General features: G+C 50.4%; 1 protein-coding gene across 1 annotated transcript; it reads right to left on the bottom strand.

The window, feature by feature from the left end:
• Window positions 1-15,394: 15,394 nt before the first annotated feature.
• TNFRSF8 (TNF receptor superfamily member 8) lies at window positions 15,395-69,873 on the bottom strand. The gene is made up of 14 exons (XM_032300436.1): window positions 69,389-69,873; window positions 59,543-59,659; window positions 51,499-51,651; window positions 46,484-46,574; window positions 45,935-46,098; window positions 43,855-43,971; window positions 40,463-40,615; window positions 32,340-32,433; window positions 31,902-32,014; window positions 29,765-29,866; window positions 29,592-29,645; window positions 22,330-22,355; window positions 20,224-20,437; window positions 15,395-17,284 (listed from the first exon to the last, which is right to left on the bottom strand). The coding sequence occupies exons 1-14, from the start codon at window positions 69,573-69,575 to the stop codon at window positions 17,031-17,033; spliced, it is 1,839 nt and encodes a 612-aa protein (XP_032156327.1). The 5' UTR covers window positions 69,576-69,873; the 3' UTR covers window positions 15,395-17,030.
• Window positions 69,874-71,034: the final 1,161 nt, after the last annotated feature.

Raw genomic sequence — 71,034 nt, 5'->3', positions numbered from 1 at the left:
TGCTGCCCGCTGCGCTGGAATGGGCCTTTGGGGTGTTTGTACTCTGGCTCCGCTGCACACACAGATGTGCATTCCTGCATCTGTCTCCTGAGGCCCAAGGTGAACGTCTCTCAAGGTCATAAACCTGGAAAGTAAAACTGCTGGGCAGCGGCAGGCCGTGGGTTTGCTTGCTTTCATTTTCACCGGGCCCTGCCAAATTCTTCTCCCAGGAGGCTGAGCCCCTGGACACTCTTGCCAGCAGCCAGCAGTGTGTGATTCCTGGTGCCGGCATCAGCATCTGCAGCGGAGCAGGGTGTTTGCTCTTGTGAGTGGGTTTCCCTTTACAGCCCTTTGTATTTTCAAAGGGCTTTCAATACTCCCATCTCCTTTCAGCCTCACCCTGGCCCTACCAAGCGAGTATTACCCTCTCCAGGATCCTGGTCTCTCTACCTCTAACTTCCAACCCGTAACGCCTCCAAACCCACTCTCTGTCCCCCTTTTCCCACCTCCACTTTGAAAACCCCCACCCCTCCAAAGCCTCCCCATCTCACTGGTCTCTCCAAGGAGCAGCTGGACCACAAATCTCTAGACAAAGACTCAAAGACAAGGAACAGCTGCCTTCCCCCCACATATTCTACAAACTCTGGCCTCAGTTTCCCCGCTGCCCCGAGTTCCCCTCTTTTCCTCCATCTTTTCACAAGCAAGGCCACTCTGGCCTGGGGAGGAACGTGACTGCCCTCATGTAGTCCCTCCTCTTCCCCGCCTTCCTCGTTTTTGTCAATAATCCCTCGGTATTTCAAAATTTTGTGGTGTGTCTGAATGGAATCTTTTTTTTTTTTTTTTTTTTTGCGTAACTCCTCTCATATTTTGGACCTCAGGTACGGAGGGCTGAATCATACTGCGCAGATCTTGCTGTACAAGGTTCCTCTCTGGCTTGACTTTTTTCCTCAATCCCTGTTCCCATCCTCCTCCACGCCTCTCCAACAATTGATGCGTCCTTATAAAACACGGGGTGGTGGTGTTTGCAAATGTTTGAATTTCTCTGGTGTGGGACTGCTGGATCGGGGAGCGTTTGTGTACCTAGTTCACTATCACTGCCGGAAATTTCTCCAGGACTGAGTTCTTGATGTAGAAGCTGGTTTTTCAAAAAGGAAGAAAGAAAAGACATTTCTCCAAGATGACCACCCCAGTGATGCCTCCACTAGGAGGACTACAGAGTTTCTATCACTCTCTGCCCACAAGCTCGCCCTTAGCCAGTGCTGCCGATGTGATGGGTATAAGGTAGAAGCCACGTTATTTCATTCGCATTTCTCTGAATATCCGTGGGTTTGAGCACCTCTTCATTACTTGTTAGTCATTTGGGTTTCCCCTTCTGTGAACTGCCTATTCACATCCTTTGACCATATTTCTACTATTTCCTGTCTTTTTCTTGTAGCTTTGCAATAATTCTCTGCATACTCTAGTTATCAATCCCTTGTCATTTTTAGCTATCACAAATACTTCCTCTGCTCTGTCGCCTATCTGGTATTCTTGTTTATGGTATCCTTTATTGTTGGCAAAAACTCCTTAATTTTAATGCAGTGGAATCCATCAGTGTTTTGCCATTTGAATCACATTTGATTTCCCTGCTTCTGGGTAATGAAAGATAATAAATTGGGAAGCTGACGCGGGTGGATCACGTGGTCAAGAGATCGAGACCAGCCTGGCCAACGTGGTGAAACCCCCATCTTTACCAAAAATACAAAAATTAGCTGGGCTTGGTGGCACATGCCTGTAATCCCAGCTACTCTGGAGGCTGAGGCAGAAGAATCGCTTGAACCCAGGAGGCGGAGGTCGCAGTGAGCTGAGATTGCACCACTGTACTCCAGCCTGGCAACAGAGCGAGACTCCATCTCAAAAAAAAAAAAAGTAGAAAATAAAATAAAATACAGAAAAGTCTCTTCATTACCTGTAGGTAGGGCTATGCATAGGTTCATTAACTTTGTAATTTTCCATCTCACGCCTTTGTCTTTAATGCACTGGGACTGCATATGGAGTATGAAGTCTGGAGACCAACCTTTATTTCCCTCATAAAGTAAGTGAGTTTCCCCTAAACTATCAGCCAAATAGTCTGTCCCTTCATTCTTTTGTGTTTTTTTTTTTTGAGATGGAGTCTCACTCTTGTCGCCCAGGCTGGAGTGCAGTGGCATAGTCTCAGCTCACTGCAACCTCAGCCTCCTGGGTTCAAATGATTCTCCTGCCTCAGCCTCCTGAGTAGCTGGGATTACAGGTGACTGCCACCACACCTCGCTAATTTTTCTTGTAGTAGAGTTGGGGTTTCACCATGTTGGCCAGGCTAGTCTCGAACTCCTGACCTCAGGTGATCCGCCCACCTCAGCATCCCAAAGTGCTGGGATTACAGGCGTGAGCCACCATGCCCAGCCATTTCTTTATTCTTTATCATAAATACCTGGGTCTGTCACTGAAGAGTCTATTCTTTTTTTTTATTTTTATTTTTTGAGATGGGATCTTACTCTGTCACCCAGGCTGGAGTGCAGTGGCATAATCACAACTCACTGCAACCTCTGCCTCCTAAGTCAAGCCATCCTCCCACTTCAGCCTCCGAGTAGCTGGGGCCATAGGCACACGCCACCATGTCCAGCTAATTTTTGTATCTTTCATAGAGATAGGGTCTCACTGTGTTGCCCAGGCTGGTCTTGAACTCCTAGGCTCAAGCGATATATCCACACTGGCTTCCCAAAATGCTTTACAGGCATGAGCCACCATGAGTGGTCAGTTTTCTATATTTTTTTTCCACTAGCTTTGTAATTTTCCATCTCACATCCAGGTCTACATCACGATTGCATACAGGTTGTAAGGTTTAGGGAGCGACCTTTATTTCTCTCCACAGAATAAGCCAGTCTCTCCTACCCCATCAGCCCAAGAGTCCAACCCTTCATTCTTATTTTTTTTTTTTTTTTTTTGAGACGGAATCTCGCTTAGCCACCCAGGCTTGAGTACAATGGTGCATTCTCGGCTCACTACAACCTCTGCCTCTCAGGTTCAAGAGATTCTCCAGCCTCAGCCTCCCGAGTAGCTGGGATTACAGGCGTGCGCCACCACGTCTGGCCAATTTTTTTGTATTTTTAGTAGAGACAGGTTTTCACCACGTTGAACAGGCTGGTCTTGAACTCCTGACCTCAGGTAATCTGCCCACATTGGCCTCCCAAAGTGCTGGGATTACAGGCGTGAGCCACCACGCCCGGCCTATCCCTTCATTATCGTAAGTACCTGGGTCTATCGCTGAACGATCTATTCTGTTCCATCGGCCTTTTGTTCCTGGGCTAGTTTCACGTGGTTTTGACTATTACAGCTTTAGAGAATGTTTAGTATTTGGTAGAGTGAATTTTCCTTGTTTCCTCTGATTTTTCAAAATGGACTGAATTATATATGGCTTTTTACTGTTCCGCACACATTTTTAAATCCATGTGTCAAGTTCCTCAGACTCCAGCTATGATTTGAGATCTCACTGGGTTGCTAGGTGAATTGGGAAGGGAATTGACGTCTCTGCAACATTAAGTTATCCCGTCCGTGAACATGGCACACTCCTCATCTCTTCAGAGCTTCTCCGTGTCTTTTAGTAGTTTGCACTTTTCTCTGGGTGTTTGGGTGTGGCAGGGTTGAAAGGTGTCAGTGCCCGTCCCTAACTCATCACCTCCCTACCTGAGCCCCCATTTGACATTCTCTCTAACTCTAGGCGAGCCCAGTGGTAGGGCCTAATCATTCTATTTCATAGACCACTTTAAGCAACTCACCCCACTCCACACAGCCAGCAGGGTGCAGACACAGAATACAGGACACATCTCTCTACAGCAGATCTCATTATAGCCAGGCGCTGTGGCTCATGCCTGTAATACCAGCACTTTGGGAGATCAACGTGGGCAGATCACAAGGTCAAGGAGTTCAAGACCAGTCTGGCCAACATAGTGAAACCCCATCTCTACTAAAAATACAAAAAATTAGCCGGGTGTGTTGGTGTGCCTATAATCCCAGCTACTCAGGAGGCTGAAGCAGGAGAATCGCGTGAACCCGGGAGGCAGAGGTTGCAGTGAGTGGAGATCGCACCATTGCAGTCCAGCGTGGGTGACAGGGCGAGACTCTGTCTCAAAAAAAAAAAAAAAATCTCTTTATAATCACTAACGTCCATTTCATGAAGGATCTGCCAGGCCCCGATGCAGTCGTTCCACTTATCACAAAGACATTCCACTTCACAGAGGGAGAACCAGGGGTTCTTCACGTGCTCTGAACACAAGGCTTTCTCCAGGGCTGGGCCTTCGGGAGGGGTGAATTATCAGGAGCCTCTAGCTCCATCCTCCATTGCTCCATCCCCAGCTGTGTACGCCCACCCTGAGGCAGCCAGCCCTAGGTCTGCAGGCAGCCCAGCCAGGCTGCAAAGGCCTCACCTGTCCCATCTCCCTCTGAACTCTCCTAAGGCAAACAGCTTTCCTGAGCCTGTCTTCACCTCACCTTCCCCAGATGCTTCCTCCAAAGGCCTCCCCAGAGGTCTCCCACCTGCACCCCCAGGCAGCTCAGATCCAAACGGTCCCCCACAATGAAACACGCCCTCTTCCCATTCCTGATGCTGAGCCATCTTTCATGGCTCAGCTCCAACCCCACTGCTTCCTTAAAGCCCTCCAGGATCTCTCCAGCCCACAGGGTTCTCTTGCCCTGGCTGCAGGTGGCCTGGCATTGGAGAAGAAGCACTGGAATGCGCTAAACCAAAGATTCGCAGACACTTCTAGCCATGAAACCCTTTCAGATGAATCTTAGGATGGAGAGGTAAGAGCTTTCTCAGGTTGCCTGGTTCTCTGGATCTAGACCCCATCTAGATCTAGAAAATTCAACAAATAAATAAATAAATAAACCATTGAGGATACTTTTTAAAAACTGCTCAGGAGGCAAGAACCCAAAATGTGTAAAGGTGTTATCACGGGTGATGGGATTGTGTGTAATTTATTTGTTTAAGGAATACTGATTCTTTTACTGTGTCATCCAGGCTGGAGTGCAGTGGCACAATCTCACCTCACTGCAACCTCTGCCTCCTGGGTTCAAGTGATTCTTGTGCCTCAGCCTCCCAAATAGCTGGGATCACAGGCACACACCACCACGCCTGACTAATTTTTGTATTTTCAGTAGAGACGAGGTTTAACCATGTTGGCCAGGCTGTTCTTGAACTCCTGACCTTAAATGATCTGCCCATTTGGGCCTCCCAAAGTGTTAGGATTACAGGCGTGAGCCACCGTGACTCACCAAGATTGTGTGTAATTTTTATTATATTTATCATATTCTTTGTACTTTGTTTCTTCTTTCATTCATTTTTTCCATTTATAAACTTTATTTTTATCTTTAAGGCACCAGCAGCCTGGGTGCTTGTTCTGAAGGCCACTGATTCTATGTGTGACCTCAGGCATGCCTCTTGCCTTCCCAGGCCTCAGTTTCCCCATCTGTACTCTCAGAGGGAGGGGCTGCGTGAGGCTATGAGGCCTGGGAGTCACAAATCGCTCGTGCACATCCTCCCTGCCCCATGCACTGTGTTTCCTCCAGGCCATGTCAGCGGGCCACCTCCCCGCTGGGACCCACCAGCACAGCCAGCCCATGGAGGCATAAACCAGCACATTTTTTTCTCATTAGTGAGATTTCAGCTCAGAGTGAGGGCAGCCAGGGGAGCAGCTTAGAGCGAGGGGAGCAGCTTAGAGCGAGGAGAGAGAAGGGAGTGACACAGTGAGGGGGCAGTTTCCCGCCAGACTGGACCAATCACAGCTCTGGGCCCCTTCCCTGACGCACTACCCAACCCTTCCTAGGAAGACAGCACGTGAGAGCGGCCCTCTGCTCATCAGTAAGGAGCACGCAACGCTCCCCACGTCACTGACCTCATTTCCCCAGCAATGTTTTCCTCCCCAATTCAAAAGAGGAATAAATAGTAATTTTTCCCCAGTGCAATTTCCCAATCTTCACTTATTCAGACATTTACAAGTATGTGTGCCTACAGCAGCCCCCAAAAGAGCTGGGCAGGGCTGGACATGGGTGAGTCAGAGTGGACACACTCCCTACAGGAACTGGGGCAGGGCGGGCAGGAGACTTAGAAAAGGGACCAAGTCACCCTGGCTGAAGTGCCCTGGGGACTTCTTGAAGTAGGTGACAGTGATTCGGCCACCTCTCGTTTGTCCTCCAGGTGAAGTTGGTCTGCAGCGCTCAATCCCAGGAAACTGGATCTTCCTCCAACCCAGGCCTGTCCTGCCTGACCTGCAGACTTACTGAGCACCTACTGTATACCAGACAGAGCAGCTGCTGCCCCTCTGCCAACAGATCGAGATCCTGCTCCAGACATGTGCCCCAAAGGAGAAACCCAGGAACCTTTAACCCCTAGGAATGAGTGGTAAAATTTCAAACACCAAGAAGCCTAGCAAAGAAGGGTTGCTTTACACAGTTGGGGTATATCAAAAGGAGAAATAGCATCAACTCTGCCATCACCTAGACCTGCGTTCAAGTCTCAGCTCAGGCCATTGACTGATATGCAACCTTGACCCTGGACAAGTCACTGTACCTCCCCGAGCCTCTAATTCCTCATCTGTAGAATGGGGATAAATAACCTCTGCTTTTCAGGGGTGCCGTAAGGATGCGAGATGGAGACTCTATAGTGCCTGGCATTCAGTAAGTGCTTAATAAATGCAAACCCAAAACTTGATGGAGGCCATGCATTCTGCCTTCCTAGAATGGAGCCCGAGCCCCTGGGGTGCAGGAAAGGGTTTCCCTGAGAAGTTCCAAAGCGCACAGCCTTGCTTTTCCCCTTCATACTGGAAGGAAACCCCCTTGAGCTCCAATTCCCCTGCAGCTCCCCACCCCTCCTGAGGCTGCTGCAACTTCCCGCTAAGTAGCAGGCTCAGTCCTGCCAGCCACCCTCCTCAGCTCCTGTGGAACAATTTCCGCCCATGAAATTCTCCCCATCACCTTGCCCATTTATTCTGTAGAAACCTAGAGATGCAGGTGCAGGGATGGGGCAATGTCTGCCCCAGACGCATGGTCACAACTACTCACTGCCCCTGCACACCCCAAACTGCTACGTTCTCCCAGACCTTTGCTTAGCAGGTGCTCCATCTCCAAGCCCTGGCTGGAGCTTGGAGCAATTACCACCTGCCGGTGTTATCCCAAATACTCTTTATTGTCACTCTGCAGAGGGCAGGGCTGTGTGTCCCCAGCACCCCAGCATACAGTTTGAGCTTGACAAACATTTATTGAACAGATTAATGGATTAAATTAATCCTTACAACAACTCTTTGGGGTGGGTGATCTTATTAAACAGAGGAGAAAGCAGAGATTGCTCCCCCATGCCCACATCTAAGCTAGGTGCCATCCACTGGGACCATGAACGCCAAGCTGGTCTCCATCAAAGCAAATATCATGCTCTAAGCCATTACCAGACTCCAGGCTGGTCTCCCAGTTGGGCTGTGACTCCCTGAGAATAGTACTGTATGTCCCTGCCACTGCCCACTGTGTTCCCCAACACCAAGCACAGTGCCCGACACATAGCGCGTGTTCCATAGAGATCTGCTGCTTGAGTGACTGAATGAGTGGCTGTATGAATGAATGAATGAATTCATTTTTTCAGAGAGATTTTTTGCAAGACTTCTGGAACTTGGCCTCCAGTCCCCCTTCACAGTCAGTGCTGCGGGAGTTTGGAGGTCCTGGGCCTAGGTGTCCTGGAAGGCTTTCTGGAGGAGGAGGAGAAAGATGAGGTTGGAAATTCAGGGCTTGGAGCACTGAGCAGAGATTTCATGATGAGGATATGCCCTCTGTATTTGGTGACTGAGGGAACACAGTTGGGTCTCAGGAAGGGTTTGGATACAGAAACTGTGGCGGTAGCAGCAAGGGCTAAATTGGCAGACATTGGCCTGTAGGCACTAGGGAGCCATCGAAGGTTCTGTGAAGGAGTGGCCTGGCCACAGCTGGGCTTTGGAAAGGAAAGGCGGGATAAAAGCCAAGAGGCAAATTCCATTACCTGTGCGTTTACTGAACCCCATGGACGCCTGCATAGTGTTCTACAGGGTCTGGGACTCAGGGCTGGGGCCTCAGCACAGTGGTGACCTCGGCCTGAGCCATAATGGAGCAGCATGGCCAAGTGGGTGAGGATGCAGACTCCAGCCAAGTGGCCTGTGTTCAAATCCTAGCTGCACCACTTAGCAGCTGTGTGACCCTGGGCAAGACACAGAGTGGCTTAGCTACTCTGTGTCTCAGTTTCCTCACCGTTAACATAGGGGTAATGTAATAACTACTTTCCAGTGCACTGTGAGATTTAAATGAGAGCACACAAAAGCCTCAAGTACAGTTCTTATCCTCTTTCTTACTAACCTGTGGCTCCGTGCATGGTGGGAATAGAACCTCTTCGAGTCTATTGTCAAAGCCCAGCCCAGATGGCCACAGAGAGGCTCTCAGGGAACTCCTCATGAATGCAATTGGCCCAGCGGACCCTGGGTCACCCAGTGAGTGCCCCAGTATTCACAGGAGGTCTTCTGCACAGGGTGAGGAACCCTCCGGAACCCTCCCGTGATACGTGCAGAAGCTATATTTCCTGAATGAAGTGTAATTGCAGTGAAAAACAACACCCCTCCCTACAGCCTGTTCTTGCATAATCTGCCCACAACTCTCTGTGACTTCCTGACATGGTTCTATGCAGCCCAAGTTGGAGGCCCCATCCTGCCCTGGAAGGTGTCAGACCCTGCCCTCTTCCTCAGGGGAGGCCTGGCAAGACCTCTCAGAGCCTTGATTTCCCTATCTAAAAACTAGATAGGGACTAATTTTTATGGGTACCAGACTCAAGTGTTCTCTAATCAGACAGATGTGAGCTTGCATTCCAGTCCTGCCACCTTCTGACTGCATGGGTCCCTGGATGCACAGGTCAGTCACTCAGTCCAGAGCTCACACTCTGGAGACAGACGAGCTTGGATTCAAATTCCAGCCAGATGCATTTCCAATTCCACCAGGTTACTTAGCTTCCTTGAGCCAACTTCAAGGACAATAATGGCAAAATTGCCAAAAGGCTAAAATAAGACAATATGTGAAGTGTTTGTGTTGACACATAAGATCTCAAGACTCTTTGACACGCCTTCTAATGAGGGATGGGATCTGTGTCCCCTCCCCTTGAGTCTGGGCTCTGTGACTAGCCAGAATGCGGTAACGGTGATGCAGTGCCAGGCCCAGAGGACTCTGGGTTATTATATTTCCAGGCCCAGATTTTATGACCCTGGCAGTTTCTCCTTCCTGCTCCTGGAGTTTTTGGCTCCAGGAACCCAGCGGCCATGCTGTGAGGAAGCCCAAGCAGCTCCATGGAGAGAAACTGGCAGCCAGCACCAACTTGCCAGCCCTCTTGGAGATGGATTCTCCAGCTCATCTCATCACCCCTCTGGTACTAAGTGAGCCAAGATGTGCCTCCCGGCTAAGTCCAGGCCACACTGCAGATTTGTGAGCAAAATTAATGACCATTGTTTTAAGCCACTAAGTTTTGAGGTGATTTGTTATGTAGCAAGAGATGACTGGGACAGTTATGTCAGTTACTGGTCATTTAACACTCACTTAAAAATGCGAACATGCGTGCTCATTTATAAGGTCCCTGTGAGATCACATGACAATGGAAATAAAGTGCTTTGGCTTCCAGTGAATTCTGAATAAACAATTTCCCTGCCCCATACAAGACCAGCTACATAATTTGTAAGACTCCATGAAAAATGAAAACACAGGGCCCTGTGCCGTAAGTTATTAATCCCTTTCAAGATGGGGACAGCGGCTCATGAAACCAAGCCCTGGGCCCTTCTGAACCTGGGGCCCTCTGACTGCACAGTTCAGTACCTTGTGAAGCTGCAGAAGCCCAGCCGATAGGATATTTTTGTCTACTCTGTTTATTCTTGCAAAGCTGTGTTATAAATAAGAACTCAACCCTCTCACCACAGTTACTTTTAACATCAATTTTTTTTTTTAAAGGAAGAATGAAAATCAGCAAGTAATATTTACTGCTCCCTTGGACTAGGGAGTGAGTTCCCCTGCCCCAGCCCCAATTTCAGGCTAGAGCTAGAGCCGTCTCCATCACACAGCACCAAGCTGGGACCTTGGGAAAACCGCTTTACCTCTACGGGGCTCGGTTGTTCCATCTGTGAAATGGGATGCTTGTTCTGGATCATCTTCCTTCAGGAAGCCTCAGGTGGGGCAGAGAGCAGGATATGAGGTGTTACTGGGGATGGAAAGGGTAATTCCATCATCAGGCAGTTCTCCCCCAGAGATTCTCTGGACTCAACCCAGCCCCGAGTCTCCCTGGACCTCAGAATCACACACCTGTAATCCAGCACTTTGGGGAACCAAGGTAGGAAGATTGCTTGAGCCCAGGAATTCAAGACCAGTCTGGGCAACATAAAGAAACTCATCTCTACCAAAAAAAAAAAAAAAAAAAAAAAAATTAGCAGGGCATGGTGGCATGTTTCCACTTCCTGCTCCTGGAGTTGTTGGCTCCAGGAACCCATGCATGGAAAGCTGTGTCAAGGAAGGAGACTCTGGCGGGGCTGGCACCATGTCCTTCCTGTCTAGTCAGAGGAATCAGAAAGCCACTCCCAGCCTGGAGTTTGACCTTGAGCAGGTTACCCAGCCTCTTGCAACTGTCCCTGCCTTCCCGTAAAGGGAGGAATAAAATCAGCCTCCGTTCTCTCTCTCAGCCGTGGCGACTTGGAGATGAAAGGAAACATGTCTAGAAGGCAAGTGCCAGGTATGGCATGCACACAACCCCTGACCGCAGAGGCAGCCAGGCCACCTGGGCACCGACAGGGATTTAGAATCACAGAGTTGGGGGTTGAACTCCAGCATAAGCACTTCTCAGCTGTGTGGCAGTGGGCCGGTTGCTTTGCCCCTCTGAGCCTCGGTTTGTAAAACAGAGTGCGGCCACCCAGCCTGTCTACCATCCAGGGTTCTATTAGGAAGCCCAGATGCACAAAGAATGCGGGAAGGCTTGGGCAAACTCTCAGATCTTAAGATGCTACCCTGGTCGTTTGCTGAACATGGCATATGTGCTCAGACCTTGGCTTCCACAGTTCCTCTCAGCCTTATAGCCATCTTACAAGGCAAATATTAGGTCCTTTTTTTCTTTTTTAAACAGAGTCTCACTCTGTTCCCCAGGCTGGAATGTGGCGGCACGATCTCAGCTCACTGCAACCTCCACCTCCCAGGTTCAAGCAGTTCTCCCATCTTAGCCTCCCAAGTAGCTGGGATCACAGGCACATGCCACCATGCCCAGCTACTTTTTGTATTTTTAGTAGAGACGGGGTTTTGCCATGTTGCCTGGGCTGGTCTCGATCTCCTGACCTCAAGTGATCTACTTGCCTCCGCCTCCCAAAGTGGCGAGATTACAGGCATGAGCCACTGTGCCTGGCCCTATTAGGTCCATTTTGCAGACCAGAGAACCCACACTGAACACATATAAGGGCTTTGCTTGGGACCAAGGAGCTGGGGGCTGGTCGAGCCAGAAGTCACAGCTCCATGCCACTATAATGAAATGGTCACTGTCTCCATGAGGGCTAAAGGGTGAAGAAGAAAGTGCAGGCCACTGCTGTCCCTGTGATGCTGACATAATCCCTGGCTCATGACTGGAAAACCAACAGCACACCAAAACATAAACAGAGGCCTCCAGGCTTCCCAGGGTTTTTCGGTTTGGTTTTTACTCTCTGGAAGACACCCAGAGAAAGGGGAAGTTAGACGGGCCGACTCCTAACTTTACCCATAGCTGTGATCATCGCCAGGAATGCTGTCTTAGTTCTTTCTGAGAAAACACATCTAACTGCTTCCTGGCTACGAGCAACTGCTGCCTGTTTGCCCAACTTCCCTCTGAAATAGGTTAAAACAAACTTTGCTGCCCCTGGTTTGGCCTTTCTCACTCACTGCTAAGATAATACCAGGATGTTCATTGTTCTACTAGGACGAAAACAGAAATAAACATAGACCAGTGCTCTTACGGTAAAATCAAAGTGCCCAGTCACAGTGGCACACCAGGCCCTCCACGGCCAGGGCTTCCCTTCACACCTCCTTTCTCTGCCTCGTCCACTGTGCCTTTTCCACCACCGTGTAGTTCCTGAAACTTGAGGCAGAGCATGCCCACCTCAGGCCCTTTGCACCTGTGGCGCTCTGCCTTCCAGATCTCACTGGCTCGTAACGTCACTCAGGCCAAGTTCAAAGGGCACCTTCTCAAGGAAGCTCGTCCTGACCACCTAGCTAGGGTGGCCCTCCCCTCCCATTCTACCACAGTACCTGGCTAGGGCTCCTCGTGGTTCACAGTGTGATCCAACTCTGCAATGGCCTTGTGCACTGATTCGATGATGCTGTCGTCTGTCCCGTCCACCAGACACAGGACCACAAGAGCAAGTCTGTGCCCCATGAGTCCTCACCAGCTAGACCTGGGCCGGGCTCATCAGAGGTGTTTGTAGAAGGAAGGGAGGAAGGGAGGCCACTCTTTAATTGAGGAAAGACCTTGAACAGTAATGCGGTGCCATCTGGAATGTGCCAGAACCACAAGTGAGATGTCCCTCCAGAGGGACCCGCAGCACTTCGCCAACATTGCCAGAGTTACAGACATGGAATAATGAGCCATATGACTGTGATTTAAGGGTTCTTGGGGCAGCCCACAGAGCAAGAAGAGGCCCGCCCACTACAGGGCTTCCCACAACGTGGCCACAAGGGCAGCCAGGTCCCCAGGCTGGTCTGAAAGTTCTGATCAACCTTGATGGGCTAAAGCAGGCTTTGGTGGGCTAGCCTTGGAACCAACCATCAGCGACAATGCTTTCCTGGGAAGAAAGTGTTCCAATTCCAGTGCTTCCTTTTTTTGTTCTCTGAGACAGAGTTTCGCTCTTGCCACCCAGGCTGGAGTGCAATGGCATGATCTTGGTTCACTGCAACTTCCGCCTCCTGGGTTGAAGTGATTCTCCCACTGCAATCTCCCAAGTAGCTGGGATTACAGGCACACGCCACCATGCCTGGCTAATTTTTGTATTTTTAGTAGAGATAGGGTTTCACCATGTTGACCAGGCTGGTCTCAAACTCCCGACCTCAGGTGATCCGCCAGCCTCGACCTCCAAAGTGCTAGGATTACAGGCGTGAGCCACCGTGGCTGATCACAGTGCCCTTTTAAAGGTGACCCACTTGTAAGTCTGAGGGGGCTGAATTCTGCAGACATAGGAAGGGCTCACTCTTGGCAAGTGGCCACCAGGCTGGAATAAGGACAGAACCTGCCACTTAGCACAAGCCACACACCAGGTGGCATGTCAGGAAAGTCCCACAGACCCATCAGGTAGAGACTGACACCCCCATTTCACGGACAAGAAAACCGAGTCTTAGAGAGATCACGGAACATAGCCAAGCTCATGCAACGGATAAATGGCGGAGCTGGGATTTGAGCCTGGGTGTGACCCCACAGTGCCATCGCCATCCACACGCTGTGGAGAATGGCGGGCAAGCCTCTCTGCCCTGTGCCTGGCACACACCCATAGCCACAGCATTGGAGGCCTGCTCCCCTGGGTCACCCACGGGCAAGGGCCCCAGGGTGTTCGGCCAGCATGGGGTGCCGGCTCAGGAGGAGGACCCTGGCAGAGCAGCCTGGTGCAGAGTCCAGGGGCCCGAGGTGTCCTCAGCAGTTTTTCCTTCGGCCCAAGGAGCCACCCTTGAAGCGGAATAGTCTCACCTTCACTAAGCTTTTCTCTTGCGCCCTGGCTGTGAATCTGGTGTCCCTGCGCATTCTGGCCCAACCCCGTCCCACCCACACTTGGCCCTCACTGCAGAGGATCAAGGAAGTGGGTGGAGGAGAGAAGGCACCTGGGCACCTGAGGAACTGTGGCTGGAGAGCCGCCTCTCATCCGGCACAAGCTTTCATTTCTACTTAGCTCAAACAATCAGGGCCTGGTGACCATGGAACAAAGATGGCCGAGACTCAGTCTTGGGTCTTTAACACCTCACTGCTGGAGGGTGAGGTTGTGATGGAGTGAGAGACGCTCTAGGGAGGTCCTCTCGTTCCATTTTAGGGACTGATCCAAGCCATGGAGATTCTAAGAACTGTAGAATGGTTGACAAAGGTGCCTTAGGAAACAATGGCTTTTCTTTGAAGGCAGCAGCTTCCATCTGATACATATCACTTGCTGTCCCGCTCTGATCACAAATGTTCAAGAAAAGGTGTGTGGGAGTGTTGTCACAGCCTGGGAATTGCTACCTTGAGTAGCAAGGGGCTCTGTACATCTCCCAACCTGGACACGAGCACAGCCAGGCGATAGAAGGGGTCCTCTCACCACTGGGCAGGATGGGGAAATTCACCCTAGCCCCTGGACTGAGTGAATGGCAGGCAGTGGCTGGTTCAATGGCCGGGCTGATGTCTGGGTGTGGGCTGGCATCTTGGGGAGTGGGGAGCAGGGTCTGTCCGTGGCTGTGGGTTTCCTCCACCCCACACAGGAGCCACAGTCAGAGGGGGCCTCCAGGCTGGTTCCCTGGGGTGGAGGCTGGTTCCCAAGGCCACTGAGTTATGCCCAGGGAAGCAGGCTGGGCTCCACCCAGCTCAGACACAGAAGCCCGATGCTCCCAAATACTGTGGTCCTCCCCCTGCCTCCCAAGGCCTGGGCACTCAAACTGTTCCTTAGAGACTCCCTTCTCTAAAGCTATGGGGCTGCCTGGCCCAGCCCAGAGGGAAGAAGGCCATGGAAAGGCCCAGAAGCCTTTCTATAAATACCTAAAGGGAGGCTTTCGTGACAATAGTGGCTTTATTTTTTTTTATTTTTTGAGACGGAGTCTCAGCTCTTGTCGCCCAGGCTGGAGTGCAGTGGCGCAATCTCAGCTCACTGCAACCTCTGCCTCCCACGTTCAAGCGATTCTCCTGCCTCAGCCTCCAAAGTAGGTGGGATTACAGGTGCCCACCACCATGCCCAGCTAATTTTTGTATTTTTAGTAGAGACGGGGTTTCACCATGTTGGCCTGATGGTCTCAAACTCCTGATCTCATGTGATCCACTCGCCTCAGCCTCCCAGAGTGCTGGGATTACAGTGTGAGACACCATGCCCACCATCAGTGGCTTTATTCTAAGTGTCCTCAAAGGGCCCATCTTGAACCAGGGAGCAGCAATTACACAGAGAAAGAGATTGCCTCGAGTGATAAGGAAACCTTCCAGCAGTGAGAAGGGCTGCCCCAGCAGGAAGTTGGCTCCTGGACCCAGAAATGTCCAGTCCACCAGAGACCGGCCACCTCAGTGCCTGGGGGTGCAAAGGGAATCCCTGCCCTGCGGGGAGAGAATCTCCCAGAGCCAGTGCTGCTCAGAGCCTCTGTGAATAACATACTCTCAATTTCAATGATCATGTCCTCAGCCTTACAGTTCTTGGTTTTTAAGAATTTTATGGATTTTTAGGGATCTGAAATTTGCATGAAAGGCCACGGGGTGAAGAAGTGCATTATTTTGTTAAAACGTATCTGTCTCTCCCGTCAAGGGCACCAGACTACCCTGCCAGACAGGCGCGTGCTGCCCAGTGTACCTTACAGCCGCGGCTGCGGGTGATGCAGAGACACCCACTCCATCCTTGCACAAAAACACTGGGCAAACAGCGTCTGCCCACTTATCCTTCTGGCCAATGTCCAGGTTCTGGTGTAACCACCTCTCACAATGCCACGGCTTCTCCAACTTTCCCCAAAACATCTGAGCAGTTTCAGAAACTATCACTTCCTCCAGACAGCACGTGGCCAGCTGATGAGTAAACAGCAGCTTTGCCAGCCCTGCCTCCAGGCGGTAAGTCCACGAGTCTCCAGGCTACCCGCAACTCCAAGACTCACCCTCATCCATCACTCGTTTGCTTACACGCTGAAGGCCCTGGAGAGCAGGCCGGCCAGTGGTCTGGAAGTCAGGGCCGCTTTACTCCTTAGTGTGAAATGTGAAACACCCAAAATCCAGATGGAACCTCCAAACAATCTTGTTTCCTATGGTCCAGAGTAAGGCAGATGCCTGGGGGATGCGGTGGTGCCCCTCGATGTCCACACCCCAACAGGTACAGGACCAGAACCAGATGGCAGGGCTGGTGGTAGTGGATTTGCAAGCAGGGCAGATCTAAGGAAGATGCCTCTTCATTTCCCAGAACAGAGCGGGTGGGGTCCACAGAGAGTGATCAAGAACTCTGGGCAGCACCCCAAGTTCCCCATGTCCACGTGGGGTGGAAGTCCCTGGGCAAATCAAAGCAGGCTCTCTGGGTTGGTGAGGGGCGGTCTGCAGCTGCTGAGGGCTGCAGACATCTGGGTCCCGAGACGCCTGCTGTGGTGGGGATTGGTGGAGACATTCTGAGATGAGTGACTTGATCCTGGGCCCATCAAGGGGGCGACAGAGGGAAGGTGGGCAGCACCAGGAGGGTCCCGCAGCCCAGGCAGGGCTGGGCCCGGGCAGGGGCCCTCACGCCAGTGCAGAGTGCTGTGTGGCCGTGGCAGCAGAGACAGCGTCAGCTGACCACACCCCATCTCTGGACTTCCCTTTTGACTCAGGAGAGACAACCACAGGCACTGGCCCCGTGCCCTCTGGGGGCCACATTTACAGTAACTGGGGGCATGCTGGAAAGCCCAATGGGTGTCATCTTTGACGTCCAGGGAGAGAGGGAATAGGGTTCAGGGGCGCTGGGAGCCGGCCTCACGGCCTCTCCCTCGGTGGGCTCTGGGCTTGATGGTAAGGGTCTGATGCCCAGGTCTCTGGGGCCAATGCTATTCTCGGCAGGGCCCAGTCCTGCCCTCTGTCTGCTGCTTCAACCAACACCACTGCTGGGACCCAGTCCCCTTGGATTGTCTCTTCTGTATAAGCCCCAGATCCCCTAGGCTCTAGGTCAGGGGACAGCTAAGTAGGGGGTGCAAGCAGAGACCACCAGACCCCTGCAATGACAGGCCAGTCCACTGCTAGATGCTGGACCAAGCTTGGTGCCAACAGTGCCACTCTGGCCTCCCAGTGGCTACCCTGCTGCCCTCTGAGCCCCCGCCCAGCCCAGGCCTCACTTTCCACAGGCGGCTATGGGCAAGGGGGCCTCCTTCCCTTCCTCTTCCACCGAGAGCATGGCGACGTCGCCGCAGCTGCCCAGAGGCGGCTCTGTCTCCTGCTCGGGGTAGTGTGGGGCATGGTCTGCCTCCAGCTCCTCCTCCTCCTCCAACTCGGGCTCTGCTGGTCCCGCCAGGCCCCGGCCCTCGGGCAGCTCAGCCTTCACGGTCCCCACAATCACGGTGTCGGCCTTCATGATGTAGATTTTCTCTGCAAGGCAAAAGTATGTGTGAGTGAGGCCAGCGCCGGCCAGGATGGGAGCAAAGAGGCAGAGAAGGGGCCGAGGCCCAGTGCTGTCCTGCCCGCTGGGTGACTTCAGGCTGATGGCACAACCTCTCTGACACACCTTACAGGCATCCTGGGGCTCAGAGGAAATACAACAGCTAGGAGCTGGGCCCTGAGGCGTTAAGAACCAGCCTACTTGTACTTGGGATTTTCTCGGCACTTCTTCAGGGATGGGTAGGGAAGAAGAGGACACAGTGGGAGAGAAAGTGAACTGTGGAAGAGAATAGGCGAAGCCGTGGACAGCCAGAGCACGGGCGGCCACAGCAGAGGCGAGCACCTGCCACACACCGGCTCCTGGGTGCTCAGCCCTCCTGCAAGGCGACCCCATCAAGATTCCCACTTACAGACAGGAACCTGAAGCCTGGAGAGGTTAAATGACCTGCGCAAGGTCAAGATGTAGTTAGGAGAAATTAAAAAAAAAAAAGAAAAAAACCTTACTCTGCCTGGCAGCCCTTTCTGCCCCTATCCATGTGTCTACAGCCAAAACCCAGGGTGACCAACCTGTCCCATCTTGCCCAGCAACATTCCTGGTTCTAATACTGCAAGTCCCGTGTCCTGGGGGCCTCCTCAGTCCAGGCAAACCCAGCCAGCCAGTCACATCCTGCAGAAACCCCTGGCAGCCCATGATCGAGACAGCCTGGCTCAGGTTGTGAATTTCAGGGTCTGCCGCTCAGAGCCGATCTCCCACCTGCAGCCCGCGTGGTTGTGCTGTAAGCGCACGGTAGGAGCTTGGACGGATGGCTTGTCCTCGCCACAGTCTGATGTGGAGGCTCCTGCTGTGGCCTTCTGATAGAGGGGAACGGCGCAGGGGAGATCAATGGCCCGAGGAGCTGGGGAGTGGGGAAGCCTGGCCTCTGCCCAGTTGACGGCATCCGGCTCAGGGTAGGCCGGCTCCCAGCTGTTCTGGACTCTGTTCTGCCCTGGACTCTGGAGGTCGAATGGGGAAGCTCAAGAGGGAACTTGAGAGCTGGGTGGGGCAGGGGTGCAGGGACCCCTGCCTGTCTGGGTAATGCAGTTATAACCCTCGGATTCAGGAACCCCAGAAATGTTCTCAAATCCCCTGTACCCTCAATCCTATTGCATGACGCTGGCTCTCCTATTCTGGTTTTGAACACCCCCAGAAAAGAGAGAAGTGCTCCAAACGGCAGCGAGAGGAGGGGAAGGCCCAGAGTATGGGACGGGCTGTGGGCTGGGTGCCCCCACAGACCCCAAAACAGACAGCAGGGCCTGAGCACCCCTACATCTCCATCAAGACCTGCAGGCTCCTGGCCCTAGGAGCCCTGAAGAGGGCTGGGCAAAAGACGGGGCTGGGGGTGGTGAGAGAGGAGACCCCAGGAGGGGAGAGAAGGCCCAGAGGGGGATGGACAGAGAAGATGAGAGGGAGATGGGGTCAGGCGGGGGGGGTGCTGGTTTAGGGAGAAGGAGCCAAAGCTGGGAGACAGGCTGGCCCCCTCACACTCCTCAGGGAAATGAGCAAGGGTCCCTGGGAAATCCAGAATTAACTGGATTCAAGGCTGAATCCAGTGGGACTGGCTGCTCCAGGTGAGGAAACCACTCCCACCGAGCTCAGAAGTGACAGAGGGTCTGTAAATGTCAGAGACGGCCATGAGGGGTCTGTCCCGTCTGGCTCTGCCCCCATCACAGGCCTCTCACACCCCAGGTTGTGGTGCTGGCTTCCAAGGGCTGCATGGGTTTCCTGCTCCTCCCCAGAGCTCCAGAGTCCAGGGAATTCATCTTGGCCAGGTGGGGAGGCCAGGTGAGGAAGCTGGGGAGAAATGTGTTCTTGCCTTGCCTGGTTCCCAGGGGGAGAGGGATGATGTGGAGAACCCAGTGTGATCTCTCTTGGGAACTGGATGGGAAGGGAGGACGCTCACCCAGGCTGGCATCAGGAAGGTAAGGGGGTTGTCTGTATCTTGGGTGCCCAAGAGAATCTCCAAGGCACTTCCACTTCCCAGCGGAGTGGAGGTGGCCTCCTCGCCACCCAATCCACTCACCAGCAAGGCCTGCAGGCTATGCTGGGGGGTGGGGGGTCAGTCCACACCTAAGCCATCCACCTGGGAGCCTGGTACTTCCTTCTCCTGCCCATCAAACACCCTCTGAACCCCGCCCCTGGGATTCCAGGCACTGCGCTCAGCATGGACTCAGATGTTCCAATTAGGACTTCTTAGGAATTCCGAAGAAGCCTTTGGTGGTATTTCCCGAAATACGCACTTTTCAAATAAAACTTACTAAAAGCTACAATTTCGAAAGTTTCAGTTTGTTACAAAAGACTGCCCAGGCCTGGCACAGTGGCTCATGCTCATAATCCCGGTACTCTGTGAGGCCGAGGCGGACAGATCACCCTGAGGCCAGGAGTGTCCTGGGAAAGACGGGACAAGCTGGTCACCCCGGGTTTTGGCTGTAGGCACATGGATAGGAGCAGAAAGGCCTGCCAGGCAGAGCGGGTGTTTCCCCATCTGTCAAATGGGGAGAAAGACACCAACCTCAGAAGGTGGTGAGACAGAGAGGAAGAGGTGGCGTCTGCACAGTGTCCAGAATGCGCCAGACAAGTGGCAGGTCCTGTGGCCACTGGCACGTCCTCCTCCTGTCCCCTCGGGTGTTGGGGCTGGGATGGCTTTCACTTTTTATGTGAGTAACAGCAGGCACCTCATGCGCACTGGCTCGTGACTTCGCTCAAGGGCCTATGAGGTAAGTGCCCTTGCTGAACCTACTTACAGACACTTGAATTGGGGTGGAGAATCTATGCCTCTCCTTTGCCGGGCCTTTCAGCTCCAGAGTCTCCAGGCCCCTTCCACCCAGGGCCCCACACTCATCCCCGCCTCTGCCCCTGGCCTGCAGGCTACGCTCAAAACAGGCCAACTCACCAATCCTGTTATTGGTGTGTTCCGTGGGCACCCGAGGCTCAGGAAGGTCCCTGGGAGGCGAGGGGCCGCTGGCTGGGCTGGCATCTCGCAACGGCAGGCTCTCCAGGCTGGCTGCCCCCACGTTGTGGCAGATCTCCAATGGCTGCGCTGGAGGGCTCATTAACCGCAGCTCTTCTGCGCCGGATTCTGTCATCGACACGCCACTCCTCACCTGCTGTGGGAGAGGAATGGGTGCTGCTGCCGGGCGCCCCCTCCCTCCCCCACTCTCTGAACTGGGAGGTCCCTTTTTCTTTATCTCTACAGACCCCAGTGAGTCTCCCTTTCTGCTTTAAAGCTGCCCTGAGCTGCCCCGGGCTTCTCAGCTTTCTGGGTGAAGTCTGTTGCTTTTAATTTGTACTAAATAGTAAGGGTAACAGTCAGCGACTCACAGGGTGCCTGCGATGTCCGTGACCCTGTCCTAAATTTCTTGACATATGTTAATTCTCACAACCACCATATGAGGTGGGTAACAGCCCTCTCCCTGTTTTACAGATGAGGAAACTGAGGCACAGAGGAGTCGAGTAACTTGCCCAGGGTTATACCATCAGTAAACACCTGAGCCGGGATTTGAACCCTGGCATCTGGCTCTGTAATCCACACTCATAAGCACCAAAGTCTGTAAGTACCAGCTCCAGACCCACCGCCTCCTGGAGCAGCCCCGCCAGCTCCCTAGCCCCAACATCCTGGAAAGCAGTCTTTCATGATTACACTCATGCATTCTAAAAACAGCTGTGTATTGAGGAATGTGCCGGTTTACTTTTTGACTTTTACGAGTAAATGCAAGTAAGTGGCCTCATTAAGTGTCCTGATGCCTTCAAAATGGAGTGAGTTTGAGTAATTCAGAGACGAGGCAGGGATGCTCATGTTGACGCGATGATTCTCAAGGCACAGAGAGCACATCTTTTAGATTGGTGAAAAAGTAATCACGGTTTTTGCCATTATTTTTAATGGCAAATGGCACCAACCTTAATACATCATCTTGAATACTTTTTATAATAATTTGAAGGCTAAAAGATGGTTTTTGTTTTGTTTTGTTTTTTGTTTTTGAGATGGAGTCTCACTCTGTTACCCAGGCTGGAATGCAGTGGCACAATCTCAGCTCACTGCAACCTCTGCCCCCCAGGTTCAAGACATTCTCCTGCCTCAGCCTCCCGAGTGGCTGGGACTACAGGCATGCACCACCACACCTGGCTAATTTTTGTATTTTTAGTAGAGACGGTGTTTCACTATGTTGGCCAGGCTGGTCTCAAACTCCTGACCTCAGGTGAGCCGTCTGCCTTAGCTTCCCAAAATGCTGGGATTATAGGCGTGAGCCATTGTGCCTGGCCAAAAGACTGCATTTTAAAACAAGTTACTATTAATGGCCTATGCAGCAAAACCAAATGTATTACCTTACAAATTGTTGAAGACCCTCTTTTGTGGAATTTCTCAGCATTGTCACAGACACTTGTCAAATCCAAGCATATTTGAATGTGATGCCCCGTAATGTGAAACTGAACTAGTGTGATGGTTCTGTATATTATATTGAAAAATGAAAGGATAGAAACCCTTCTTAATGTATGATGCTTGAATGAAAGAAGGTAGTGGAAGGAGTGATAAATGGAAAAAGAAAAAAGGAGTGGATCATAGACACCTGCTCCGTCATCCAGCTTGCAGGATGGGATTCATGCAAGAGTGAAGAGAAGAGGAGAATGAACGCAGCCTTCCTCCTGACCAGACCTGGTACCCAAAAGTGGCGCAAACCAAACCCACTGTCTGCAGGCCCTTCTGGAAATTCCCGGCAGGCTGAGCCAGGAGCTGGAGGCTGCTGTGGGGGTGGGGCGCTCCACCCTTGGCCAAGGCCTGACTGAGGCCCCAGGCGAGGCCCCTGTGACAGAGGTCCCTGCAGTGGGGCAGACTCAGCCTGAACCTGCAGCAGGGGCCTGCACCCTGGGCACTGGGCGGGGAATGGCCCTTCCATCCCCTCCCTCTCCCTTCCCCCAGCAGCTCTCTAAACTGCAGATCTGTTAGGGAAGGAGTCGGATTTCGGGGCACGAAGCTGAGGTAGGGGCAAGGGCGGGTACTTACTGTTGAGCTCCTCCTGGGTCTGGAATCTGCAAAAAGCAAGAGCAGCGACTTCACCGAGGAAGGTCTGGCAGCCCCTGGCCCCACCCACCCCGCATACTGGCAAATGGTCCTCCTGGATCATGGGTGGCGCTGAACTCAGCCTAGGGGTCAGGTCATCAGTCTGGAGAGGACTGGGATGGGCTTCAGAGCCAGCGCCCACCCCAGCCCAAGGCAAGGAGGCTCACTTCCCGATGCCCGCTCCTCCAGTGGCAGATGGAGGGGACAGGGGACCACCTCTCTCCCCTGGCCACTCTCCGTAATCTTTTCTTTTTTTTGAGATGGTCTCGCTGGAGCGCAGTGGGGCAATCTCAGCAAAATGCAACCTTCACCTCCCAGGTTCAAGCGATTCTCATGCCTCAGCTTCCCGAGTAGCTGGGATTACAGGCACACGCAACCACACCTGGCTAATTTTTTGTATTTTCAGTAGAGACAGGGTTTCACCATGTTGTCCAGGCTGGTCTTGAACTCGTGATCTCAAGTGATCCACTCGCCTCGGCCTTGCAAAGTGCCAGGATTACAGGTGTGAGCCACTGGGCCCGGCCGTCACTCTCATTCCTAATGACTAAACCAATGAACACGCCGAACCCCTACCCCCGTGCACATGCGAGGATTGGTTCACGAGACGCACAGGCCCAGCCAGAGCCCAGGAGGCTTCTGCTGGTTCAGAAGCTGGTCAGTGGATGCCGCCCCCACACCTTGTTGTCTCCAGGGTGTGGGGAGCCCCGAACTCCCTGTAACACCGGGCAAAACCCACATGGAGGACCTCAAGGCAGGCGATGGAGAGAGGATGAGGGATCCTGTGGACACCACCTGGACCCTGCCTGGGACACGCCTGAAGCCAGTCTACTGTGGAACCCTTCTGGCTCTTTCACGTGCCCGAAAGCACCCAGGCAGCAGGCTTTGAGGAGGACAACTGCTCTCAGGTCATCTCATGTCCTTCAGCCCATCCCTCTGTGGGCTCAGGAGGTGCTGATGCAAAGATTCTCAAGCCACAAGCTCTGTCTTCTCATCTCAACCCCCGCCCTCCACTCCCCTTGTTCTCCCATAGTAAACAGGGGCCAGGTCATAGCCAGGCGCACATTGACATTTAACATTTAACCTTGGCTCACTGGCCATCTGAGAAAGGTGAGAGGTCACCTGGGCATCTAGTCCATCCTGGGGCAAGTCAACTTCCAGAGCAGACCATCTTCCAGGGACGCCCAGCCTTCAACCACTCCCTAGAATGCCACCTACAGAGATCTGGAATCTGTTGTTGTCAGGCACACATCCCTGGCTAGACAATTCTGCCTCCAAGATGCCCGCATGGCAGCCACACCGCCTCCTGCACACATCTCGGATTTCAGTAGCTCTGGGGAGCCACCTGCCCTGAACCCTCGCAGAGACGCTCACCGATGCTCAGTCAACAAGCAGGATAAGAACACACAAGACTGGCCGTAGGAACGTGCTATGTTGGACACTAGGTGAGTTTGGGAAACACTCTTAGGGGTACCTTTTTCTCTTTTTTTTTCATACAGAGTCTCACTCTGTCACCCAGGCTGCAATGCAGTGGCATGATCTCGGCTCACTGCAACCTCCATCTCCCAGGCTCAAGCGATTCTCCCAAGTAGCTGGGATTACAGGTGTGCGCCACCACGCCCGGCTAATTTTTGTATTTTTAGTAGAGATGGGGTTTCACCGTGTTGGCCAGGCTGGTCTCGAACTCCTGACCTCAGGCGATCCACCTGCCTCAGCCTCCCGAAGTGCTGGAATTACAGGCTTGAGCCACCGCGCTCGGCCGAGGCACATTCTTTTAAATGATGTCAGTGACACTAAATCATGGTCCTTCCAGAGTGATTCTGAGTTTTACAAGCAGCCAACTGTTCTTTGGTACCAAGTCACTGGGGGTGGCCAACAGAAAAAAAAAATGTTTGACAAAGTAACAAAACAAAATGAATAGAAATGACACAACTCGTCCTCGAAAGGGAAGTAGGCGAAGAGGGGCGCGGAGCTGCTCATGCCCCGCACGCTGGTTCCGCGTTCTCATGGTCATCTCGCAAGGAAAACCTCACACTCTTTATCCAGTCATCCCTCTTGGGGGAACACACCCTCAGGAAACAACCCGAAAGAAAACAAAAAGGTCAAGCACAGCAGCGGTGTTTATAATAACCCCCAAATTGAAAACCAGCCAAATGTCATAAACAATGAGGCCACTTAGCTGTCCTGGAGCAGGGGTACTCCAGGCTGGAGTACAGTGGCATGATCTTGGCTCACTGCGACCTCCGCCTCCTGGGTTCAAGAAATTCTCCTGCCTCAGCCTCCTGAGTCGCTGGGATTACAAGCACCCACCACCACACCTGGCTAATTTTTATATTTTTAGTAGAAACGGGATTTTGCCATGTTGGCCAGGCTGGTCTTGAACTCCTGACCTCCAGTGATCCGCCCGCCTTGGCCTCCCAACGTGCTGGGATTACAGGCGTGAGTCACCACATCCAGCCTACTTAGAATTTTTAAAAATTAAAGTATTAAAAAAAGAAGGTGTCCAGCATGCTTTCCAGCCCACAGCAGGTGCAGGAAGAGCCCAGGATGTTAACATGGCTCTGTGCTCCAACACACTGAATGGTAAGTCAGAGTTCGATGCTGACCCTCCCAAACAAGTGTAAAATCTGAGATAAGGCTCTGACGTGTGACTACAGCTGTGTGACAACCCATGAGGAGTTTGATAAAGACACAGGATAAATCTCGCCAAGTACAGAGGTCAGATTTCATAACTGCTCTTCCCCTAAAAATGTTGATTCAATCCGCTAGCCTTATTTACTGGCTTCCTTGCTTTTTGGAATAACCACCACCTTCTCGTAAGCTCGTCTGGTACCCCCCAGGACACCAGTCCAGGAACACGCTGGGCAGCGGCCGGCCGCCTGGGACAAGCGCATGGTGTCACAGGCTGCTCTGAAGGCCAGGCTCACGGAGCACGTGAGATCTGATGCAGGATGTAAAGCTCTCGGTCCCTTCCTTCCCTGTTGTTCTGCACTTACAGTCCCCTCCCCTCTCTGGCCTGTGATTCCCCAATGCTGTGGGAAACAGAACGGGCCCAAGTGGGGAGATTCAGCTAGGTTCTGGCAACAGGCATCCCCAGATGCAAACCCCGGACTCCAGGGAGAGAGAGCTGATTCCAGGGCCGGGGCAGGAGAACACATCTCAGAATAGGGAAGACGTGCTGGGAACATCTCAGAATAGGGAAGTGCTCACAGCACAGAAGGATGAGGATACCCCAAAGAACACAGGGGCTCCCCCTGACCTAATCTGGGACAACTGGAGCATCAGAATAAAAACTGATGGTAACAGATTATAACCCAATAAAGAAAATAGGAGTTCTGGGCCAGGTGCAGTGGCTCATGCCTGTAATCCCAAAGCTTAGGGAGGCTGAGGTGGGAGGACCGCTTGAGGCCAGGAGTTGGAGACCAGCCTGACCAACATGGTGAAACCCTGTCTCTACTAAAAATACAAAAAAAAAAAAAAAAAAATCAGCCAGGCATTGTGGCACACACCTGTAATTCCAGCTCCTCAGGAGATTGAGACAGGAGAATCACTTGAACCCGGGAGGTGGAGGTTGCAGTGAACCAAGATCACGCTACTGCACTCCAGCCTGGGTGACAGAGCCTGACCCTGTTTCAAAAAAAAAGGTCTGCTGAAGAATGAGTTATTGTCAGTCTCAAAGTAATGCCCCCCAAAAGACTTAGTAACTGAGGCGCAGAGACCTCACCGTGGAGAGGCCCGGCAGACATCACCTCCATCAAGTGCTCAAAGTGCACAGCTCCAGGAAAGGGACAAACTGAAACCTGGCAGGACGCCCTGAGAAAGAAGAGCCCAACATCACTTCTGGGACCTTCCAGCCCAAGATGCGTAACCTGAATCCACTCAGGAGAAAACACCAGACAAACCCAAAGCAAGGAGCATCACGGAACTGCCAGCCTGCACTCTTCCCAAAAAAAGGAAAAGCCTGGGGAAGAGATCTGGATGGAAGGACACTCGAGAAACCAGACAAGCAAGTGCAATCGTGGCCCTGAGCTGGATCCTCTGCTACAAAGGACATTATTGGGACAAATAAGGAAACTTGAGTAGGGCCTGAGAATTCATTGTTGGTCACACATCAGTGTCAATTTCCTGATTCTGACGATCCTTACCACATCACGCAAAATACACCCTCCTTGTCTGTTTGAAATACACACTAAAGCTTTTGGGGTGATAGACATTGAGTCAGTCAGTTACTCCCAAATGGTTCAGGACAAAATAAATTATTTGTACTTCCACCATTTCTATAAGTTTGAAATGGTTTCAAAACAAAAATTTCTTTCAACCTAAAGCTCCCTGGAATAACTGATCATGATTCAAGTGCTGATAAAAATGAAGGATTAAAATAATTTTAAAGCTGGGCACAGGGCTCATGCCTGTAATCCCAGCACTTTGGGAGGCCAAGGCGGGTGAATCAGGAGGTCAGTTGTTAGGGACCAGCCTGGCCAAAATGGTGAAACCCCTTCTCCACTAAAAATACAAAAAATTAGCTGGGTTTAGTGGCAGGCACCTATAATCCCAGCTACTCAGGAGGCTGAAGCAGGAGAATTGCTTAAACCCGGGAGGCAGAGGTTGCAGTGAGCTGAGATCACGCCACTGCACTGCATCCCAGGTGACAGAGTTGAGACTCCATCTCAAAAAAAAAAAAAAAAGAATTTTAGATTACTGGTTCTCAACCAGGAGTAGTTTTTCCCCAGGGGCCATGTGGCAGTGTCTAGAGACATTTTTGGTTGTCCCACCTAGGGGGTGTTACTGGCATCTAGGGGGCTGCAGAACTTCCGCCAGGATAGCCCCCACAGCAAAGAATGGTTCATTCCCACACGTCAATGGTGCCAAGGGTGAAAAACCTTTTCACAAATATCTCAACAACCACGATAAAATCCCAGTCCTACTGCTTACCCAGCACGTGGTCTTAAACAAATTACTTCATCTTCTGTGCCTCAGGCTGCTAATCTATGCAATGGGGGTAATAGTAGGTACCTCCCAGGCCACTGGAGGAGTGAATGAGATCACATACGTCCTTTGCAAATGCCTGTCACCGAGGACACATGTGGGAAGGTCGGATCAATTTGAGGGCTGGTTGGTGAGCATCTCATCACTCCTGAGCGGAGATTCCTGATGCGCTCACTGCTCAAGGAACCAAGAGCACCCCCTGCCCCAGGTCTGGGATGTGGGAAGTCAAGGGGCACACACTCCCATCCTGCCTGCCTTTGGCCTCTGCAGGCAGTCCGAATTAGTCTAAAAGCTTGAAGAGAACAGCTTCTGGGCCCAGCACAGGGCCTGCTCGGAGGAAGTGCTCCGTGAAGACCATGTGAACAGATGAATGAGTGAACCACCCACGACTCGGGAGGGAAAGGGGCATCCGGCCAGCTCGGTCCGTTCTTGCCCTGTGCCCTGTGACCTTGCCTGTCTTGGCTTCACTTTCCATCCATCCTGGGCCTGGGAACCCAGACCCCGAGGGCCCACCGGAAGCCAGAGGGTCAAAAATGGCCTGAGACAGGGTGTCCACCATTGAGTCTCGGGGCTCCGTGCTTTGTAGATCTGACTTCTTAGGGGAAGGTGTTTTCTGTTTTTCTTTTTGTCTTCTTGTAAGAAAACTGCTCTCACAGAGGTTTGAAGAAAAAAAATAAACTGACGGCAATGGAAATTCTAATACTAGAAAAATGTCAAGAAAGCAAATGCCGGTTTCAATGAGACGCTGAGCCTGACAGCTCATGGAAACAGGCTTGAAACTGTCAAAACACAAAAACCCCCCTTGCTCAGGGACCACAAGTGCTTGCTTGTGAAACTCATCAAATTCAAAACATGCCTCAGTGGACTGGGTTTCTGTGCCCAAGGCAACAGTCTCTAACCTACTGCAAGCACCTCTCCAAAGGTCCTGGGGAGATCGGGGGTCGGGCCAGGACCTGGCCTCAGGCTGAGCATGCGGCTCTTGGGTGGGCGTTGCGGTGGTGGGCAGAGCTGGCAGGGGGAAGAAAAAGGGGACACGGCTGAGCCCTTTACAAACCAAAACCCCTAGAACCAGTGTCTGAGGCTTGCTGCGCCACTGTCGGGCTGTGTGGCCCTGGGCCAGCCGTCAACCTCTCTGAGCCCTGTATCCTCCTTGCAGAACAAAGGTCGTCACTGGGGGAGTCCAGGAGACCCTCTACGGGAGCCCACCTTGCAATCAGAAAAGAAGGCTCAGACAATTCCCCCATCAGAGCCCAGCACACAGTAGGCACTCAATCCATGCCGTGCAGTGCTCAGGAAGACCCCAGCCTGCCTTAAAAGGGGTGTCCAGGAGAGAAAAAGTGCTTGACACATGATGGCTTGGAGCCCCCTGCCCCAGGTGAGGGCTAGAAGACACACCCTGTCTAGACACCCCTGCCTAGACAGGTGGGGAAGTTTCCAGCCCCCGAGGGCTTCCTGGAAGAGCTGGTCTGGATGTCGGTCAAGGATCAGAGTGCAGGGACCAGGCAGTGGGTCAGAAGCACCCAGAACTCGGGAAAGCCTGAAGCTTCCAGGGAGGAAAAAGCCCCAGGCCCAGGCCAGCGGGTCAACAGCAGCAGCCACCGACTGCAGGCAGACACTCCACCATGCACTTAACAGCCCGACCTCCAGGAACCCGCTGGCCAAGCCTCTGAAGGAGGCTCCACCATCCGAATTTTCCGGGTGAGGAAACTGAGACACAGAGTGATTCAGTAACTCACCCGGGGTCACACAGCTTGTAAGCGGCAGAACCAGGATGCCTCCTGCCGCTGGGATGACGTGCCAAGTGGTAGAAGATGGGGAGAGAGAAGGGAAAGAGAAGAGAAGATGGAAGATGGGGAAAGGGAGGGTAGAATGTAGAGAGGAAGGAAAGGCTGGCAGGAATGCCCCCTGGGGGTACTGGAGGAAGAAATGAAAGACAAGATAGACTTTTAAACTTGCATCCCAGCGTCCATCCAGGTGCTGCTCTGGGCGAGCCACACAGTCCGCACACCCAGCGCCGTCTTCACCCGCACTGCATTCTCTACCCGCGTGAGTTTTCACCCGCATGACATCCCTACGGAGGTACAGAAGGCCACAGGAGCCCCAGACAGGGAGCCCCGAGGCTGGGCTAGAAGTTCATGCTCTCAGCCCACTCCCCGGGCCCAGAGCTGCCGTATGCTCGCTCCTCTGGCTCGGGCAGCCCCTTTAGACGGCCGGACACTCACCCACAAGCTCCAGCTTGGGCCGGAAGGTCTGGACCGGGTAGCACAGGTGGAGCTCTGAAACGACACCAGGAGGAGGAGGCCTCAGACGGCAGGAGCGAGCAGGGCGAGGACCCAGACCAGGCTGGCAGAGAGCAGCCTGTCCTTCCCAAGGCCCCGAGGACACAGCCACTTACTCTGCCGAATTCGCTTCCTGCAGGCCCTCCGGCGGCACAGGAGGAAGGCGATGGCACCGACCACCACGGCCAGCACCAGGCTCACCCAGAAGATCACCGGCCCTGAAACACAAAGATGCTCTGCACTCTTTGCTTTGCTATAACCACACAGGACAGCCCCAGCCCCAGACTACTTCCTCCTTCCCCTGGGACAGAGATTCTATCATAGCTAACAACACCAGGTCCTTTCCAAGCCGAGGTTGTATCTGATCCGGCCCTCCCTCACCTGACTCCAGGAAGCTGATCAACTATTCATAGCTGAGAGAAGGGTAAACTGTGTCTAGAGGGTGAGAAGCTGAGGCGTCTAGGGGCCAGAAGGAAGGAGGAATTGAGGTTCAAAAGACCAAAATTTGGGGACTGTGGAGAAGGGCCTCCGGCAGCGCTACTGGTATGGCCAGGTCAGGGTGGGGAAGGCCCGGCAGTGAGGAGAAGGAAGGGGTTGAACCCAGTCCCCTCCCAGCCAACCCTCTAGATCTGCTTGGTGAGGGTGGGCACGGAGTCCCCCCTGCACAAAAACACCCCCACAAGCGTTCCCTGAATTAATGATCCACAACCCTAGGCCATAGGCACCCTCCCTAACTCCAGTTTCAAAATGAGGGGAACTGGGGCTCACGAAAGTTCATTAACTTGTCCAAGGTCACCCTAAGAATAAAGAGCCCCAGCCCAGCCCAGCCCAGGCCAGGCCGGTGGACCCCAGGGCCCATGCTCTTTCTTAACCCCTATCTCGTTCTCCTTCTTCACACCTTGATATTAAACTCACTTCCTCTTTTCCTTTTGTCACTTGTAGAGATCATAGAGCTAGTTATTGTACTTTATTGAAGTCCACGTTTAGATGTTAAAAAAGTAGTATATGGGCTGGGCACGGTGGCTCACGCCTGTAATCCCAGCACTCTGGGAGGCTGAGGCAGGCGGATCATGAGGTCAAGAGGTCGAGACCATCCTGTTCAACATGGTGAAACCCTGTCTCCACTAAAAATATAAAAGTTAGCTGGGCGTGGTGGCGCACACCTGTAGTTCCAGCTACGCAGGAGGCTGAAGCAGGAGGATTGCTTGAACTTGGGAGGCACAGGTTTTAGTGAGCCGAGATCGCATCACTGCACTCCAGCCTGGTGACAGAGTGAGACTCCGTCTCAAAAAAAAAAAAAAAGTAGAATATGCCAGTTAAGTGCTTCTCAAATATTAATGTGCATATGAGTCCCCTGGAGACCTTGCTAAAATGCTTCTGATTCTCTAGGTCTGGGATGGGGCCTATCATTTGCTTTTCAAACAAGTTTCCAGCCGGTGCCAATGCCGCCAGACAGGACCGCCCTTTCAGGACCGCCTGAGCACTACTGCCATCTCGTGTCAGTCACTAGAACTGCAAGTCCTAAAATGAAAGCCTGGCATCATTTCCTAAGAGGCACTCTTACTGGCACTGCCTACAACGTTACGCTGCTTACAACCCTGCATGCTCTCTGCCATCACCATTCCACAGATGAGACAACTGAGCCTCAAAGGAACTAAACAACTAGTCAACGTCATGAAATCAATCAACAAATACCTGTTTTCTGAGTAGCAATTATGGGCCATGAGGATGAAGCTGTGAAAAAATTCCTGCCCACAAGAATTGAAGAATAGTCACTAGCAGCCAGGTGCAGTGGTTCACGCCTATAATCCCAGCATTTTGAGAGGCTGAGGTGGGTGGATCACCTGAGCTCAGGAGTTTGAGAACAACCTTGGCAGCATGGCAAAACCCTGTCTCTACTAAAAATACAAACAATTAGCCAGGAGTGGTGGCAAGCGCCTGTAATCCCAGCTACTCGGGAGGCTGAGGCAGGAGAATCTCTTCAACCTGGAGGTGGAGGTTGCAGTGAGCCAAGATCAGTGCCACTGCACTCCAGCCTGGGCAACAGAGTGAGACTCTGTTTAAAAAAAAAAAAAGTCACTAGCTAGTGCCAGAGTCGCAGCCCCAACTCAAGAAGCCAGAAACCTGGGGTTGACCTTGATCCCCCTCCCAGGCCAAACCACAAAGGAGAAGTTCCCTCCTGGCTCCCCCTGGCCCCATTTCCCCAGGAGGAAGCCCCTGCTGGGATGGGGGTGGGTGGGCTGGGATCATTACCTGGATCCAGAATGGGCTTCCCCGTGGAGGAGAGAGCGATGGGAGCGCTGGTTGGGATGGGCAGCGTCTTCCTGGCCTGGGAATCCACCAGGGAGCTCAGAGTGGGGCTGGTGCTGCAGGGAGAAGCCCAAGGCAGGAGGGACAGGGATGGGACGAGGGAAGTGTGTGCTCAGGAATCATTCCCTTTCCCTGGAGACTGTGCAGCCGGGGCCTGGATCCCTAGATCCTCTGTGCCGAGTCTCTGCCAGGCATTTTGAGGGCAGAGACTGGGTTTCAAGGTCTTCTGGCTTTCCAGTGGTGCCAGCTCAGAGATTCCCAAAAAGAGCAGCCCAGGCCCCACCTCCACCCCAGGCCCAGCTGCCCCCAGAAATCCCCTGGGCATGGCAGGAACAGCTCCCTCCTGCGGCAGCCAAACAGAGAGAAGGGCTGAGGAGTCACCTGGCGGGCATCTTGCCATTCTCTGCAGTGAGGATGCAGTCAGGCTGGGTCACCGGGGTTGGCGGCTCAAAGGTGGTGTCCCTCTCAGCCATATCTGCAGAGGGGAGGTAACAGCTGAGAACCAGCACCAAGGAGGCTGGTATGTCCAGGAAAGAGTTCACCAGCAGGGACCGGTGGCTTCCAGGGAGGTAGCACCCTGGGAGGTAAGACAGTCAGATTTGTGTTTCAAAAGATCAAAGTGGGGAAGCTGGCCAAGCATAGTGGCTCACACCTATAGTCACAGCAGTGTGGGAGGCTGAGGCAGGGGGATCACTTGAGTTCAGGAGTTCAAGACCAGCCTGGCCAACCCACATGGTGAAAGCCTGTCTCTACTAAAAAACACAAAAATTAGCCAGGTGTGGTGGCACGCACCTGTTATCCCAGCTACTCAGGAAGCTGAGGCAGGAGAATCATTTGAACCGGGGAGGTGGAGGCTGCAGTGAACTGAGATCATGCCACTGCACTCCAGCCTGGGCAATGGAGCAAGACGAAAAATAAATAAATAAATAAATAAATAAAATGAAGTGGAGAAGCTGCTGTTCATCTCTGACAGCTGTGGTCACCCAGGAAGGAGGTGACACAGTGACACTGGACCTTTTGCTTTTACTTAAGGGAAACCTGAAATCTCCTAATGTATAAATACAGCCTCAATTTTTAAAGCTTTTTTCTCTTAAATCAACTTTGTTAAGGCATAATTAATTTACTACTTTTTGGTTTTTTATTTTTTGAGATGGAGTCTTCCTCTGTCGCCCATGCTAGGGCACAGTGGTACAATCTCAGCTCACTGCCACTTCTGCCTTCCGGATTCAAGTGATTCTCCTGCCTCAGCCTCCCGAATGGCTGGGATTACAGGAGCCTGTCAACACACCTAGCTAATTTGTTTATTTTTAGTAGAGATGGGGTTTCACCATGTTGGCCAGGCTGGTCCCAAACTCCTGACCTCAGGTGATCCACCCACCTCGGTCTCCCAAAGTGCTGGGATTACAGGTGTGAGCACCGCACCCAGCCTAAGGCATGATTTATAAACAAGAACGTATCCCTATGGCAGGGTATGGTAGCTCCCGCCTGTAATCCCAGCACTTTGGGAGGCTGAAGTGGGCGGATCACTTGAGCTCAGGAGTTCTAAACCAGACTGAACAACATAGGAATACTCTGTCTTTATTTTTATTTTTATTTTTTTTGAGACGGAGTTTCACTCTTGTTACCCAGGCTGGAGTGCAATGGCGCAATCTCGGCTCACTGCAACCTCCGCCTCCTGGGTTCAGGCAATTCTCCTGCCTCAGCCTCCTCAGTAGCTGGGATTACAGGCACGTGCCACCATGCCCAGCTAATGATTTGTATTTTTAGTAGAGACGGGGTTTCACCATGTTGACCAGGATGGTCTCGATCTCTTGACCTCGTGATCCACCCGCCTCGGCCTCCCAAAGTGCTGGGATTACAGGCTTGAGCCACCACGCCCGGCCTTGTCTCTATTTTTAAATAAATAAAAAAGAAAATGTTCCTAAGTGTGTACAGCCTCATGAGTTCCGATAAAGGTAACTGTAACTCCAATCAAAATACAGAACATTCTTGGCAAACATGGTGAAACCCCATCTCTACTAAAAATACAAAAATTAGCTGGGTGTGGCTGCATGTGCTTGTAGTCCCAGCTACTGGGGAGGCTGAGGCAGGAGAATCACTTGAACCTGGGAGGCAGAGGTTGCAGTGAGCCAAGATTGCACCATTGCACTCCAGCCTGGCAACAGAGCTAGACTCCGTCTCAAAAAAAATAAAATACAGAACATTCTTATCCCTCCAGAAGGTTCCCTGGTGCTCCTCCTCACTCACTCCACCCCTACCTCCAGATCCGGCAACCACTGATCCGCATTGTCACTACAGAGGAGTGTATCTGAATTTCATGTCGACAGAATCATGCAGTATGTTCTCTGGGGTCTGGCTTCTTTCACGCTGCATATTGTTTTTGATATTCACTCACGTTCGTTCGTTTCTTTCTGTTGCTGAATGGCGTCTGTTGTACAGACGTACCACCATTTACATACCCTTCACTAGTTGCCGGACACTTGGGTTGCTTCCGTTTGAACTATGACGAACAAGGCAGCTATGAGTATTCTTGTGCGTGCCTCTGCGTGAACATATAATTTCATTCCTCTTGAGTGCCCAGGAAGGGTAGCTGGATCGCTGTGCTGGCCAGAGGGAATGTCTCTGAAGGCCAGTTCAAAGCTGGCCACCACTAGTCAGACCCAGCCACCTTGTTTCACAGATGGAGAGAACCACAGGGCTGGAGTGAGAGCCAGGAAACAGACGGCGCGTTCCAGCCCAGGACTCTCCTCTGGCCAGCACTGCCTCCTCCCTGGGGACTGGGCACCCTCTTCAAAACTTCCTGCTTTTGGGGGGCAGGAAATTTTGTCCCACATTAGAAGTGGGTTATGCTCAACCACTACACCTCTCCACCCCCACAGCCCTCGTGGCAGCACCCCTTTTTGATGTGGTACAAGGCAACCCCCCACACATACACACATCTCCCCTCTAGAAAGTTCTCGCAATGCCTCTCAGATTTTCCCTGAAACAGACAAAAAAGTGAAGGCAGTATTAATTTCCTTCTTGGACTGTAGGGTTCTGAGGAATCCTCCTCTTTCAGGAAGATCACTAGACTCTTAGCGGAATCAGTTGGAGCCTGGAGGCTGGAGGCTATGGGGAAGATGATGCCATGTGTTGTGATGGTTTCTATATATTTGTTTGTTTTTTTTTTTTTTTTTTTTTGAGATGGAGTTTCACTCTTGTTACCCAGGCTGGAGTGCAATGGCGCGATCTCAGCTCACCGAAACCTCCGCCTCCTGGGTTTAGGCAATTCTCCTACCTCAGCCTCCTGAGTAGCTGGGATTACAGGCACGCGCCACCATGCCCAGCTAATGTTTTGTATTTTTAGTAGAGACGGGGTTTCACCATGTTGATCAGGATGGGCTCGATCTCTTGACCTTGTGATCCACCCGCCTCGGCCTCCCAAAGTGCTGGGATTACAGGCGTGAACCACCACGCCCGGTCCTCTATATATTTGTTTATCAGTGTTTGAATCAGTGTTTGAAATGTCATTGGGTTTCAGTGAACGTTTACTTTGAGTGGATTGGAGCCCTGGTGCTCAGACCCACTAACTGTGTGGCTATTCCCAGTTAGCATGATGAAGACAGAGCCCCTGCCCTCTCTCCAAGGCAGCCTGTTGTAACTAGACAGGCCCATGGTCTCAGCTGCTACTGAAACACCTGCTGAAACCCAGCGACACATCTGCTCTCCCTCCTCTACATGCAGAAGGGGGAGACCTAGGACCCCTTGGGTGCCTCTCATCCCCTCTCTGAATGTACCATACCTCACTTGTAACTTTCCTTCTTCCTTCCTGATTTAGTGAACTTCCCTTTTTCCTCCTCCTTTGGATTTGGAGGTGAGGAGAAGGCAATGTCTAGCCCTTAGTCGGTCTGTGTTCTCTGGTAAGGGCCTATTGGAAGAGAAAAAAGGAATCTGCCTACTCTTAGCCTCCATTTAAGAACTAAAAAAAAGATATTATTTACCAGATGGATATACTTCTCTTTAAATCCAAATACTCAGTCCTTGGGCCATTTGGTCTTAGCATCAAGGCCAAATGGATTCTCTTTTTGTGCATCCAGCAATTGCTTAAAATCAGGTGAAATTTTATCTTCACATTTGGACTGTATATTTCTTGTCAGCTTTTTCTTTTCCCTGGAGTTTTCAATTGCCTTTCTTTTTCTTGTTGATAAAAGGATAGTGTGCCCTCTCCATATCCTCAGGTTTTTCAGCTGTACTATTCATGAAATTTACTACAATTCTCTCTTGCATTCCTAGGAAAACTTCTTTGGAGCCTTCCTTCCATTTCCTGCTCTGAACTGGCTCAACTGGTCTATAGCACACCATTCTGGGACTTTCCTTCCTTGCTCTGCTAGGATGATGTACTGTTTTCTAGATTCCATGGCTTCCTGTTTTTTTTCTTTTTTGCCCCCTCATTTAGCTGAATTACATCTTCAAATAACTTCCTAAGAGAGAATATAGGAAGAAAAGCTTTCTGGACCTTTTGAAAATGTTTTTATGCTGCCTTCAAACCTGATTATAATATAGCTGGGGTGACTGCAATTTAGCTGGGTAAATTCTAGGTTCAGAACTAAGAAGGAGAACAGGTGGTGTCTTCCAGTGGACGGTACCCAGGGCTGACCCTTAGGATCCCTCATTCTGGCTCTAGCTTCAGCCCTGAGCTTCTCTTTGGGTGTAAAACCAAAGGGTTGGATCAGACCAGAGGTAACCGGCTTTGACTAGTCCTGAAAAACATTCTAACTATGTGACCCGCACAATGACCCAATCATTCTTCCTACGTATTTACCCATGAGAAATGAAAATATACATCCACCCAAAGACTTGTATAAGAATTGCCTAGTCATGGTGGTTCACGCCAGTAATCTCAGCACTGGGGAAGGCCGAGGTGGGGGGATTGCTTGAGCCCAGGAGTTCAAGGCTGCAGTGAGCCAAGATCATGCTACTGCACTCCAGCCTGGAACACAGAGTGAGACCCTGTCTCTAAAAAAAAAAAGATAAATAAAAGATATAAAATAAATTCATACATGTTTTTAAAAATATGTACAGCTGCTTTCATTCATAATAGCCCTAAATGGGAAACAACCCAAATGCCATCAGCTGGCAGGTGGATGAACACACGGTGGTACATCTGTTACGTGCAGCGTGGGGAATTTCCATTGATCCTGCTTCGCTCTCAGTAGGTCCTTTTGATCTGAAGTCTATGCGTCTGGTCAGATACATAGACAAATTTGGGCTGCCACTGTGGGGGAGACGCCTGGAGCACTTTGGGGTGCCAAAGACCTGTGGCTGGTGGGGGACGCACAGAGGGGGTCAGGACACTTTTGCAGACATGAGGCCTGGCACATGCCAGTGTCTGCATTGGTCACATCGAGGTGGTCACCAGGCCCAGGCAGCAGGAGCAAGCAGCAGCAAACGCAGCCAGAAGCCTCCTTCCTCCCGCGATGGCCCTCCAGCGCCCTCTGCTGGCAAGCGTGGAGCCCAGTCCTTGATGGCAGGGCAGGGATGGAAAGGTGAATGGAGAGCCTAGAGCGGATGGGCTGACCACAAGCACTTTCCAAAGAGCCGTTTCTTGTCCTCTGACCCTGCATTGTTCTTTTTCTTTATATATATTATTGCATTTTAGGTTCTGGGGGCATTGCTCTTTTTCATAGCATTCTGTGCTCACCTTACGGATGTAACAAGTTCGTGAATTTTTCTGTAGACACAAATTGCATGTTGCTAAGTTCTCTTCTACTCCCGGGTCTACCATGGCTTCATGTGTGATAAGAATTTCTGTTTTCATATCTTTTTATTCTCCTTTGTAGGACTGGTTTTCCTTATAAGTCTCTGCTCATTCATATTTATTTTAAAAGGGTTATGCTTGGCCAGGTGTGGGCTCATGCCTGTAATCCCAACACTTTGGGAGGCCAAGGCAGCTGGATCACCTGAGGTCAGGAGTTCAAGACCAGCCTGGCCAGTATGGTGAAACCTCATCTCTACTAAAAATAAAAAAATTAGCCACACGTGGTGGTGCACAACTGTAGTCCCTGCTACTTGGGAGGCTGAGACAGGAGAAGCGTTTGAAGCCAGAGGCAGAGGTTGCCGTGAGCTGAGACCATGCCACTGCACTCCAGCCTGGGCAACAGAGCGAGACTTTGTCTCAAAAAAAAAAAAAGAAGAAGAAGAAGAAGAGTTATGTCTGCATCCACACATCCACCAATAGATAAATGTGGTCTCTTTATGCAATGGAATACTACTCAGCCATCATAAGGAATGAGTCATGTCTTTTGCAGCAACATGAATGGAACTGAAGGTCATTGTCTTAAGTGCAAACATTCAGACAGAAAGACAAATACGGCACATTCTCACTTCTAAGTGGGAGTGAAATACTGCGTCCACGTGGAGGTGGAGCGTGGTATAAAAGGCAACGAGACTTAGAAGGGTGACGGGGTGAGAGGTAGGGATTAAAAGACAATACTGGGGATTAAAAATTCTACTAAAAATATGAGAAATTATTTAAGGGGTACAATGTATGCTTTGGGTACAATGTATCCATTTGGGTGATGGGTACCCTAAAAGCTCTGACTTCACCACCACCCAATCAAAACATGTAACAAAATTACACTTGTACCCCATAAATAAATTTATACAAACAAAATGAAATCCTAAGGACTGTACTGAATATTCCAGTCAGTGAGAGGGAGGGCTTCTTCTGCTGCTGTGTAAGTATGTCTTGTTCGCAGTGGGTCTCTCCCCTGAGTAGGAAGTCAAGCTGGGCTGGGCCCATGGACAGAGTGTGAGCCGGCAGCCTCCATTTCAGGGTAACGAGGTGGGGCTAGCCTGTTGACAAGTGCCTTCCAAATACCCAAGTAAAGAGGGCTTTACAAGCAGAGTGACAGCACGCCACTGGTGGTCCAAGCTTTCCCCAGGTATTCCTTCAACGTTCTGATTCAAAAAGATGATTGTTGGCCGGGCACGGTGACTCATGCTGTAATCCCAGCACTTTGGGAGGTGGAGGCGGGTGGATCACTTGAGGTCAGGAGTTCCAGACCAGCCTGGCCAACATGGCAAAACCCCGTCTCTACTAAAAATACAAAAATTAGCTGGGTGTGGTGGCAGGCGCCTGTAATCCCAGCTACTCGGGAGGCTGAGATAAGAGAATTGTTGGAACCCAGAGGCAGAAATTGCAGTGAGCTAAGATTGTGCCACTGCACTCCAGCCTGGGCAACAGAGCGAGACTCGGTCTAAAAACAAAACAAAACAATACTGGGGATTAAAAGCTTCCACTTCCCTCCTGCTCTTCAGCTGCCTGCCTGTTCCTAGTCCAGAGACTCTCTGGGGCTCCTAGAAGCAAGTCACCCCTCACTTCTCCAGCAGCCGTCACAGAGTCACATGGGATGAAGGGGTGACCTTTCCTCCACTTGGGTTTTTGTTTTTTTTTTTTTTTTTGACAGTCTTGCTCTGTCACCCAGGTTGGAATGCAGTGGTACAATCTCAGCTCACTGCAACCTCTGCCTCCTCAGTTCAAGCAATTCTCCTGTCTCAGCCTCCTGAGTAGCTGGGACTATAGGCACCTACCACCATGCCCAATTAATTTTTGTATTTTTAGTAGAGGCGGGATTTCACCATGTTGGTCAGGCTGGTCTCAAACTCCTGACCTCAAGTGATCCACCTGTCTCGGCCTCCCAAAGTGCTGGGATTACAGGTGTGAGCCACCACGCCAAGCCACTCCACTTGGTTTTGTCACCACCCTTCCATCTGTTTTCAGTCACCTGGGGATTTGTTGAAATCTCTCAAAGCCCTTTAAAAAAAAAACCAAACTGTCAGTGTTTTATAGTTTCCTGCACACTGGTAAAGCCAACTGTCCTGAGTTGGAAACCTCTTCAGCAACCTGATATTCATCTCTGAGTCAATAAAACAGCTTTGCAAACAGGTCAAGATCTTACCAGCCCAATCATTTCAGGAAGAATTTTTTTTTAATCAACAGAATGTCTTACCAGAATGCTAACACTGGATTTTATCATTTCATTCACCGGGTCTAACTACTCAAAGGATAACCAGAACCCACACCTGACCTAATTTGATTTTTGGTTTTTTTTAGATGGAGTTTTGCTCTTGTTGCCTAGGCTGGAGTGCAGTGGCATGATCTCGGCTCACTGCAACCTCCGCCTCCCGAGTTCAAGCAATTCTCCTGCCTCAGCCTCCTGAGTAGCTGGGATTACAGGCATGCACCACCAGGCCCAGGTAATTTTATATTTTTAGTAGAGACAAGGTTTCTCCATGTTGGTCAGACTGGTCTTGAACTTCCGACCGCAGGTGATCACCCACCTCAGCCTCCCAAAGTGCTGGAATTACAGGCATGAGACACTGCGCCCAGCCCAAATCTGACCTAATTAACAGTCGAGGGTGCAGATCATTTGCCCCCACCCCTGGCTGGGGGTGGGGAGAGGCTCAGCAGTGGGGGCACAGACTTCGCCTTGTGGTCAAGGCTTGGGGTGGGAACTGCTTACCCTGGGGCTTGGTGACCATCTCTGCTGCACAGATCCGGTAGGAGACACAGCGGGCACAGGAGTTGGTGGCTGACACGGCACAGAACATGCCAGGTCGACATTCGCAGACTCGAGAGGAGTTCCATGCACATGGTGTCTTCTCCACGAGGTCATCTAAGGGACACAGACAACGGTCATGGGGAAAGATCAGGATGGCAAGGGCAGGGGGTCCAGAGAGCCCCCAGAAGGACAGAGAAGCAGCTGTCCAGGGTTCATCCAACAAGAAAACAAATGCTCGCCTGACTCTGCCATCAAGCGGCTCTCCTGGCAAGCTCAAAACAATTACGCAGGGTAAAAGAAGGCAGGCAAAAGGGAGAGCATTCTGTATGTTGCATTTACATGAATTTCTAGAAAATGCAAACTATTGCCAGGTACAGTGGCTCATGCCTGTAATGCCAGCACTTTGGGAGACCGAGGCGGGTAGATCACAAGGTTGAGAGTTCAAGACCAGCCTCCCCAACATGGTGAAACCCCGTCTCTACCAAAAATACAAAAATTAGCTGGGCGTGGTGGCACGGGCCTGTAGTCCCAGCCACTCAGGAGGCTGAGGCAGGAGGATCACTTGAACCGGGGAGGCGATCACACCACTGCACTCCAGCCTGGTGACAGAGCAAGGCTCCGTCTCAACAAAAAAAGAAAAAAGAAAATGCATACTATTGCATGGTGACCGTAAGTAGGGGGTGGGAAATGGCAACGAGGAGTCCAAGGTAAATTTTATGGGGATATGGCTGGTTGCTCAGCTGCATGCATTTGTCAAAACTTATCAAATCGCATCCTTTAATTTGTGCATTTTACCATATGACAACTACGTCTCCATAAAGCTGTTAAAAGAAAGTCCTCCAGGGATGGGGCGAGTGGGCGTGGGTGCAGAGGAGCCGAGACTGGCCGTGACTCCACAGCAGTTTAAAGCTGGGTGATGACACACAGCCATATCTGACTCGCTCTACATCTGATTATGTTTGAAATTTTTTTTTTTTTTTTTTTTTTTTAGACAGAGTTCCGCTCTCTTGCCCAGGCTGGAGTGCAATGGCAAGATCTCGGCTCACCGCAACTTTCACCTCTCGGGTCCAAGCAATTCTCCTGCCTCAGCCTCCCGAGTAGCTGGGATTACAGGCATGTGCCACCTCACCCGACTAATTTTGTATTTTTAGTAGAGACGGGGTTTTACTATGTTGGTCAGGCTGGTCTTGAACTCTCAACCTCAAGTGATCTGCCTGCCTTGGCCTCCCAAAGTGCTGGGATTACAGGCATTAGCCACTGTGCCCAGCCGATGTTTGAAATTTGTAATGATAAAAAGATTTTCTGGCTGGGTGTGGTGGCTCACGCCTGTAATCTCAACAATTTGAGAGGCCGAGGAAAAAGGAAAAAGACCTCACTTTTAGAACCCAGCCACCAGATCATGAGGAAGCCCCAGGTAAGACGTAAAGAGGCCGACATGGAGAGGACCCGAGGCCCCAGCCAAGAGCCAACATCAACATCGTGGCAGGTGAAGGAATGAGGCTTTGGAGGATCCTGATTCCCAGCTTTCAGGCTTTCCAGCTAAGACCCCAGACACTGCGGAGCGGAGACAAGCCGTCCCTGCAGTGCCGTCTAAATTCTGACTCACAGAATCTGTGAGTACAAAGAATGGTTTGTTTTCACCACTAAGTTTTAAGAACATTTGCTATGCAGGCTTAGTAACTAGGACAGAGACCTCCCAGGACAACAGCAGGTCTGTTGCTCTTTCTGGCCTCCCCAGACTCTGCGACCTGCTTTGCTGCCCAAAAGCCCTGGACAAGGAGAAGACTCACGGATTACCCATGGCCTCTGTAAATAGCCGGGGCCTCTAACAGCCCCAGCAGCCTTGGCCTGAGCAACTCCCCCTGCCCACGTGACCCTCAGGGCGCTGCTGGTGCTGGGAGGCTGTGATGGGCACAGGGAAGCCCCACTCCCTCATCCTGCATTGTGTGCAGCGGCCACTCAGTAAGTGCTGGTCAAAGCGGCTCCCAAGCCAGGTGCTGTGGCTCACACCTGTAATCCCAGCAGTTTGGGAGGCTGAGGTGGGAGGACCGTTTGAGCCCAGAAGTTTCAAGAACGGCCTGGGCGACAGAGCGAGAACCCTATCTCTACAAAAAAAAATTTTTTTTTTTGAGATGGAGGTCTCGCTCTGTCGCCCAGGCTGGGGTGCAGTAGCACAATCTTGGCTCACTGCAACCTCTGCCTCCCGGGTTCAAGTGATTCCCCTGCCACAGCCTCCTGAGTAGCTGGGACTAGAGGCGTGTGCCACCACACCAGGCTAATTTTTTGTATTTTTAGTAGAGACGGGGTTTTACCATGTTGGTCAGAATGGTCTCAATCCCCTGACCTTGTGATCCGCCCACCTCGGCCTCCCAAAGTGCTGGGATTACAGACATGAGCCACTGCGCCTGGCCAAAAAAAATTTGGTTTAATTAGCCAGGCATGGTGGTGTGTGCCTGTAGTTCCAGCTACTTGGGAGACTGGGGCAAAAGGATCATTTGATCCTGGGAGGTCTCAGCTGCAGTGAGTTATGATCACACCACTGCACTGTAGCCTGGTGAAAGAATGAGACCCTGTCTGGGGAAAAAAAGATATGGCTCATGGAGGCAGCCAGTGGGGTGGACAAGAACCTGGAACCTGGTGGCACTTGTCTGGGTTCAAACTCTAGCCTGCAGCCCTTGGAAGTTCCCTGACTTCCCAAAGCCTCCATTTCCTCTTCTGTAAAAGGGGAATGGGCCGGGCGTGGTGGCTTATGCCTGTAATCCCAGCACTTTGGAAGGCCGAGACGAGTGGATCACAAGGTCAGGAGATCGAGATCATCCTGGCCAATGTGGTGAAACCCCGTCTCTACTAAAATGTAGGGTGTGGTGGCGTGCACCTGTAGTCCCAGCTACTCGGGAGGCTGAGGCAGGGGAATCGCTTGAACTTGGGAGGCAGAGGTTGCAATAAGCCCAGATCATGCCACTGCACTCCAGCCTGGCGACAGAGTGAGACTCCATATCAAAAAAAAAAAAAAAAAAAGCGGGGGGAATGATCACAATCCTTGAATCATAGAGTGGTTACAAACATTAATGAGCTGTGTTTAGAACAGGTGGGTGATTCACAAATGCTTCCGTGAAGGAAAGGCTATGCAGATGGGAGCTCTTTGAAAAGCAGAGACCCCCATCAATACCCATAAACATGAGGGCGAGCTCCTGGAGGTTCACAGTTCAAAAATGCAGAGAGGTAAACTGAGGCTCCCAAGGACCGAGCAGCCAAAAGCAAAGGTGGGTTTCTCCACCCACAGAGTCTCAGCCTTCCCTCCAAGACCGCCCCGTGCTCCCTGGAAGGATCTCTGAGAGGGATGAGGCTCTTACCTCGAGAACAGCTCACACAGGCCGTGCAGCGGCCAGCCCTGTCCAGGTAGTAGTCTGGTTCACACTGCTTCCTGCACTCGCCGGACCCCTGTGGACACAGCTGTGTTGGGGATGGACCTGGGGAAAGAAGCGGAGAAGCTGCAGGCCAGGCTGCCTTGGCAAAGGCCTCACTCCCCACCCAGCCCTGAAGCCCCCCATCCCTCACCATGGCCAGCTCCCAGGCTCCGCAGGTCAGCTCAGTCCAGCCTTTCAGAGGGACTTCTGAGCTCAGAGAGAACAGGAATGCTGGGTGAAGAGCGCTCACCGCCCCCATCAGCCCCTGCCCACTGTTCCTCCTGAGCCCACCATGCCACAGCTTCCCCCAACCTTGTCTCATGGCGCTATCACTCCCCTGCTCAAAACTTTGTTAACAGCTTCCCTCAGAGATCAGCACACTAGCATAACTTCTGTTCAGAATGGTATTGGGCAGGGTGGGGGTGCCTCCTGCCTCCCTCTTTTAAAGTCCCATGTGGGCCGGGCGCGGTGGCTCACACCTATAATCCTAGGACTTTGGGAGGCCAAGACAGGTGGATCACTTGAGGTCAGGAGTTTGAGACCAGCCTGGCCAACCTAGTGAAACCCCGTCTGCACTAAAACTACAAAAAAAAAAAAAAACTAGCCAGGCATGGTGGTGTGTGCCTGTGACCCCAGCCACTCGGGAGGCTGAAGCAAGAGAATCACTTAAATCAAAGAGGCGGAGGTTGCAGTGAGCCAAGATCACACCACTGCACTCCAGCCTGGGCAACACAGCAAGACTCTGCCTCAAAAAAAAAAAAAAAAAAAACCCACAAACAAACAAAAGACACCATGGAAAGAATGAGCAGGAAAGCCACAGGGCAGGAGAAGGTACAACTATAGGAAAAGAGCTCAAACCCCAAATTGTTAGGAGTCCTACAAATCCAACCCAAGAAAAGGAAAGCACATGCACACGAGGATGTATTTTTCATTCTTCATTACAGCCAAAGGCAGAAACAACCCAAATACCCAAAAACTGGATAAACAGAGCATGGCATATCTACGCCATGGAGGGCTATTCAGTAATAAAAATGGACTATCTTGTGGGAATTAACTCAGGGTAGTGGGAAAAACATTAGAGAAGGTTATAGAATATAGTCTCAAACCCTTTTAGAAGGCCTAAAGGTTTTTTCTATAGTTCTTGGCTGAAGGCAGCCTAAATCCCCTTTACATTTAGTTAATTAGTAAAGCAGATAGCTAAGGTATGTGAAGGAGTTTACCTAACTAGCTTGTTTACTCATGTAGTCTTAAAACTAACCTTTGAGCCAGAAGGCCCCCTCAAGAGGAAGTAGACCAAAGATATCATCACCCTCTAATGGTGTTTGCTTTAAGCATCAGAACCTGTGCTTTGATCTTTAACCTCTAGTGGTGTTGACTCAAGCCTCTGTCAATTAAACTTTACTAAATAAATATAAGTCTCACTGGCTAAGGAGGGTTGGCAGCTGCCATCTCTTTACAGCACTCTCCTGGGAGTCTGTAAGCTGCCAGACCCTCAGCCCAACTAACGAAGCATAATATCTGTCAGTGTAGTTTACTCACCCATCACTAAGTCACGGTCTGCAGGACAGACCCCCACAAGTAGTGACCCAGAGAGTGGCGCCCCAATGTGAGGTGCCCCAATGTGAGGCGACCCTGACACTGAGGGTCGACCCTTCGCAATGGGGACCAGAAGGGCATCAGGCAGACGTGTGCAGAGGCCAGCCAGCTGTGTCACAAGTGGCACAACAGTAGAGTGGGGCCCATTTCCCTCTGACAAACCAACATAGAGGAAAATAAAGGTGAGAGGTAGGCACCAGTGCCTGGCACATGGCAGGCCCTCTGCACTGCTGGCAAATGAATGAGCCCTCTTGTGTCTATCTCTGGCCCTTGATGCTTTCAGCCCCGCATTAGACCTTACCACTCTCTTCTCTCCCCACCGGGAAGAGACCACAGATCAGTGCCCACCTGCCTCAAACACCCCCACTCATGGGCCATCCAGCAATCAGGCACCCCAGGGAGATGACCCACGGCTTCATGGGGAAATTACCTGGATGTGAACTAGGCCATCCCACAGAGGAGGGAGCGTCGGGAGCCATTGTCAATTCAGAAGCAGCTTCCTGGGCGAGGTGGGCGACCCCACTTAGAGGCATGGTGCTGGCATTAGAGGTTGCTGGGGACACCGGAGTGGGCTTGGCCTGGAGGATGGTGCCACTGGGGAATAAGCCAGAGACAGGACTGACAATTCTGCCAATGGGGCAAGGGAGGCCTGTGCCCAGGGATAACAGTCTCCACAGAGACAGGTCCCGGGCCCTCGCCCACCGCCTCTGGCGGGCCCACTGTAAGCTCCTGAGATCAAGGCCTACACTTTCTAGGCCTTCTGGGTTTCCTGTGTGCTCAGGGCAGGGCCGGGCACACTCTAGGGCCTCAAATGATCTGAGGCCTTGGCAGAGAGGCACCTGGGAGTCCTGACACCGTGAGCTGAACCCCACCTATGCCCCCAGCCCAGCTGTACCCTGGGCGTCTTGTGGGGTAGGGCAGCCTCATCCAAAGGTCAGCTTGGGGGAAGGGCCGGAGACAGACAGAGGCAGGGAGTCACCTGGTGGGTTCCTTGCAGTTCTCTGGGCTGGCACAGGCAGCGCTGACCCCTGGGGAAGCCAGCTCACAGACAGTGTTCCTCTGTGCTGTACCTGCAGGGAGGACAGCAGTGCTTTCAGAATCGGTGCTGGGGACCCAAAGTCTCCAGGAATACACCCTTCACTACCACAAGCCAGAGTTGGAGATGGGACACTTAGAAAATGCAGTGGTCGGCCGGTGACTCTTGCCTGTAATCCCAGCATTTTGGGAAGTCAAGGCAGGTGGATCACGAGGTCAAGAGATCAAGACTATCCTGGCCAACATGGTGAAACCCTGTCTCTACTAAAAATACAAAAATTAGCTGGGCTTGGTGGTACATGCCTGTAGTCCCAGCTACGCGGGAGGCTGAAGCAGGAGAATTGCTTGAACCTGGGAGGCGGAGGTTGCAGTGAACTGAGATCGCGCCACTGCACTCCAGCTTGGTGCCTGGCAACGGAGCGAGACTCTGTCTCATACAAAAAAAAAAAGAAAACGCAGTGGTCATCTGGAGGGGGTGCCTGCCTGCCGTTCGTTCCCCTTTGGAGTAAAGCAACCCAACTTGCCCTGGGGAATTGCTCTCCCTCTGATGGCAGTATCTGTGATTAGGAGTCGGGACCGACTGAACCCTCTTTCTAGGAGTGGCCATGAGACCAGGCTGGACCAATCAATCCATCCCTTTCCTCTGGCCATGATGAGCCAGTTCAGGAGTGAACATATGACCCAAGCCCGTGAGGTGGAATTTAAAGATTTTGGTTTGGGATTTAAAGGTTTTGGTTTTGGATATTAAAGATGTAAGAAAGGGAAGCTGTCTTCCCACTGGCGCTGGGCTGTAAGCTAACCTAGAGCTGCTAGTGAGTAACTTGCAGACCAACCAACACAGAGGGAAACAGGGGTGAGAGATAGGGCAAGATGGAGTCCTGGATCCAGCCATGCCTGAAGCTTCTCAGAGCTATCTCCAGACTTTTAAGCTACATGTGCTAAAAAATTGGGGATTTTGCTACTTGCAATCCAAGGAGTCCTGAAGAGTGCTGGATGGAAGCAAAGTGGAGAGGAAAACGCACACACATCATCCATCCAGTGTCCCTGAGTTTGCCTACCACGTCCTAACTGCCAGGCAAATCACACGATTCTATTTTTTTATTTTTATTTATTTATTTGAGACAGAGTCTCACTCTGTCACCCAGGCTGGAGTGAAGTGATGCAATCTCGGCTCACTGCAACCTCTGCCTCCCGGGTTTATGCAATTCTCCTGCCTCAGCCTCCCAAGTAGCTGGGATTACAGGCATCCACAACCATGATTGGCTAATTTGTGTATTTTTAGTAGAGATGGGGTTTCACCATGTTGACCAGGCTGGTCTTGAACTCCTGACCTCAGGTGATCCACCCGCCTCAGCCTCCCAAAGTGCTGGAATTACAGGCATGAGCCTCCGTGCCTGGCCCAGTCAAATGATTGTAATGAGACATTCTTTACCAGGCTGTCGTCAGGATAAACAGAAGAATGTACATGAGGTGCCCATCACACCATGTGACATATGGTAAACGCTGTGTCCTTGCCCCCATTTGGACTCCTGTCCCATCACTTAAAAGGTGACGGTATGCATGGGACTTCGCTCTGAAACTTTCCATGGAGGTGAGCATGAGCAATGCTGACCTCTTGTTCCGTGGCATGGTGGGGTGGCGACACCTAAGCTTAGATATTTCCTGCTCTGTCTTTGCAGGCGATTTACCTCCCATCTCTGGACCTCAATTTCCACACCTGGAAAAAAGGGCTAATACTGTCTGCCTTATGGAGACTTGAGAATCTCAGGAAAGAGAGCCAGTGAGGCTTAGCTGATTGGAGGCAGAAACTGCTTTCCATTTTATAGCTGGAAAAAAACAAGCCCTGAGAGCTGCCCCATGGGTGAGTCCACAGGGGATCCCAGAGATGAATCAGGATCTGGCAGCCAAGATTAGAACACTTCTAAAGCAGTGTCAGCCAACAGAAATATGTGAGACACACATGTCAGCTCAAATATTCTAGGAGCCACATTTAAAAAGTAAAAAGAAATAAGTGGAATTAATTTTCATAGTATATTTATTTCACCCAATGTATCTAAAATGTTATCATGTTTGCAGGCAATCAATATAAAAAATAATTAATCATATTCTTGTTTATACTGTTTTTGAAATCTAGTGCGTAGTATACACACAGCACTTCTCAATGCAGACATAGCTGCATTTTTAAAAATTTTTTATTGATTTGTGTTTTTGTTTTGTTCTGTTTTTGAGATGGAGTCTCACTCTGTTGTCCAGGCTGGAGTGCAGTGGCATGATCTCAGCTCACTGCAACCTCTGCCTCCGGGTTCAAGCGATTCTCCTGCCTCAGCCTCTTGAGTATCTGGGACTACAGGAATGTACCACCACGCCTGGCTAATTTTTGTATTTTTAGTAGGGACGGGGTTTCACCATATTGGTCAGGCTGGTCTTGAACACCTGACCTCATGATCCGTCCTCAACGGCCTCCCAAAGTGCTAGGATCACAGGCCTGAGCCACCGAGCCCAGCCCCTAGCTGCATTTTAAGTGAATGGCCACGTAGGGCGGGCCAGTAGCACCGCATTGGGCAGCAAAGGGAGGCCTCTGGCGCCGCCATGTGGCAGTCTCAGGAACACTGCCCAGACAGTCCCTCCAGCCAGAAGCCTCGCCTGTAACAACCAGATTCAGGATGTTTTTCACAGAGATGCAAGCTTCTGAGCTGGAAACTTATCGGAAGTTTGGCCTTTTTGGAGAGGCCCTCAAGGCCTTCAGTTACAAATCCTCATCTGACAGATGGGGAGACTGAGGTCCAGAGACGGGTGGGAGCACGGCCCACAGTTGCAAATCTTTGCAAAACCCTAGGTATCTGCTGCCATGTCCACCCCAGCACTCTCCCTGCCTGTGGGTGGGGGACTTCATCATTTCCTTAGCACAGCACCCTCCCTTGACCCAAGGGGAATTCGACCAGATCTGAATCCACCCACCCCCAGCTTGGATCTCCCTGCCAGGTGCCCCCATACCTTAATTCAGCGAATCTCTATGGGGAGCAGATGCCATGCCTAGCGTTTGACTGGGCAGTGGAGAGATGCTGAGGAACACCCTGGGCATGGTCTTTGCCCTCGGGAAGCTTCCAGCCAGGGAGGGAGACAGGCATTGATCAAACCACGAGACAGAGAGAGAGGTAGGCATCCACGCTTGCAAAGGACACAGTGCTGCCAGCTTCCCTGGCGAGAGGCCAGGGAAGGCCTCTTGAGGAAGTGGAATGGAGAGCTCAGGGCAGAGTAGGATTTGACTAAGTGAATGGAGAGGGAAGGGTGTCCCCGGCAGAGAGAACAGCATGTGCAGAGGCCGGGTGGCACAGAGAGCGCACAGGTCCACCCACCTGGAAGAAGGGCAGCCGAGGTGGAGTGCAGAGAGTGAGGGGCTGGGGCTGAGAGCTGAGGCTGGGAGGAAGGAGGGGCCGTGAATCTGGGAAGGTAGAGTAGACACGCTTTTCCCTCTTCCTCCAGCTAAGGACTGCTAAAAGCCCTGGACATTATGTACAAAATAAATGTAAGAAGACTCTGAAAGACAAAGAGAAGAAGGCAAATCGACTGGGGGCCTTGGGACCTGAAGAATGACATAGTGCTGAGTCCCTGGAGTTTCTTTTTTTTTTTTTTTGAGACAGTCTCACTCTTGTCACCTAGGCTGGAACGCAATGGCACGATCTCGGCTCACTGCCACCTGCAACCTCCGTCTCCCAGGTTCAAGTGATGCTCCTGCCTCAGCCTCTCGAGTAGCTGGGATGACAGGCGCGTGCCACCACGCCTGGCTAATTTTGTATTTTTAGTAGAAATGGGGTTTCTCCATGTTGGCCAGGCTGGTCTTGAACTCCTGACCTCAAGTGATCCACCTGCCTCAGCCTCCCAAAGTGCTGGGATTACTGGCATGAGCCACCACGCCTGGTCTTGGGTCCTTATCTTTAGAGTAACAGGAAGATACTGAAGCATTTCAGGCATATACGTGTGTGTTGCTGGGGAGGGAGACAGAGAGGATCAAATCCAGATTTGGTTTTGCAAGGGTCATTCTGGCTCTCTGCCATGGGGCTGGATAAGAGAAGGAATTAGGGGTGAGAAGATGGAGAAGCCAGTTGGGGGGCCAAGTCTACAGGATGGCTGGCTGCAAGGGATGAAGGAAGGGGGAGGGAGAAGAGGAGCAGGCAGTGGTGGCAATGGGGGAGACTGCCGATCCCCCAGGGTGCACAGCAGGGCATGGGACTCCAGAGAAGGACCCGGTTGGGGGAGGGGTCACAGGTTTCAGGGTGGCCCTTTCCAGGGGACACAGGGCTGTGTCTGAGCCCATCTCCCTGCTCCATGTACCCGCAGCTGCGGCACCCACTCTATGCTGTGCTCCAAAGCCCACCCACTCCTCATGCCTCCCTTCTGGAAGATGGTCCCAACGCCGCCCAGACAGGTACTGTGGCCTGTACCCCTCTCTGGTTATGAGCAGCCCCGACACCTTGCACTATCAGAAAAGCAGAAGTCAGAGAGGTAAGAAGCTTGTCTGAGATCACACGGTAAGCTGGAAAAGAAACCCATGTTTCTCCAGTCTCAAGCCTGGGGCCCAATCTCTCAGCACCTCTAACTCCCAAAGCCGTGAATCTGAAAGCCGGAAGCCAACTCCCAGGACAGAGACTTCAGGGTTCCTTCTTGCTTATGAGGCATCAGATAACTTCTGCCTTGAGCCTCAAACCAAACCAAGACCTCCTGCAGCCAGGTCTATGCCAGGGAACAGCAGGGTCTCTCTTCGCCTGGAACACAAGGTTGGGAGGGCAGCAGAGGCGCTGGGCGCTGGGCATATTCCTGGGCCATGGCAGAAGGAGAAACGATCTGTCCAGCAGCCTCAGGGAAGCAGGAGATCGGATGTCAATAGTGCATTGGGGTGGGCGGAAGGTGAGGCGGTAATGGCACAGGTCTCCGTGCTGGGCCGAGGGTGGGGACACTGACCTGGGAACTTGACAATCATCCCTGCTGGGCAGACGGAGTGGAGGAAGCAGCGGGCGCAGGAGTTGACGGCAGACATGGCACAGAACATGCCAGGTCGACATTCGCAGACACGGGAGGAGTTCCACGCACATGGCCTCTTCTCCACGAGGTCATCTGAGGGACACAGACAGGGGTCACAGAGGGGAACAGGAGGAAGGCATCTCTCCGGAGAGCTCCTGAGATGAGGAGGAGTGAGCAGGTGGAGTCCAGAATGCAGCTTCCTCCTCCCAGCTCACCCCCCGGTGATTACTACCAATTGGATTAAAAATAAAATTAATTAATGTACCCATTTTTTTTAATGAAAAAAAAAAAAAAGGCACGGAGGACACTTAGATGCATATTGCTAAATGGAAGACACCAGTCTGAAAAAGCTACACACCGTGACTCCAACTACATGACATTTCTGGAAAAGAAAAAACTATCGAGACAGCAAAAAGATCAGTAGCTGCCAGAGGTTCAGGGGGAGGGAGAGGTGAACCGATGAGCTCAGCACACATTGAGGGCAGTGAAACTATTCCAGGTGCCACTGTGATGGTGGATACGCATCATCATCCGCTTGTCTAAAGCCTAGAATCTGCAACGGCAAGAGTGAGCCCTGATGTCAACTATGGACTTCAGTTGGTAACAATAACGCATCATTATCAGGTCATCAGTTCTAACAACTGTGCCCACAAATGTAAGGCATGGTGGCTCATGCCTTTAATCCCAGCACTTTAGGAGGCTGAGGCAGAAGGATCATTTGCCCTCAGGAATTCCAGAGCAGCCTGGGCAATATGACGAAATCCTATCCCTACAAAAAAAAAGAAAAATTAGCCAGGCATGGTAGCACACGCCTGTAGTCTCAGCTACTTGGGAGGTTGAGGCGGGAGGATCGCTTGAGCCTAGGAGGTTGAGGCTGCAGTGAGCTGTGATTGTACCACTGCACTCTAGCCTGGGCAACAGAGTGATGTCCTGTTTCAAATAAATAAATAAATAGGAGAAACTGTGGGAGAATGGGAAGGGAGTAGAGGGTAGATGGGAACTCTGTATTCTCTGTTTCACTTTTCCTGTAAACCTAAAATGCTCTAAGAAATAGTTTATTAATTTTTTTTTTAGACAGAGTCTCACTCTGTCACCCAGACTGGAGTACAGTGGCACAATCTCAGCTCACTGCAGCCTCTGCCTCCCAGGTTCAAACGATTCTCCTACCTCAGCCTCCTGAGTAGGCGGGATTACAGGCACGTGCCACCATGTCCAGCTAATTTTTTGTATTTTTAATACAGATGGGGTTTCACCATGTTGCCCAGACTAGTCTCAAACTCCTGAGCTCAGGCGATCCATCCGCCTCGGCCTCCCAAAGTGCTGGGATTATAGGTGTAAGCCACTGCACCCAGCCAGAAATAGCTTATTAATTTTTTTAATGGACAAAGGGTTGGAATAGACATTTCTCTACAGAAGATAGACACATGGCCAATAAACACATGAAAAACGCTCAACACCATTAGCCGTTAGGGAAATGCAAATCAAAATCACAGTGAAATACCGCTTCATATCCACTAGAATGACTAGAATCAAAGACAGTTAATAACAAGTGTTGGCAGGAAAAGCAGGAAATCAGAGGTTGGTTAACACATAAAAAGTAAAAGCTAGGCTGGGCGTGGTGGCTCACGCTTGTAATCCCAGCACTTTGGGAGACCAAGGCAGGCAAATCACCTGAGATCAGGAGTTCGAGGCCAGCCTGGCCAACATGGTGAAACCCCACCTCTACTAAAAAATACAAAAATTAGCTGGGGGTGGTGGGCACCTGTAATCCTAGCTACTCAGGAGGCTGAGAAAGGAGAATTGCTTGAACCCGGGAGGCAGAGGTTGCAGTGAGCGGAGATCGCACCACTTCACTCTGGCCTGGGCGAAAGAGCAAGACTTAATCTCAAAAAAAAAAAAAAAAAATCACTGGTAAAAATAATAATTAATGTGCAACAGGCTTGGAGACTAAGAAGGGGCAGCCTTGGCAGATTAGAAACGAAGACAACTCCCTGAAATACGGAAGGCAGAGGACAGTCGAGACCAGAGCGAAGGAGACCACAGCCCACAATATAGCCAAGAGAAACTCGCTGAAGGGAGGGGAGAGGTGCTGGGTAACTCCTCATCTACTCATGACACACAGCAGAGGCCACGCATGTCCCACACAGAGACTCCTGTAGCCCCACCTCAGCCCCATGGTCCTCAGAGGTGGGTTTCAGAAGCCCCATTTGCAGGCTGCCCACATCATGAGATACCATGTGCACAGAACCGAAAGTCACCAGACATCAGAGGAAAAGCAGCCCCAGGGAAAAGGAGTTCTGAGTGCAAAGAGAACCAACACTCAAGGAGGCAGGAAAGAGAGAAAACAGGACACGTTAGAAACGATGCATTCACGCACCGCCGAGCAGCACTTCTGCCAATGATGGACGGCGCACGTGATGAGGGCCCCATAAGATTACAATGGAGCTGCAAAATTCCTGTTGCCTAGTGATGTCATAGCCATAGCAATGACGTAGCACACGCATTGCTCCCGTGTTTGTGGAGATGTTGGTGTAAACAAACCCACTGTACTGCCAGTGGTATAAAAGTGCTGCATAGCACATAAAACTATGGATAGTACATAATACTTGATACCGCCAATAAACAGCGATGTGGCTGGCTTATGTACTTACTGTACTATACTTTCTATCATTTTTTTTTTCTGAAACAGGGTCTTGCTTTATTGCCCAGGCTAGAGTGCAGTGGCATGATCACGGCTCACTGCAACCTCAGCCTCCTGGACTCAAGTAATCCTCCCACCTCAGCCTCCTGCGAGCTGAAACTACAGGCACGTGCCACCACACTCAGCTAATTTATTTTATTTTTGGTAGAGATGGGAGTCACACTGTGTTGCTCAGGCTGGTCTCAAACTCCTGGCTTCAAGTGATCCTCCCAGCCTGGCCACCCAAAATGCTGGAATTGCAGGTGTGAGCCACCAAGCCCAGCCTTATCATTATTTTAGAGTGTACTCCTTCTATTTATTAAAAAAACACAGTTAACTGTAATACAGCCTCAGGTAGGTCCTTCTGGAGGCATACAGAAGACACTGTCATCATCATACGAAATGACACTCCATGTGTTTTACTGCCCCTGAAGACTTTCCAATGGGACAACATTCTTTTTTTTTTTTTTTTTTTTTTTTTTTTTTTTTGAGACAGAGCCTCATTCTGTCACCCAGAATGGAGTACAGTGGCACGATCTCGGCTCACTACAACCTCCACCTCCCAGGTTCAAGTGATTCTCCTGCCTCAGCCTCCCAAGTAGCTGGGATTACTGGTGCATGCCACCACACCCAGCTAATTTTTATATTTTTAGTAGACATAGGATTTCACCATCTTGCCAGGCTGGTCTCAAACTCCTGACCTCAAGTGATCCACCCACCTCAGCCTCCCAAAATGCCGGAATTACAGGCATGAGCCACCACTCCCAGCCAATGGGACAAGATTCAGAAAAGGAAAACAGTGATTTTGATTATCCTGACTCTATGTAGGCTTTGGGTAATGGAGGTGCTTGTGTGTCAGCTTTTAACTTAAAAATGTTAAATCAAATAATAAAATTTAAAAATAGAAAAAAGTATATTGAATAAGGCTATGAAGAAAGAAAATATTTTCGTACAGCTGTACAATGTGTTTGTGCTTTAAGCTAAGTGTTATTTAAAGAGCCAAAAATTTAAAAAGTTAAAATTTATAAAGTGAAAAATTAAGGCGGGGCGCGGTGGCTCAAGCCTGTAATCCCAGCACTTTGGGAGGCCGAGGCGGGCGGATCACGAAGTCAAGAGATCGAGACCATCCTGGTCAACATGGTGAAACCCCGTCTCTATAAAAATACAAAAAATTAGCTAGGCATGGTGGCACGTGCCTGTAATCCCAGCTACTCAGGAGGCTGAGGCAGGAGAATTGCCTGAACCCAGGAGGCGGAGGTTGCGGTGAGCTGAGATAGGGCCATTGCACCCCAGCCTGGGTAACAAGAGCGAAACTCCGTCTCAAAAAAATAAATAAATAAAATAAATAAATAAAAAATAAATAAAGTGAAAAATTACAGTAAGCTGTTTAATATATTATTGAAGAAAAAATATGTCTCATACATATAGTGTAGCTGAAGTGAGCAGTGTTTCTGAAGTCTACAGTAGTATACGGTAATGCTCTAGGCCTTCACATGCCCTCATCACTCACTCATTCACTCACCCAGAGCAACTTCCCATCCTGCAAGCTCCATTCACAGTAAGTGCCCTGTACAAGCGTGCCATTTTTTATCTTTTATATCATATTTTTACTGCACTTTTCCTGTTTAGATTTTTTTTTTTTTTTGCTTGTTTTTGTTTCTGTTTCTTGTTTTTCTGAGACGGAGTCTTGCTCTGTGGCCCAGGCTGGAGGGCAGTGGCGCGATCTCGGCTCACTACGGTCTCTGCCTCCCGGGTTCAAGCAATTCTCTGCCTCAGCCTTCCAAGTAGCTGGGATTACAGGCACCTAACACCACGCCCAGCTAACTTTTTGTACTTTTAGTAGAGACGGGGTTTTACCATCTTGGCCAGGCTGGTCTTAAACTCCTGACCTTGTGATTCACCCACTTGGTCTCCCAAAGTGCTGGGATTATAGGCATGAGCCACGGCGCCCAGCCTTAGATACGTTTAGATACACAAACACTTACCATTGTGTCACAGTTGCCTACAGTATTCAGGACAGTGACATCCTGTGCAGATGTGTAGCTCAGGAGCAAAAGGATCTGCCATCGAGCCTAGGTGTGCAATAGGCTGCACCATCTAGGTGTGTGTAAGTGCACAACTCTAGGATGTTTGCACAACGACGAAATTGCCTGATGACACATTTGTCGGAATGTATTCTTGTCATTAAGCAATACACGACTATAATTTATATCCTTAGAGACACACGAAAAAAATGTGTGGCATGCACCTGTAGCCCCAGCTACTCAGGAGGCTGAGGCAGGAGGATCACTTGAGCCTTGGAGTTTAAGGTCAGCCTGGACAACAAAGTGAGACCCTGTCTTAATATGTAAAGATAAGAAATTGGGCCGGGCACAGTGGCTCACGCCTGTAATCCTAACACTTTGGGAGGTTGAAGTGGGTGGATCACAGGAGTTGGAGACCAGCCTGGCCAACATGATGAAACCCCATCTTTACTAACAATACAAAAATTAGCCAGGCATGGTGGTGTGTGCCTGTAATCTCAGCTACTCAGGAGGCTGAGGCATGAGAATCGCTTGAATCCAAGAGGCGGAGGTTGTGGTGAGCCAACCTCAACCACTGCACTCCAGCCTGGGCAACAGAGTCAGACTACATCTCAAAAAGAAAAAACAAAAGAAAAGAAAAATATAGGCAACAGACAAGCATCCTCAAACATGAAAGAACTCAGGGAATATTGCAAAGAAGAGCGCTTCTTGAAAAATCCACCTGACAGTGTAATCCAATCACTCAAGTGATGAATCAAAGTGAAAAACTCAGGAATGGAGAAGCTGTGGCAAATAAACTCATCATGAATCATAAAAAAATGTAAGGCTAACATGCCAAGGGACTCATGAGTGCAGAAGAGAACATAAACATTATAGACTGTGACAAATTAAAAATTGTGTAAGCAATAAAAGTCAGGTAGAGGATGCAGAGGTGGGGAAAAAATTGTTCTGTTCTTCATTACAGGGAGTCAGTCTATTCTCTACTGTCCAAAACTCAAAATAAGTAGATTGCGGCTTTACTGCAAGAGATAGTAGTTTCTGAAATGATTATTAACCACTTACTGATTTTCATAACCTCCTTTCTTAATTTTATCGGGTTTTTTTCCTTGTACAGGAACTGCAATATATTTTGCTGAAAATACATTAATCTGACTGCGGTTTGGCATTCTCCTGTTTCACTTGAGTCTCTTCTTTTTCTGATACTTTTGATTAAAATTAAATGTCATTTTAATGCCATAAATAATATGTTGCCATTCTCTTAAAACTCCTTCTTTGTATGTGTGTACAGGCTGTGTGGTTACTAACCTACCTGTCTCTATACAGAGAGGTAGAGAGGCATGTCTACATCTAATGTTAATAGCAGTTCTCTCCAGATGGAGGGGTGGGGAGGGCAATGTTTATTTTCTTCCTTATATTCTCTTTATTGTTTGAATTTTTAATAATAAATGTTTATAATTTTCACTTCATAAAATGCAGTCATTACTTTTAGAAATTCAAAGATATGCCAGAGAAATGCTAATATAAAGAAAGAAGAAATGGCAGTGTTATTATATTATTACTTGTCTTTCTTTTTAACCTTTGCTATTTCTTTCAGGAAGGAATAGTAATATTAATGCCAAACAAATGTGAAACTAAGGGAGAAGGCATTACAAGGAGTAGAGAGATATAGTCATGTGGATAAAAAGCCCAACCCACCAAAAACCCATAATATTCATGAACATTTATGCACCTAATAACATAGCTTTGACATATATGAAGCAAAAATAGAACACAATGAAAATCTAATGGATGAACAAGCATACTGGGAGATAAGATTTTAACACATCTGTCTCAGAAATAAAGGCGATATCTTGAGTTAGAATGTAGCCTAAAAGAAAAAAAAAGAAATAGGCCAGGCGCGGTGGCTCAAGCCTGTAATCCCAGCACTTTGGGAGGCCGAGGCGAGTGGATCATGAGGTCAAGAGATCGAGACCATCCTGGTCAACATGGTGAAACCCCGTCTCTACTAAAAATACAAAAAATTAGCTGGGCATGGTGACGCGTGCCTGTAATCCCAGCTACTCAGGAGGCTGAGGCAGGAGAATTGCCTGAACCCAGGAGGCGGAGGTTGCGGTGAGCCGAGATCGCGCCATTGCACTCCAGCCTGGGTAACAAGAGCGAAACTCAGTCCCAAAAAAAAAAAAAAAAAGAAATAAAGGTGATAAAAGTAAATAAGAGCACATATATCTCCAGTGCCCTTATCAAAAAAAGAAAAAAGAGCACATATAATTTAAATAACACAATTAACAAGCTTAACCTAATAGATATATAGAGAACTTTATATGCAACAAACAGAATACACATTTTAAAACACCCACACACTGAACACTCTGAAAAAATGTGATCATTGAGTATTTATTAGACCACAAAAGGATCTCAACAAATTTCCCCCACCCTAACCCTGAAAAAAACTCACACAAAAATAAACACCAGATAGCACACAGACCACATTCTCTAACCGTAATAAGAAACTAACACTAAAAGGCCATATTGAAACAGTTTTCCTGGAAGTCCTGTGGTCTTAGAAAAAGAACACAGCTCTTGGTGTCAGGCCACAACTCGAACTCCAGTTCTGCCGCTTACCAGAGTTGTTGTTGTTTTTTTTTTTTTTGAGACAGAGTCTCGATCTGTCACCAGGCTGGAGTGTAGTGGTGCAATCTTGGCTCACTGCAACCTCCGCCTCCCAGGTTCCAGGAATTCTCCTGCCTCAGCCTCCCGAGTAGCTGGGACTACAGCTGCCCGCCACCATGCCCAGCTAATTTTTGTATTTTTAGTGGAGATGGGGTTTCACCATGTTGGCCAGGATGGTCTCGATCTCTTGCCCTCAGGTGATCCGCCCGCCTTGGTCTCCCAAAATGCTGGGATTACGGGCATGAGTCACCACGCCTGGCCGAGTTTTGTAACTTTAAAAAGGCCCTTAACCTCACTATCCTCAAATTCCTCATTGTAAAGGAAGGATAAGCAAGGAATCCTCCCTAGGACTTTGGTGAGGACTAAACTCAAAAAAATGTGAGTCCTCTTCTTCAGGAAACATAGTAAGTCTCTGTGAAAGTACAGATGCAAAAGGTCATGGCTGACATCAAGTCACAAATGCAGAGAGGTAAACTGAGGTACCAGGAGGACAATTCAGAGAACAAACATCAAATCATGATGCTCTCCACCTTCCAGATTCTTCACCTCTCCTCTGAGGACCCCTAATGCTCCCTAGAAGGAGGCCCTGGAGAGAGAACAAGCCCCTTACCTCGAGAACAGCTCACGCAGGCTGTGCAGCGGCCGGCCTCATTCAGGTGGTATTCAGGCTCACACTGCTTCCTGCAGTCAGTAGACCTCTGTGGGCACTGCTGTGTCGGGGACAGCCCTGGGGAAAGAGACAGAGAAACTCCAAGCCAAGCTGACTTAGCAAAGGCCTTAGAACCCAAGCTCTGCCCCACACCTGTCATCCCTGAAGCCCCTCCCAGCTCCACCTCCAACCCCTGAAATATGTCAGTCCAATTCCCGTGTTATAGATGGAGGCCCTGACACATAGGAGGGGTAGCCCTAGCCTAAGGTCACCTGGCAGGCAAGGAAAAGCAACAGTTATAGAGAAAAGCTGGGCCTGGGATTCTAGGGCTGCCATCTGCCAAGTTACAATGACCTTGTCAGCACTATCTGTGTGTGTGTATGTGGCTGCATAGTAAGTGTATATGGGTGCATAGTAAGTGTATATATTTAGCACTAGTAAGTTACTATAGGACTTCCGTCCTACTGTTCTCGAAAGGACTGAGTGGACAGTGAGGATAAATATGTGTAAAGTACTACAGCAGTCCTGGCACCCAACAAGCACTGTATAAGCGCTGGTTGTCATCATTTCTGCAGGGGTCTTATCTCACTACAGGAATTAGGGGAGCCATAACTTTAGACCATGAAAGTCTAGACCAAGCTTGTTCAACCTAAGAGAGTCCGTGTTTGGCCTAGGATGGTTTTGAGTGAGTCCCAACACAAATTCATAACCTTTCTTAAAACATTATGAGATTTGCTGTGTGCATGTGTGATTCTTTTTTTTCTTTAAGCTCATCAGCTATAAGCTAAAACACTATCCTCAGTGTTAGTCTAAACTCACTTCTTCCACACTAACACTTCTTCCAATGTGGCCCAGGGAACATAAAAGATTGGACACCCCTGCCAGGAGGACCCTAATCCGGCCTGATTTAGAGATAAACAAGTCACCCAGCAATCGCTGCCTACCTTGCTTCCAGGATGAGCACATGACCCAAGCAGGCCAATCAGAATACATCTTTCCATCAATATAATTGGCTCAGGACTAGCACATGACCCAAGCTAGCCAATCAGAGCCCTCCATGTTCCTCACCACTGTGATTGGTTTGGCATGGGCACATGACCCAGGCATGCCAACCAATAAACCTCATCTCTGAGAATTTCACAAAAGCAATCCAGAAGGATGTCCTCTCTTTATCTACTGGATTCCTGGCTGAAGGGCTGTGTAAGTCTAGAGCTACCCAGGTCATCACTGCCTAAGCATGGGCATGGTGTGGACAGGACTTGCCTAAGAAGGAGGTGACTCAAAAGCCAGCAGAAGCCGGAGTTGGAGAGAAATGGGCTCCTGACGACATCAAACATCTGAATGTAGGGTGCCCATGGACTTCTCTGTGATGGAGCCAATTATTTCTCTTTGTCTTATCTGAGCCCTTCTGCCAGTTAGAATGAAAATAATCTAGACCGGGGGTTCCAAATATTTCTTGTGCCCCTAATCATTCTAAGAAAGCCTGTGTACACTGCATAGAATCGTAAATTCCTAAATAAAATATGTAGGAATACAGAGGAATCCAACTATATTGGAATATGGTTATCAAAGCATTAAACAAAATAACATAAGATATAGTAACATGTGATTCTTTGTAAACTTGTTAAATAATAAGGTAAAACAACTCCACAGTTTCAAAGCAGTGATGAGACCAAACAGTATTTCACGACATCTGCAGCCACTGTATCATAATATGAGAATATCTATGATTTCCACTGGTGACAAAGCTGTGTACTGAAATTACCACTGTGCTTTGTTGCCTTAAGTCATAATAGAAGGAATTCATAAGGGAATTTTAGCTAGAGGCTAATTAAAATAAGTGAATCCATTCAGGTTCATGGTCCCCGTGAAATCTACCTTTGAGAGCCCATGGGCCCCAGGGTAAGAGCCTCTGCCCTAGAACAACACGCAAGAACCTCTCAAACATACTAGCTTCCTGGTGGTCACTCTCTAACTCAGACACTTCAGTAGTTCCCCAGTAGGCTTTCCAAGGGGTCGATCTGACCCTATCACTCCTTGCTCAAAACCTTCAAAAACTTTCTCATGGCCCCCAGGATGGGTCCTTTCCATGGCTAGTGAGGTTCAGCTCACCCATGTCCCCCTTGTCCTTTCATCTCTAGCCACACCAGCATCTCCCTGTTCCCTAAAAGGGCCACGTTCCCTTCCGCCACCCCAGGGCCTTTACACAAGCTGGTCCTCTGCCAGGAATGCTCCTCTCCCCTAGTAACTCCCACTCAGCCTTTACATCATAATCAAAGCATCACTGCCTCAGAGTCTTGGTTGGGATCCCTAATAAAAACGAAGACTCATATTCCTTGCCCTTCAACACCTAACTGCTGTAATCACAGATTTATTTGTAAGCTCAATCTTCACAGTATTTAATTCCCCATAAGAATGTCAGCTCCGCCAGGTGCGGTGACTCACGCCTGTAATCCCAACACTTTTGGAGGCCAAGGCGGGCAGATCATTTGAGGTCAGGAGTTTGAAACCATCCTGGCCAACATGGTGAAACCCCATCTCTACTAAAACTACAAAATTTAGCTGGGCATGGTGGTTCATGCCTATAGTCCCAGCTACCTGGGAGGCTAAGATAGGAGAATGGCTTGAACCCGGGAGGCAGAGGTTGCAGTGAGCAGAGATAGTGCCACTGCACTCCAGTCTGGCAACAGAGCGAGACTCCCTCCCCCCACCAAAAAAAAAAGTCAGCTCCTTGAGGATGAGTCTTTCCACTTCCGCTCACCAATGATTACCCTATCAAAGGGCCTCACACATATTTCATTAATACATGTTCTGCCAACCTAATTAATATGGCCTTCCCCAGCCTCACACGGCATTCCCAGGCCTCACACTGCGTCTCCACCTTCCCAGTCTGCCATTATATTACATTGCTCACTTCGTGCACGCTCTACTGCAGCTAATCTGGGCATCTTGATCTTTTCTTTAACATCCCTTATACATCCTGAATGTTGATATGGATTAAATTGTGTCTCCCCCAAAAAAGACAACCTAGAGTCCTAACCCCCTCAGAATGTGACTTTATTTGGAGATAGGGGTTTTAAAGAGGCAATCCAGTTAAAATGAAGTCACTAGGGTGGGCCTAATCCAATATGACTGGTATTCTCATGAAAAGGGGAAATTTAGCAGGTGTGGTGGCTTACGCTTGTAATCCCAGCATTTTGGGAGGCCGAGGCAGGCAAACCACCTGAGGTCAGGAGTTCAAGACCACCCTGACCAACATAGTGAAATCCCATCTCTACTAAAAATACAAATATTAGATGGGCATGGGGGTGTGTGCCTGTAGTCCCAGCTACTCGGGAGGCTGGGGCAGGACAATCGCTTGAACCTGGGAGGTGGAGATTGCAGTGAGCTGAGATCATGCCACTGCACTCCAGCTTGGGTGACAGAGGAAGATTTTGTCTCAGGAAAAAAAAAAAAAGAAAGAAAAAAAAAGTGGGTGGATGGGTGGGTGGATGGTTAGATGGGTGGATGAGTAAATTATTGGGTGAATAGATGGATGAGTGAGTGGGTCGGTGAATGGATAATGAGTAGGTGGATGAGTGGGTGGGTGGATGGATGAGAGGGTGAGTGGATGAATGAGTGGGTGAGTAAATGGATGAGTGGATGACTGGATGGGTGGATGGATGGATGGATGGGAGAAGGGTGAATGTGTGGGTAGATGGGTGAATGGATGAGTGAGTGGGTGGATGAATGGATAAATGAGTAGGTGGATGAGTGGGTGACTAGATGGATGAGTGGGTGGGTGGATGGGGGAAGGGTGGATGGGTAGATGAGTTGGTAGATGTGTGAATGGATGGATGAGTGAGTGGGTGGGTGAATGGATAAATGAGTAGGTGGATGAGTGGGTGACTGGATGGATGAGTGGGTGACTGGATAGATGAGTGGGTGACTGGATGGATGAGTGGGTGGGTGGATAGATGAGAGGGTGAGTGGATGGATGAGTGGGTGACTGAATGGATGAGTGGGTGAGTAAATGGATGAGTGGATGGATGGATGGGGGGAAGGGTGGATGGGTAGATGAGTTGGTAGATGTGTGAATGGATGGATGAGTGGGTGGGTGAATGGATAAATGAGTAGGTGGATGAGTGGGTGACTGGATGGATGAGTGGGTGGGTGGATGGATGATGGATGAATGGATGGATGGATAGATGGGGGAACAATGGATGAGTGAGTAGATGGGTAGATGGATGGGTAGATGGATGGATGGATGGGTGGGGAAGGGTAGATGGGTGGGTAGATGGGTATATGGGTGGCTAAGATGGATGTATTAGGGAAAAGTGGATGAATGGGTGGATGGTGGATGGTGGATGGATGGATGCAGGCCAGTGGCATAGGGGCTTTTCCTCACTGTAAGCTCCCATTCTTCCTCCTTTGAAACTATCTTAGCACAGATACCCTCTGAAGTATCAGATATATATAAGCATGTCACCTCCTCTACAGTAGGTAAGCTCCCAGGGGACAGGACCTTGTCCTTCTCACCCCAAAAGAACCCTATATACAACAGAGCTCAATAAATGCTTGCTGCACTGAGCCAGTCCTGATTCCTTCTACTGCTTTCCATTTCCTCCCTCCCACCCCGCATACTTCCTCCTACACAAAAGAACCCTGGTGCATTTTTCAGGCTGAAATAAAGACATGACTAGGATGAACCTGCGAGTGAGGGGAGCAGGAGAGCGAGGCTGGCCTGACTTCAGCAGAGGGAGGTGCTGGGGGCAAGGGAAGCTTGGCCCTGTGAGGCAGGGGCTGGCTGTCACAGAAGAGTATGCTGGGCAAGCCAGACATACTCATTCATTTATCTATTCTTTCAAAAATCGAGAATCTACCAAGTGCCAAGCCCTGGGCCCCGGGCTGAGGATCCTGCAGGAAGACGATAGACAAGTCATGATACGTGGAAGGAGTGTTCAGAAAGTGGAACCATGGGAGACACCAAGAGCCCAGAGCCCAGACCTTTGAGCTCGCTTGGGGTCAGGGAGGGTCCACACTAAGCGGAGACTGAGGAATGCAGAGGTGTGAGTCAAGCACACAGGGATGGCGGGAGGGCAGGAGGTGCTGTGAAGAGGCTCTGCTGGGACAGTGTCAGAGGGCACAGGGGACCCACACACTCAGCTGAAACCCAAGATGAAGAGGGATGGGGGTGGGGGCCAGCAGGGGCAGCAGCTGTCACGCCAGGTGGGCGGGCCCATGTACAGAGCTGGGCTTTACCTAAAGGCAGTGAAGCTAGCAGAACCCACAAACCCCCTCCTCCTCCTCCTCCTTTCTGCTCACAGCCCACGGAGGAAGCCAGGGCTCCAGGGACAAGATGGAATACACCTGCCATGCTCCCTACCTCACACTTGGCCTGGCCTCACATCCTCCCCATGAACCTGGCCTGGCTTCCAACATCTACAGGGGAGGCCCCTTCAAAGGGAAGGTGGAGAACAGGAAGGGCTTTGTAGCCACTGCATTAGCTCTTCACTCGTAACCTCTTCTGCCTCCCAAATTCGAGGCCTCAGGGGTTGGTATCAACCACGGCTGAAGAGCTCAGGAGACTTCACTAGATGGGCACGTTCACAACTCAGCTGAGCCACTGATTCGCACGTGACCTTAAGCAAATCCCTGAACCCCTCGACATCCAAGTTTCCTCTCTGGGTTTCTTATCAGGACTGAAGGATCTAAGGTGGGTAAAGGGCCCAGCACAGTGGCCAGCACATAGCGTGCTCCATTGGTGTGAATCACAGTCACTGCTATGAGTCAGTGAATGAGCTCCCCATCACCGAGAGTATGTAAGCAAAGGGCTGGGGAGCTGATCTCATGAAGGCCGGAGAAGGCATCACAGGCCTGGGTGCAAGGAGGGATTCGATGACATCTACACTTTTCAATCTCAAAGGTCCCTCCGCTTCCTTCCTCCACCAACCCGCCCACATGCAGACCCAGTCACACAGCTGAGTGCTGGCTATAGACGGCGGGCAAAATGTCAAGAAATTTCCCCAAGAGATCAAAGAAGGGGTTTTTGTGGGTTTTTCATTTTTTCTCTCTGGCTTTCCAGAAGCACAAGGTCAATAAAACTCCAGTAAAATGCCCCACCTACCACACCGATATGGAGTGCTCAGCCCCAACCAGCACTGGGCCTTGCAGAGAGGAAGTGGGGAGAAGGGACCCCCCTCTTCCTAGGTCACAGCTTTTAAGTGGAGGGAGCCTGGGACCTGGGATGTCATTTTCTCTCCATCCAGTCCCCATCAAGGCCCTGTCAGGCAGGGGTTGAATGGGCCAGAAGAGGATGAGAAGGAAGTCTCTCTCCCTGTAGCTGGGATTGTGGGTCCCATGAAAAATGAGAGCACTGTGGCCACTCCTTTCCAGAGGCCCCAGGAGAACTGTGTGGGTGCCACCATCCAGCACCAGGCTAGCAAGGGAGGGCCTCATGGAGGAAGGGGTTCCAAGATTGCAGCAGGTAGGGACTGTGGAGAGGGCATCCCAGATGGGAACGGGCATGTCCAAAGGCCCAGAGATAGGCTGGGTGCAGTGGCTCACACCTGTAATCCCGGCACTTTGCGAGTCTGAGGCGGGCAGATCACTGGAGGTCAGGAGTTGGAGACCAGCCTGGCCAACATGGTGAAACCCCGTCTCTACTAAAAATACAAAAACTAGCTGGGTGCGGTGGCACGCGCCTGTAGTCCCAGCTACTTGAGAGGCTGAGGCAAGAGAACTGCTTGAACCTAAGAGGTGGAGGTTGCAGTGAGCTAAGATTGCACCACTGCAGTCTAGCCTGGGCAACAGAGCAAGATTCTATCTCTAATAAATACATAAACAAATGAAAAGTCCCGGAGACTTCGAAGCATGCAGTAGTTCCTGCAGAATAGCGAAGGGAGAAGAAGCTGGAAAGGCGAAAAATGACCCCATCATAAGAATGAGAAGCCAGGCGCGGTGGCTCACGTCTATAATCCCAGCACTTTGGGTGGCCAAGATGGGCAGATCACGTGAGGTCAGGAGTTTGAGACCAGCCTGGCCAACATGGTGAAACCCTGTCTCTACTAAAAATACAAAAAATTAGCTGGGCGAGGTGGTCCGCACCTGTAATTCCAGCTACTCATGAGACTGAGGCAGGAGAATCATTTGAACCCAGGAAGCGGAGGCTGCAGTGAGCCAAGATCACACTACTGCACTCCAGCCTGGGCCACAGATTGAGATTCTATCTCAAAAAAAAAAAAAAAGAAAGAAAGAAAGAAATGTTTGTTGGATGGGGGATGGATGGACGGATGGATGGATGGATGGATGGATGGACGGACGGACGGACGGATGGATGGACGGATGGAAAAGTAGATGGGAAGATGGCCAGGAGAGGGGTGGGTGTATGGATGGGGGGGGTAAAAGGGAGGATAATTGGAGGGATATGGGAAGGAGATGGTGCTATGGACCGAATTGTGTCCACCACAAAGTTCATATGTTAAATGTGTTGAATCCTAACCCCCAATGCGACTGTATTTGGATATAGGGCTTTTAGGAGATAATTAAGGTTAAATGAGGTCATAGGGATGGGGCCCTAATTCAATGAGATTGATGGCCTATGTGAAGAGGGGGAGAAAGAGAGAGAGAGATTTCCCCACCATGAGAAGACTGCCATCTGCAAGCCAAGAAGACAGCCCTCACCAGAAACCAAACCCTGTGAAAACGTTGACCTTGGACCTTCAAGCCTCCAGAACTGCAAGAAAATAAATGTCTATTGTTTAGGTCACCCAGGCTTCAGTATTTTGTTATGGCAGCCCCAGCAAACTCATATAGATGAGTGGATGGATGAGGACTGGATGGGAAGGAAAATGGAAAGGGGATGGGAAGGGGTGGGTTAGTAAATGGTTGAAAAGACAGGTGGATGGGCAGGTACATGGGTGGATGGGCGGGTGAGCAGGGGCAGGTACTTGGATGGGTGGGTGGGTGGCTGACCAGTGAAGCACGGAAAAAAGCAGGAGACCCACCTGATAGATCATTCAAAATCAACCCTAAACCGAAAATAAAAGCAAGAAAATCCAATAGCGTCCAACCCGCTGCTTTCCCCCACACAATGACTGCTTCAAATCATTGTTGGATATACAAACAAACCAAAATCAAATACAAAAACATCAAATTCTTTCCCAGAATGTTTCCCTCTGTCCTTTGGGGGCCTGAGCCCGAGCCGGGTCTGAATCTCGTGGCGGAGACCGACCCAAGTTCCCACCCAGCTCCAGTGGAATACCCCGATGGCCACAGCCCATCACCACCGTCCAGACAGCACAGCTGGGAGGATTAGGTGACGGGTGGATGGGCCCCTCTACCCCCAGACGATGTCCGCCCACTTGCAATGGCCTGCCGTCCTCAAAGCAAGAAGCAGCGAAGATGAACCAGACACACACAGACTTCCTCCCACCCTTACCGGCACAGCTCATGGCTGATATCCCCATGACAGTCTCTGTTCCTGGAGGTCACAGACCAGTGGGTATCATTATGTCCTGCCCCACCCATCTATGACCACTGGTTGTGCCTTGGGGCTTTTGATGATAACCACAGGGGCAGAAATGCCTCATGACCCTATTCTAGCTGCTCACCTCCTCGGGCCTCAGCATCACCCGCAAAATCGGAAGAACACTCACCCCTGCTCCAGAAGGATTTCCTGGTAATCGACTAGAAGTCAGTCATGGTGCAGGGGGTGGTCGAGTATTCCAGAAAGAGTGCTCTGGTCCAGAAGACCAGTCCCAGAGAAATCTATTGTCCAGGTTGTTCTGAGATAAATGTGTGTTCTAGGCTGGAACAGTTAAGAACTGCAAAGGGACCAGGTGCGGTGACTCAGGCCTGTAATAACAGCGCTTTGGGCGGCTGAGGCAGGAGGACTGATTGAGCCCAGGAGTTCAGGACCAGCCTGAGCAACATAGAGAGATCTTGTCTCTATTTTAAATTAATACAAAAAAAGAAAAAAGAGGCCAGGCGCCGTGGCTCACACCTATAATCCCAGCACTTTGGGAGGCAGGTGGATCACCTGAGGTCAAGAGTTCAAGACCATCCTGGCCAACATGGCGAAACCCTGTCTCTACTAAAAATAGAAAATTAGCCAGGTGTGGTGGTGCATGCCTACAATCCCAGCTACTTGGGAGGCTGAGGCAGGAGAAGCACCTGAACGAGGCGGAGGTTGCAGTGAGCCGAGATTGTGCCACTGCACTCCAGCCTGGGCAACAACAGAGAAGCTCCATCTCAAAAAAAGAAAGAAAGAAGGGAGGGAGGGAGGGAAGGAGGAGAACTGCAAAGGGCTTCCAGGCCCCAGAAATGAGGGGTGGTCAGGGGATGTTGACAGCCCGGGTTCTGAGGTCTCTGAGCCCCGACTCCAGCCCTGATCATTCCAGCATTTCCCAGCTCTGTGACCCTGGTCACCAAGAGAAGTGGCTGGAATTTAAGCTTGCCAAGCCCCAGTAACCTCATCTGCAAAATGAGTGTGATAAAGGATAATTGCAAGCACGGAATGAGATGATACAGTGCATAGAAAGGTCTCCGGCTCATGGATAGTAAGTGTCCAATAAGGGGCAGCCCTCGGTTAAAAATAAAAACTCACAGAGACGGACTTTCCTGTGGAAGCACAAACACAGTCTCAATTCTACAGCCCTCACCTTCCGAGTCTCTGGACTCTGCGACGCAGGCAATGATCTGCAGAAAACTGCAGCCAATTATGACCAGGATGGTTGGCCACCATTTCCCCACTCATCAATCCCCCCAGAGGGTCATCCATTAAGGACAAATTTCCTCCTTGTCCCCACCTCCATCACCCCCACTCACCCTCGGGGCATCGGTAGCAGCACCTTCTGACGCTCTCGTTGTAGTAGTGGCTGGGGTTTCCACAGGTGTCCTTGAAGGGTCGATCCTGGCGGGTCAGACAAGCTGGTGAGGCCAGGTGGGGCCCAGATATCCATAATCCCTCTGTCCCCACCAGTCTCAGGAGGCCTGAGACGGAGCTTTGTATCATAGGAGAGAAATCAGGGCAAGAACTCCTGATTCCACAAACCCACACCACCCTTGGGTTTCCTCCCACCTTAAACCTTAGCGTCTCCCTCGACTCTGTCCTCTCTAACAAACCATCAGCAAATTCTCCTGGTCATTTTCATACCGTAACCATCACCACTATCCCCTTGCCCTGGCATTAACAGAGTTGCTTCCTACCTTGCCTCTGGGATGCGTCCACCAGTACAAATTTCTGGTAAACTTATTTGTTGAAGTCTAACACGCCCGTACAAAAAAGTGGGCAGATCTCAAGTTACAGCCCACTGCATCATTACAGAGCGAACACACCATGCGATCAGCACCCAACTCATCAGACAGGACCTAGCCACCCCCAGCACTTCCCTCCTCCCCCCTCCCACACACTCGCTCCCAAAAGATACCCACTAAACTGATTTCTATCCTTCTATTAATGCTGTCTGCTTTTGGATTTTACATAAAGTAGAATTACACAGTCTGCTTCCCTGCAACTGGCCTCTTTATTTCAGCATTATATTGAGAGAATCATTCACATTGCTGTAAATAAGAGTCGCTCATTTCTGTCCATTGCTTTGCAGTATAGCATTGCATATTTATTCGTCTCATCTACCCTCTTTTTTTTTTTTTTTTTTTTGAGACAGAGTCTTTCCCTGTTGCCCAGACTGGAGTGCAGTGGCACGATCTCAGCTTACTGCAACCTCTGCCTCCTGGGCTTACACGTTTCTCGTGCCTCAGCCTCCCAAGTAACTGGGACTACAGGTTTGTGCCACCATGCCTGGCTAGTTTTTGTATTTTTAGGAGAGACAGAGTTTCACCATGTTGGTCAGGCTGGTCTCGAACTCCTGACCTCAAATAATCCACCCGCCTCAGCCTCCAAAAGTGCTGGGATTACAGGCCTGAGCTACCACTCCAGGCCTGCTCTCAATAGATATTTCACTTTTTTGGTTATTATGATAGTGCTGCTAGGAACATTCTTGTACATATGTTTTAGTGCCCAAGTGTACATGCTTCTGTTGGCTGTATACTGAGGAGTGGAATTGCTCCTCATAAGGGGCATAAGGCATGCTCAGTTCTGATCGATTCTCCCTCCAGGCTTCTATAGTAGTCATACCAGTAGGCACTTCCCTGCAGTGTCTGAGGATTCTAGTTGCTCCACATCCTTGTCAGCACTTGCTGATGTCAGTTTTTAAAACTTTAGCCATCTTGGTGGGTCTGTAGTGATACCTCATTGTGGCTTTTATTTGCATTTCTCTGATAAGTAATGTTGTTGGGCACCTTGTCCCATGTTTATTAACCATTTAGGCATTCTTTTTGTAAGATGCCTGTTCAGGTCTGACGGCCTTTTTTTTTTAATTGGGTTGTCTGGCTTTTCTTATTGATGTGTACAAGTTCTTTACAGATCCTAGATACCCGGCTTTTGTTGATATATGTACTGCAAGTATCTTCTT

Source organism: Sapajus apella, unplaced genomic scaffold (assembly GCF_009761245.1).
Source record: "Sapajus apella isolate SASKATOON/1434 unplaced genomic scaffold, GSC_monkey_1.0 scaffold43, whole genome shotgun sequence".
NCBI classification, from domain to species: domain Eukaryota; kingdom Metazoa; phylum Chordata; class Mammalia; order Primates; family Cebidae; genus Sapajus; species Sapajus apella.
This window is presented reverse-complemented; position numbering and strand designations above follow the sequence as displayed.

What these genes read in the sequence shown, in the direction of transcription:
- TNFRSF8 (XM_032300436.1), bottom strand. Translation starts at nt 69,575, where the DNA reads ATGATACAAAGCTCCGTCTCAGGCCTCCTGAGACTGGTGGGGACAGAG. An exon ending in CTGCGTGAGCTGTTCTCGAG is followed by an intron (nt 51,652 to 59,542) that starts GTAAGGGGCTTG and finishes TGTGTCCCTCAG; the next exon opens with ATGACCTCGTGGAGAAGAGG. An exon ending in GACCCAGGAGGAGCTCAACA is followed by an intron (nt 20,438 to 22,329) that starts GTAAGTACCCGC and finishes CCTCTCCCACAG; the next exon opens with CAGGTGAGGAGTGGCGTGTC.